General features: G+C 42.2%; 4 protein-coding genes across 4 annotated transcripts; 3 read left to right on the top strand and 1 right to left on the bottom strand.

Moving 5' to 3' along the window:
- The first annotated feature begins 34,656 nt into the window (after positions 1–34,656).
- Positions 34,657–35,262, top strand: LOC129728939 (uncharacterized protein K02A2.6-like). Its single transcript, XM_055687415.1, has one exon. It carries the CDS (start codon positions 34,657–34,659, stop codon positions 35,260–35,262), a length of 606 nt encoding a protein of 201 aa, XP_055543390.1.
- Positions 35,263–40,790: 5,528 nt separating this feature from the next.
- LOC129728937 (uncharacterized protein K02A2.6-like) lies at positions 40,791–41,396 on the bottom strand. Its single transcript, XM_055687414.1, has one exon. The coding sequence runs from the start codon at positions 41,394–41,396 to the stop codon at positions 40,791–40,793; it is 606 nt and encodes a 201-aa protein (XP_055543389.1).
- A 5,636-nt stretch (positions 41,397–47,032) lies between these two features.
- On the top strand, positions 47,033–48,520 carry LOC129728936 (uncharacterized protein K02A2.6-like). The gene has a single exon (XM_055687413.1). It carries the CDS (start codon positions 47,033–47,035, stop codon positions 48,518–48,520), a length of 1,488 nt encoding a protein of 495 aa, XP_055543388.1.
- Positions 48,521–49,008: 488 nt separating this feature from the next.
- LOC129728935 (uncharacterized protein K02A2.6-like) lies at positions 49,009–50,001 on the top strand. The gene has a single exon (XM_055687412.1). The coding sequence runs from the start codon at positions 49,009–49,011 to the stop codon at positions 49,999–50,001; it is 993 nt and encodes a 330-aa protein (XP_055543387.1).
- Positions 50,002–72,089: the final 22,088 nt, after the last annotated feature.

Genomic DNA, 72,089 nt, shown 5'->3' with positions numbered 1-72,089 from the left:
TCCCTTCTGTGCATTGTTTGATGTCATGAAAAGCGTACTTGCGATGAAATGAATCTAAAATTTGAATGAATTCGGCAGACCTAATACTGTATCTTAAAGGGAACTTTTCTATATATTAAATATTGGTTCTTATTTTATGACCCTACCGAGAAAGCGGGTCAACTATTTGCAGGCCTACCTTCCTTCGAGTAAGAACCTTTCGTAGCATAAAAAGTGCACCATTCCTCGCGGGTGGATTCTGCTCGATACTCCGATAGCCATCAGCAGCAGAGCGGAGTGAGTGGTATAAAGTTTCCAATAAAGCGTAAAATCTTGAGCAATTTCTATAGCTCTAGATTTTATTAGTCACAAATTTATAACCCTCTTTGTTCGAGCGCGCGTCTGTTGGAGGTATGTGGACTAGATAAAAGAAAACGAGAAAGCGCATATGAAGTGCTCTTTCCGGAGAATGTTACCGACGCTCGGGTAGCATGACACGAGAAAATAATTATTTTTCTTCCACCATGCCGGCCAATGTTGGCAAGCGAGTTAAATTGTTTTCGTTACTGTTCCAAAATTTTCGTGTTCGGCTATCGAACTTTTCACTATGAGTTTAACAGGAACTGCATAAATTTTATTTGACATGTTTGAACAAATAAATTCCACGATCAACGTTGTCTATATCGTGATGATCAAGGGCCTGGCTGCGTAAATCAAAAAGTTTTTCTTTGGAAAACAGTATGATATTGGGGCTTGCTTGAATGAAGTTGATTGAATGGAGGAGTCTTCTATAAAATTGACTATCTAGTAGTAAAAATCATCAATCAAGCTTCGAAATTGAGTTCATAATAAAATAACAATTTTCTTTGGTGTGTATTACTGATTTTCATAAGTGATTAATGAAAGAAGATATAAAAAAAGTTTTGAATCTCTTAAATTAATGTGAATGTGCTCGTGATAATATTATTTCGTATTTGATTTGAAATTTGATTTCACTCATATTTATCAATGGGTACGTACGTACCATCTTACCACATCAGAGATAAAACAGAAATCTTTCAGCTTTTGTGCGTTTCACCATCCCTAGCCCCAATAAAAACGGGCTAGGCTTTTTTATAAAATATTTGGTTGCCAGTGCATTACTTCACTTTATTCTGTCAACATTTTTTTAGCATGCCAGACCACCCCGGACAACTAGGATGTGGTTTTAAATTAACTTCCCAGAAGTGTCTTTCCTATTAACATGCACCTTTGCGTTGGAACTAAAAAGCAAGCCACCGCCAGACCCGACTCCACTTTACCGCCCGAGTGAGGACGGTGCGTGCCACATTTTGATGCTTCAAAAACAACACTAGCAATTCGGTATGAATGCATACCAGATCTGAAAAACTACACTAAACGTCCTATCAGAGGTGTACACTGTTCCCCCATTCTATGCAAGGCAGGGTGCTGTGGATGGACGATCTCATATACGTTGTGCAAGCAGCGGGACAGGCGGAGGCACAATGGAAGAGCGTCTTTGAAATCTTAGTCAAAATTAGAATGTTTCAAATTCTCCAAATATTATTATTTATTTGGCATTCCGTCATAATGACATGGCCTGATTTACAAAATTTACAATTACAATTATTAGCTGCTGCTGTCCAATCCTTGGGACACCGTCTATTCTCTGCCAGATCTAGCTCCACATGGTCTACCCATCCATCATCGTCTTCTTCCTACCGGATTCGAGGCAAACACCACCTTCGCAGGGTATTTGTCCGGCGTTCTTGCAACATGCCCTGCCAAGCGTATCCGTCCAGCTTTAGCCACCTTCTGAATACTGGGTTCACCGCGAGCTCATGGTTCATTCTTCGCCTCCATATTCCGTTCTCCTGCACGCCGCCAAAGATCGCCCTTAGTACCCGTCGTTCGAAAACTCCGAATACTCGCAGGTCCTCCTCGAACATTTTCCACGTTTCATACCCGTAGAGAACAACCGGTCTTATGAGCGTTTTGTAAAAGTTATAGTTCGTACGGGGGCTCAGTCTGTTCGACGGCAATTGGTTGTGGAGCCCATAGCAGGTACGACTTCCGCTGATAATACGCCTCCAGATCTCTCGGCTGGTATCATTGTCCTCAGTAACCAGTGAGCCAAGATAGACAAACTCATCGACTACCTCGAACTCATCAAACTCATCGCCGATCATAATGCTACTGCCTAGGCGTTGTCGCTCGGCTTCGGTTCCACCGGCTAGCATATACTTCGTTTTAGACATATTTATCTGTAACCCAATCCTCGCTGCTTCCCGTTTTAATCTGGTGTACTGTTCTGCCACCGCCGCAGTTGTTCTGGCGACAATGTCTAAATCATCAGCAAAGCAAACGAATTGACTGGATTTGTTGAAAATCGTACCCCGCGTGATGATGTCCACTCGATTCATTACACCCTGTAGCGCAATGAATAGCAGGCAGGAGAGACCATTACCCTGTCGAAGCCCCCTGCGAGATAAAAATGGACTCAACAATCCTCCCGAAATCCGCACACAGCACTGCGTCCCATCCACCGTAGCCTTTATCAGTCTAATCAGTTTCCCCGGCAAGCCGTTTTCGTCCATGACCTTCCATAGCTCTTTTCGGTCGATAGTTTCATACGCGGCTTTAAAGTCGATGAATAGGTGGTGCGTGTGGGTTCTGTATTCACGGCATTTCTGGAGGATCTTCCGTATGGTAAAGATTTGGTCCATCGTAGATCGTCCTTTCACGAAGCCGGCCTGATAACTTCCCACAAATATGTTGGCTAGGGGTGAGAGGCGGCGGAATATGATTTGGGAAAGCACTTTGTAGGCGGCATTTAGGACGGTGATCGTACAATAGTTCCCACAGTCCAATTTGCCGTCTTTCTTATAGATAGGGCGGATAATCCCCTTCCACACCTCCGGTAGCTGTTTTGTATCCCAAATTCTTGCAATCAGCTGGTGCAAACAGGTGGCCAGATTCTCCGCCATGGTCTCCTGCCTGGGCGCCTTTCAGGTGTTCGTCGAAGTGCTGCTTCCACCTTTCGGTCACCTCACGATCATCCGTCAGAATACTACCACCTTTATCCCGGCACATTTCGGCTCGCGGCACAAAGCCTTTGCGAGATGCGTGCAGTTTCTGGTAGAACTTTCGCGTTTCCTGAGAATGATGCAGCTGTTCCAGCTCTGTAAACTCCTCCTCCTCCAGACGGTGCTTCTTCTCCCGGAAATTTGGGTTCGCTGCATCTTCTTCTGTCGGTTTCTTAGCCGCCCGCGCAGCATTCTCCTCATCAATCACCCTCCTACATTCGTCGTCGAACCACTCCTTCCGTTGGGTTCGTCTCCACTACGCTGTTGATGGCTCTTTTAATTGTGTTTCAACAGTCCTCAGTCCTCTTCCGGCAGCGCAGCTTCGAGCGAATGCGCGTAGTTTTCGACGACGTTAGGTTGCTTCAGTCACGCGAAATCCAACCAGAGCGGGCGTCGGTACCGAATGTTGTTAACAACGAAGAGTTCCGAGTCGACGTTAGCGCTCCTATAGGATCTGACGTCGATGATGTCTGAGAAGTGCCGACAATCAATCAGAACGTGGTCAATTTGAGTTTCCATCTGATTTGGTGACCTGCAGGTGTACTTGTGTAGGAGGTTGTGCTGGAAGCAGGTACTACGCACGGCCTAATTCTCGGAGGCTGTAAAGTCGATGAGTCATAGGCCCATCTCGTTGGTCCACTGGTGAGCGCTGAACCCTCCAACCACCGGTTTGTATTCCTCCTCCTGACTGACCTGAGCGTTGAAATCCCCAATGACGATCTTGATATCATGTTTTGGGCAGTGGTCGTACTTACGCTCCAATGCGTGTAAAATTCATCCTTGTCGTCTTTGGTACTTCCGAGGTGAGGGCTGTGCATGTTTATGAAGCTTATGTTGAAGAACCTACTCTTGATTTGCAACCTGCACATTCGAGGGCTGATTGGCCACCACCCAATCACCCGTTTCTGCATCTCGCACATCACTATAAAAGCTGTCCCCAGCTCATGTGTGTTGTCGCAGCTCTGGTAGATGGCATGACCATTGAGCCCTTTCAGCACACCTTCTGCAGCGCTGCGACGTCGAACCTGCGGGACTTCAATACTTCGGAGAGCACTCGAGTGCTCCCTTGTAAATTGAGAGATAGGCAGTTTCACGTCCCGAGTTTCCAATCGTCCGTTTTCGTCGCATGAGTCTGTGCCGATTGTTCCAGCCCGAATTTCATTGTTGCTCGTGCATTACTTGTGAGTTTTTTACGGTGGCAGCTTGAAAGGCCTGCGCACCAACCCCCTGTCTCACCGGAGGACCATCGTGCACAGCACTGTTCAGAGTCCCACGTTCTCCAAATAGTAACAATTAAAATAGACGTTTCCTGTATGAAATTATGAACTTGATTATAGAAAAAACAAGAATTAATTTCAAGCTGTGAGCGTTGGGAGGATGTGCGAATGTGGTCTTAATCCCTTCACTGATCTGTACTATCCAAAATCAGTTGCTAAGATTCGCACTACTGTGACGTCACACCCCGCACAGAAATATCTGAATGTTCCGTCACGTAGGATTTTGTCATACGGTACATTTTAGCTTAGTCCAAAAGAAAGTAAGCCTTCTGTTGAATGAAATGAAAACAGGTAGAGGGTAAAACCGGGATACGGCCGTCTGCCGTTGTCCTCCATAACAAGACCATTTGTGAAGAAAACCGGAAAAATCTTGAAGAAAGACCGCGAACGGTTCTGCTATGCAAGCGTTGGCGAAAACACTTTGCCTTCCGCGATGAATAGTCACTAAAGCCACCGAGGCATTGCATAACTCGGTAATAAACAAAAAGAACGGTAGCGTCGCTCAACGTCGCTCATGCTCACGCGCGGGTTCTTAGCGCTCACGCTAGAAGGAAATCAATACAGCCATCTAAACCAGCTTCTGTGCATGCTTACATCATATTTGCAGTCACTAGATGCAAGCAACATGTCGTGTACTTTAGTCTTTAAATCTTTAGTCTCGGGCTCAGGAACACTGCTGATAATCGGTTCGTCGCAGCTAAAACGTGAAAGAGAATCAGGCACATGGACTGTACTAGGGCACGCAGACTTGCCTGAGAAAGAACCACGAATGATCCCACCGCCAACCACGACCGAAGGACCAGGACGACTCTGTTGGTAGGAACAATCTGGAGCAGAACGAACACGTCGACAAGATGTATCGGGGAGCAGGACTTGGTCGGGTGGCTCAGGGACTCGCTTAGTACTGTGGACTGTGCGTCCTTGTGGATAGGCTACGCGAACTAACTCTACCGAGTGAAACACCTCCTCAGTGATGGCTGCAGATCTAGTCTAGATTATAATAGCATAGCTAGGCATCTGTCCATCAAGGTAGTGCGGCTCAAAACAGCGTTTCATCTCCATGTTAGCCATGTTCTCCATGTGCCAGCGTGGGACTCCAAACTGTGCTGTCACGATGGTTTGCGGCGAGACTGGGGGTTAGTGCAGACCATACAAGCCAGCCGTTGAAACAATCATTATCCGGAGCTAATAATGTTTTTAAGGACCGGGACAATCGGCATAGACCTAGGCAACGAAAACGGTCTAACGATTAGGAACTCAGATCATGGAATTGCATGTCTCCTAATTTTGTGAGAAGTATCCGCATTCTCTTCCACTTTTTGAGGGTACGCAAGTTCTACATTGTAGCTCTGCAGGAGATATGCTGGAACGGAATATCGGTACATACGTACAGAGATGGTTGCCCCATCTACCAGAGCAGCGGCAATACAAACGAGCTGGGCACAGCTTTCATTGTGATGGACAAAATGCAGAAATGCAGAAGATCGGGCGGTGGTCAATCAAAAACAGAATGTGCAAGTCGAGGATCCGAGACCGTTTCTTCAATATCAGCATCATTAACGTCACATCTGTTCAACTGAAGAACCAAAAATAAGACAAAATCTCTTTATTTTTACTATCGACATCTAGCGGTGGAGAGAATGCATTTTACACTCGAAATTTTATTACGCTTATATTCCATTCATTCAACAAAAGGACTGTATGAGCTCTCGCCGCTTTTTCGCCGAGAGAATCCTTTGTTCTCCCCGATACTGGTATAGCGAAGGTGCCTTTTCAAGACAATCGTACAGTACCACCCGCATACGTGCAACGGTTTTTATGTAGATATATTTTTAATGTGTTTTGTTGCCCATGTTGAAAACTGAATATCTCGACTAACGACAATCATTTTTTTACATTGTACCTAATGTCGTAAGCAGTGCTGTGTATAGTGCGTCTGATATGCATTACTTGCAACATTAGGTATAAAAAACGGTACGAGAAAAAATATTGTCATTGGTCGAGAAATTTAGTTTCCAAGTCCAACGAAAATATTCAAGTGAATCAACTAACAGGTTAAAATAGTTTCATCAGTCGTGAGGTGTACGATCCAAGAAAATTTGTTAAACAATATTTGAATGGTTGAAAGGTTTTTAGTTTAATTTGTTCTATTGACGTTAATTGTGAATTGTTACTAAATTTCCGCTTTAAGAATCTCTTGGATGTGGTCCTGTCTTAACTTGATTTTGATAGATTCAACTATTCAAGATCACCTTTTTGCCTGGTCATTAATGCAAAAAAAAGTAATTTTTTGGTGCATGTTCAAACTATTGGAGCGAACTGTTCGAACGATGCACTGTAAAATCAATGTAGGATGAAACAGCAAAAAATGAATGCGAAAGCTTGGGCCCCGATTTGCTGCAGAGTTTTGTTCGAAGTTGCATATCTGTTCTGTGTTAACGTGCACAGCCCTCGCCTAGGAAGTAACGATGACGATAAAGACGCTTTTCACGCGCAGCTGGACCGTACATACGATAGCTGTCCAAAACATGATGTCAAAATTTTTATTGGTTATCTCAACGCTCAGGTGGGTCAGGAGGAATTTTGGCCGGTTATTGGTTTAAATCAATTGAATTACAACTGCAATTCCAATTGACAAACGTCAAAACCATGAGGCGAAACAAAAATAGTGACGATGGCGAACAGCGCAAGCAGCATATTTAGCCAGAGATCAAAAATTTATTTGAGCATAAGTTTTATTGAATCTTTTGTATTAAAATAACAATAAAACGACTCTTTTACAGATCCTGAAAGCGAGAGCATTGATACAGTGACAGGGATCATCTGTAGGATTATCTTATTATTAAATTAAAAATCTAAAATAAAATAAAAATGAAATATCTAAAATTAAAAGAAGTCTCTTGAATTTATTGTGAATTTATATAATTATCCAATTGACCGACATTCCGTATCTCAAACATAAGCATATGAACAAAGATAAACATAACAACAGAAAATAAAGTCATTTGCTGTTAATTTCATCGTTCTTTGCATTAATATATTTCGAAAGATATCTATTCAACTCTGAAATGTTAGGCAACAACAACAACAATATCGCACGCTAGCCTGGGGGGGGGGGCTAATGCGGTCTCGATCAACTAGATTAGTTGAGAGAATTCGTTATCGATATTGTTTTCGGCACATTTTGCATGTTGTAGGATAAGTACAACGATACACCGTGCCCCAGTGCCAGCCCGAGCAATTTCCAGCTCGAAAAGTTCCTCAACCTGATCGGGAATCGAACCCGATATCACAACCATGTGGGAGAGCTAGCCGACCGACATCGCTAACCACAGAACCACGGGTACCACCAAATGTTAGGCAAGTAGTGCGAATTCAACAGCATATCAGTTTACTTCGACGTGATTTTAATTTACAGTGTAGTGTGTTGTCGAAATTTAATCTAGATCAGATTGTTTGAGTGCGCATGATTGTCAGTTTCATGACGTCTATGAATTTTATGATGTTTATTACTGTTTTTTACTGTGTTAAACACACCTGCATAAATAGAACATAATCCGTCTATATCACTTTTCTTGTTAACTGTATTGTTATTCGTTGCTATGTGGCATATTTCCAGAATCGGTAGTGCTGTTGTGTTTCTGTGTTGGTCGAGTAAAAAAAATGGTATCTGTTACATTTTTACGCAAATCTCCTTTTAACCTAACTGGAATTTCGGCACAGAATATTCGAAATCTCGGTAGTAATGCTGCATCATGGTTTTCTTTCTTTATAATTTTTGCTGAATCCTCAGTAAATTGAGTATAAAGAAGGCTATAACCTAGGCGAAACGTTGCCGAAACCCAATTTGTTCGGAGGTAAAATTAACAGAAAATTATTTGCTCAGTATTTTTTTTTTTGTTCACACAACATTTATTTGACACGGCACAATACAAATTAATGTTTCACGGAGCCAATTAAATCTAATGCCTTATGGTCTAGAATATCTTATAATCTAAAGGCAAATTCTTTACCCTCGCTGCCGACTACGAGCTGAAACTAAATCTAATACTAAAACTAACATGTTTTTTTTTGTTTCGCTGTTAAATTGGCACCTTGATGCTCTTCAAGTAGCCATAAACATGTAGCATGTATGGCAAGTTTCGCTGAGCGAGAATATCACGAACTGGCACATAGGGCTGTATTCCTCGGGCCCTGAGAGTATCCAAAAGTAGAGATCTGGCGCCGCAGAATTCAGCACACACCCAAACCACGTGTTCAATGTCTTCATACCCCAATCCACAAACGCAATGATTACTGCTCGCCAGCCCAATACGCAAGAGATGTGCATCTAGCCCGTAGTGGTTGGGCATAATCCGAGACATCATGCGAATGAAATCTCGTCCTACATCCAACCCCCGAAACCAAGGTTTGGTGGAAACCTTGGGGATGATGCTGTGTAGCCACCTCCCCAGTTCTCCCTTATCCCACGAGGCCTGCCAGTTGACAAGTGTACTCTGACGTGAAAATTTTAAAAATTCATTGTAGGCAATTGGTCTGGTATAAATATCACCGTTTGTTGCGCCCACCTTAGCCAAAGTGTCCGCTTTCTCATTGCCCGGAATGGAACAATGAGAAGGGACCCACACTAAGGTAATCTGAGAAGATTTTTCGGATAAAGCACTTAGATGTTCCCGTATTTTCCCCAGCAAATACGGAGAGTGCCTTACATCCTTCATCGATCGGAGAGCCTCAATAGAACTGAGACTGTCCGTAAAGATGAAGTAATGGTCCGTGGGCATTGTTTCACTAATCCCTAAGGTATACTGAATTGCAGCCAATTCTGCGACGTAAACAGAAGCAGGATTATCGAGCTTGTAGGAGGCGGTAAAATTATTGTTAAAGATACCGAAGCCAGTGGACCCGTTGAGAAGTGATCCATCAGTATAAAACGCATTGTCGCAGTTGATGTTTTTATATTTGTTATAAAATATTTTAGGGATCTGCTGCACGCGTAGATGATCCGGGATTCCACGAGTTTCTTCCATCATGGATGTATCGAAAAACACAGTAGAAACAGAAGTATCTGATAAGTTGACACGATTGGAGGTGTATGAGGAAGGATTTTTACTTTGAGATATGTGATTGAAATACACAGTCATGAAACGGGTTTGAGAATTAAGTTCAACTAGCCTATCGAAATTTTCAATTACCAAGGGGTTCAAAACCTCACATTTGATGAGAATACGAGTAGTCAGATCCCAAAAGCGGTCTTTTAATGGGAGAACGCCCGCCAAAACTTCCAAACTCATCATATGGGTCGATTGCATGCAACCTAAGGCAATACGCAAACAACGATACTGCAATCGTTCCAGCTTGATTAAATGGGTGTTTGCAGCGGAGCGGAAGCAGAAACACCCGTACTCAAGCACCGACAATACCGTTGTTTGGTAAAGCCTTATGAGGTCTCCTGGGTGGGCGCCCCACTATGATCCAGTAATTGTCCGGAGAAAATTCACTCTTTGTTGACATTTTTTCATCAAATACCGAACGTGACATCCCCAGGTGCCTTTCGAATCGAACCAGACACCAAGATATTTAGATACCAAAACCTGAGAAATCGTTTCACCCATTAACTGTTAGTGGAGCTGAGCAGGCTCACGCTTCCTAGAAAAAACTACTGTCTCAGTCTTCTCCGGAGAGAATTCGATACCTAGCTGTAAAGCCCAAGCAGACAAATTGTCCAAGGTATCTTGCAATGGTCCTTGCAAATCGGCAGCTTTGGCTCCGGTAACAAAGACCACGCTGTTGTCTTATTGTGCATAAATTTGCCAGACATGCGTCAATGTCATTCACATAAAAATTGTAAAGAAGGGGGCTTAAGCATGAGCCCTGGGGAAAACCCATGTAGCTATTACGAAAAGTTGCCAAATCGCCATGCGTAAAATGCATATGCTTCTCGGACAACAAATTATGCAAAAAATTGTTCAAAATTGGTGAAAATCCTTGTCGATAAAGTTTACCCGAAAGAATATCAATAGAAACGGAATCAAAAGCCCCCTTAATGTCCAAGAACACAGATGCCATTTGTTCTTTGCGAGCATAGGCTAGCTGAATATCTGTAGAAAGCAACGCAAGTCAATCATTCGTTCCTTTGGCACGGCGGAAGCCAAATTGAGTATCTGATAGTAGACCGTTTGATTCGACCCAATGGTCTAAACGACGGAGTATCATTTTCTCCATCAATTTCCGGATACAGGATAGCATTGCAATCGGCCTATAAGAGTTGTGATCAGAAGCTGGTTTTCCCGGTTTTTGGATGGCGATCACCTTCACCTCCAATCCTGCGGTACAGTGTTTTGCTCCAGGAACTTATTGAACAAGTTCAACAAGCGCCTCTTGGCATTGCCTGGTAGATTCTTCAACAAGTTGAATTTGATTCTATCTAACCCAGGCGCGTTATTGTTACAGGACAGGAGGGCAACTGAAAATTCTGCCATCGTGAAAGGTGATTCTATCGCATCGTGGCCCGGAGACGCATCGCGAACAATGTTTTGCTCAGGAACAGAGTCTGGACATACTTTCCTGGCAAAATCAAATATCCACCGACTTGAAGACTCCTCGCTTTCGTTGACCGTTATACGATTTCGCATTCTTCGGGCTGTGTTCCAAAGAGTGCTCATCGATGTCTCCCTCGACGTTTCGTTTACGAACCGGCGCCAATATCCACGTTTTTTTGCTCGGACCAAGCTTTTGAACTTGGTCTCAAACTCCAAATACCGCTTAAAGTCGTCGGGTTGACCTTTCACCCAAAAGAAGGCCTCGAATTTTTCCGTGTAGACATCGGAGCATTCTTTGTCCCACCACGGAGTGGGATGCCGTTCGTTGATCGTGACGCCGGGATATTTCTTCGTTTGGGCTTGCAACGCGGCGTCGAGAATCAAGCCCGCGAGGAGGTTGTATTCTTCAAGTGGTGGGTGATGTTGAATCGACTCGACAGCTTCTGAAATCATTTCCTCGTATAACTTCCAATCGATATTCCGTGTGAGGTCATACGGAATATCAACTGATCGCGTGCGAGTTGAACCATTATCAATTGAAATTTGAATAGGCAAATGATCGCTACCGTGGGGATCAAGGACTACCTTTCATATGCAATCCAACCGTAGCGATGTTGAACATAAAGATAAATCTAAAGCACTGGGGCGCGCTGGAGGTTTGGGAACGCGTGTCATATCCCCGTTGTTTAATATTGTCATATCGAAGTCGTCGCAGAGGTTATAGATCAAAGAGGAACGGTTATCATTAGAAGGGGAACCCCAAGCCACGCCGTGAGAGTTAAAATCTCCCAAAATCAAACGTGGCGAGGGAAGAAGTTCTACTAAATCAAAGAGCAGCCGTTGCCCAACCTGTGCTCTGGGAGGAATATATATTGAGGCAATACAAAGCTCTTTACCTTGTATTGTCATTTGACATGCGACAGCTTCGAAGCCTGGGACCGTGGGGAGGTTAATACGATAGAAGGAATAGCACTTCTTAATCACTAGAAGTACTCCTCCGTAAGGGGTGTCTCGGTCGAGGCGAATTATATTAAAATCATGGAAGCTAAGATCTACATTTGAAGTGAGCCAAGTTTCACAGAGGGAAAATGCATCGCATTTATGCTTATTAATCAAAACTTTAAATGAATCAATTTTGGGGATGATACTTCTACAATTCCACTGTAAAATAGAGATAGAATCCTTCATCTTAGCCGATGGATTGGCCATCGAAGGATACAATCGCTGCAAGGAGGGGCCATTTAGCAGTCAACTGCTTCAAAAACGTTTTAACTGTTGGTAGAAATGCCAGCAGAAGACTTTTAAGAGGATCAGTTATGTTGAAATTTTCAAAAATCCAGTCCACAATATCTGAAAACTTCAGCAGTCCAGATTCTGGCTGAATCTTGGACGAAAAAGAGGGAACAGTTGGGTTTTTTTATGTTCCTGGAAGTGCCGGAAACTCCTTACTTGAATTCAATTTTGCCAATCCCGGAGGAGTTTGCTTCAGATTTTCTACAGCACTATTTTGTTTCTTAGTATCAGTCACTTCAGATGAGACCTTTTCTGTCTTTTCCTAGGAAGTCTAGGGGAAGAAAGGTTTTTCCTCTTCCTAGACTTCCCGGGTTCAACAAAAGAAGGTTCCCCAACTGAATAGTCAGAATCAGACTCATCGGATGACAAGACCTCAAAAAGATTCGGGGAAACCAGTTTGGTGGCAGCGGCCTCTTTGAGCAATTCTGCGAAAGTGCGCTAAGAGCGCTCTTTCAGAGACCGCTTGATCTTTTCTGGGCGCTGTTTGTACGCGGGACATGCAGACAGCTCATGCGGAGTCTGCCCACAATAAAGGCACTTTTCAGCACCCTTATTACAGGCGTCATCCGCATGTTGCTCTCCGCACTTGCCACAACGTGCTTCATTGCCACAGTGGGAGACCGTATGGCCCAACTGTTTGCACTTGAGGCAATTCATTACCCGCGGTACAGACAAGCGCACGGGTAGACGCACCTTATCCACGAGCACATAGCTCGGCAGAGCAGACCCGGCGAAAGTCACGCGAAAAGAGTCTGATGGGGTGTAAGTTTTTACACCCTTGTCGAGCGATACTGAATGTAATTGCTTACATTTAAGTATCTTGGCAGGTTCAAGGCTAGAATCCTTGAAAAGGCATTTGCCAGCCTTCAACAGGTCCTCGACAGTCAGACTCATTCGCTGACCACACCGTCAATCTCAACTACGCGAGCTGGAATGTACACGTGGTACTCCCGCGTGAAGAGCTCACAAGCAGCAATCTCGTTTGCTTGCTTGAGGTCGGACACCAAAACACGCAGCTTATTCGGGCGTACTTTGGTAATTTCAGTCACGGCTGTAAACCGTGCCAGATCTCTACATATTTGCATTGTGTTCAATGCTTTCACTTTCGGCCGAAAAAATACAGCCCCAATACCAACTTTGCCCTCCGGTTACTGCTTAAGCCGATGGGTAGCTTCCTGCGGGGTTCCAATCTTAACCCTTGGAACTTTGTATCCTGGAGGGCTAGGCGGTAGAACGAGCGGGTTTTCATCCCCGCGTTCGTCGTCCATGTTGGACGCGTAAGCCACACACGCAAAATGCCAATCAACAAATAATATTGTAGAAAAGAACCAAGAGAAAAAAAACTACTTATCTTCTGCAGCCGCTCTCCACCGCAATCAGCGCACGGGCGATGCCAATCTCCAGTCCTTCACACAAGAGTCCGCTAGCAAAAGCTGCAGCCGCTCCAGCCACACAGCAGCACCAGTACAGCCAAACAGCAGTACGGCGGGTACTGGATCTCTCGCAGTAGCGACACAACGTACAGTCTGTGGCGTACGGTAGTAATAGGCGATGATGCGTTCCGTCGTCTTCAATAGACGACGGCAACGAGCAGCAGTGCACACGCAATACAATGCACGGTGACCTTGAAGGCGATTAACTGGTCGGCACTATCGAGATCGAAATGAAATTGCGACCGAACACGACGAGAGCACAACTCGGAATGAGCTCAGTAAATTTTAACTTGATAGATAATTTTATCATGGAGGGAGGAAGCGTTAAGTATCTGGTGGAGTACATCGAGACTCGCTGTCTCTAAATGGTAGGGAATAACAATATCAGAACTGACATAAATTGTGCTGGCCTTTGACAATTTAGCAAAATGTGTTGAATTATATCACAAAGAAAACATTTATTATGACAAACTAATCGGTACATTTGGAACCATGAATTTAATTTGCAGAGTTGCTGCAAAAGTGAAATTTAACCAGAAATCTTTGAAAATTTACGAATTTCACACAAATTACCCCAATTTGTTCATTTCAATTTTTGGCATAGGCTAACATCTCTACATTGTGGTGTGTAAACAAAAATGAGTGTCTCATGTTGAGAAAGGCAGATTCAAATGAAAATAGTTTCCCTACAACTGTACGGAATGTTAATATAAATGAATCGTTGAATAGCTAAAATGTATGAGACTTTAGATATAATAATTATGTAATGTGAATGCTAATGCTTGGATTTTCGGCTTAAAAGTCTTGAGCACGTAGTCAAGCTGATCGAGTGGAATGGCAGTGACTAAATCATCGACATAATTTTTGATGAACGGCTATTTGATTTTAAGCTGTTTGAGTACGCATTCTAGCAATACCTCTGTGACAAGCTCCGCTACATTTGGCGATTATACACAAACAAAAGATAAAATAGCAAAAGACGACCACACCAATGTTATTTACAGTATTTTTTTTAACCGGGCACTCAGTGGTGCAATATATTGCCAAGATTCGGCAGTAAATTTTAAATGTGGTTCATCACAAATTAACTGCATATTTGGGGTTATATCTACTCAACGAATTACCTTTCAGTAAAGTACACGTTTGTCAAGGTACAGGTGTTTGTGGATGTAGTGTTAGACTCTTCTGCATCTTCCAACACCGGTTCCATTGAAAATAACGGGAATTCTGCCGAAACTATATCCCCATAGTAGATTACTTTGATGACGGGAACGCGTTTATAAATCATTCTGAAGTAACGTAGTCCTTCGTCGAAGTTCAACATGATTTATACATTATCATAAAACCGCAATGATCGACTTTCCCGTGTCTTTTTCGCCTGCAGGAGCAGTTATCGTACTTTATCCCATAGTGCGGAGTAAATTTTTTACCGCTAGTAACAGAGCACACTCTCCAAAGTGTTGAAAAAAAAAACAAAGCAGGAGAGCACTTTACGCATTAAACTTCTTTCCACAGTCGTAACAAGACGAGACGAAGGCAGCCATTTTCCGGAATTTATTCTTTCATCTCGACACTCGCCTGCCCGGGAACACGAGGTGCGCCGGATAAAAGATAGAGTGAAAGTATATAACATAATGCCGAAAGCAAGCAAAGTGAAGCGGTTAGCCATCATAGTTGTGGTCGTTCCTTCCGGGAGCCGTGCAAAGTTGGCAACAGAAAGGACCATTAATCAGCAGGCGGCCGTACTCACTTTTCTAGTCCTGCCCGGTGCGAGTTTCATGTTCGTATACACACGGTCCAACAAAGTCCTCGCATCATCGTTTCCGCTTTCAGGAAAAAAAAATTCCGTCCTGATTGTGTTACCATGCAAAAGCGTGTCGCTGCACGGGAACGATGCTTCTTCCTATTAGGAATAAATTACGTGTCACCTTCACGTCAAAATGGCCTTGAGAATAACAAATGACGCGAATAACTCAATTGATGAATTCTTCAAAATAAATATTCCAGTGCAAATATCTACTAATTGAGTTTTTCGTTAAACGGTGAACCGAAAGTATCATAAGTGAACCGAAAGTATCATAAGTGCTTGGGAATTTTCGATGCACGGCTGAAAAAAAGGCAAAAGACGAGAAGATAAAATTCATCTGTTTCGTCAATTTGACTTCTCGGTTTGCTCTGGCACAAACGGATTTAAACACCGGTAACGGAACTTTCAAACTGAATAATGAATAAAATATGAATTTTCAGGTGAGGAAATTAGCTCTGTAAATTAAATCAATAATTCATAACAAGTATTAATTAATATTTTCACTGAAGACGTTATCTGAATCTTGGCATCCAATATCGGAAACTAAGTTGGTGTTTTAATTATTAAGTTAGAGGGAACAACACTTAAATACAATTTAGGTACGCCGGATATTTAAACTAGAATTGTGTCTGATTTCATTAGCTTGAAAAGGATTCGGAGCAGCTTTTTGTGGCTTTCAATCACTTTGTTCTGTCCATTACAAATAATTAAGAAGCAAATTAAAGGTCAAATTGCATCACGGGAAAAACGCTGTAGAAAATCACCCATTGGGTACTTAGTCTTGAAAACTCGAGTAGAAGTACATTGAAGTCCATGGTTTACACTGTATTTTCATCGCTGTCAGTTTTGCGAAAAATGGAAAAAGTGCCGTTACCCGAAAAGCAACGTTACGAATTGATTTTGCGCGCAGGCAACGGTGAGTCGGCTGATAAAACGTTGCTACGATACTCTGGGCATCGGAGAACGAATGCAACCAGAATGGATGTTCTAGTAGTGATCAAGATCCCAAGCGTGTTGTGAAGGCGTTTAAGCGAAATTCCAGTGATTCGGCTAGAGATGTAGCCGAAAGGTTGAATCTGTCCGAGTCATTCGTTCAAAGGTCAAAGACCCGGAGGGATTGCATTCGTACAAAGTGCAGAAGGCTCCAAATCGTGTTGAACGGCATTATACAGTGGAAAAGTCACGGGCCCAGAAACTGTACACTTAGAGGCATCATGTATAATGAAACATGTCTCGAGGCAGACTTCTTCTGTTCTTCACTGCCCAACAAGTTCAATATTCTGGGGAAAGTTAGGAGAAATTGTCAAAGTTTGCCAAGAAATACCTGTTTTAACATTCACCTGTTTATGTAGCAATAGGAGTGCGCCGTGAGTGCCGTTAGTGACTACGTAAACGGCGAGATCTAAGATAAGAAGCGTCTACAGAAGCGTCTGCTTCCTATATTGAAGCAACACGAGGGACCTACGATCTCTTTGCTGGATCCAGCTTCGGTCACTTTCGTACCCGAGGACATGAACCCCCTCAACGCACCGGAACTAAGGCCTATCGAAAAATACTAGGTTATTCTGAAGCAGGTACTTCGACAGCATCTCAAGAAGGTCAAAACTGAGGAGGACACGAAGAAAAGAAAAAGTGAGTGGAGTTAAGCGTAAGGTGCAAGCGTACGGTTATGGCATTGAAGTTAATTGGAACAAATATGCCAAAAGCATACAAATGGCTTATACTTTATTTTCTGAAAGTTGGAAAAGGATCGGTCAACTAGGTAATTTCTACAGCGTTTCCGTTCGCAATTTGATGAGGGGCACCCTTTACTATTCGCTTCGAAAGACATTCATTATACGCTTGTTTACTACCACTTGAAAATTAGCTTCGGATAGTCGTGCAGAAGACTGTCTCTTTCCGAAGAGGTGGAAATGACTGAAACTAGCCCTATTGTCGAATGTTTGAAAACCAACAAAGGACTCCTCGGCATATAGACTGGTGAAGTATCCAGTGGGCGTAAACGGTCTGATAACCAGTGCAGCTTTCGGAAAGGTAGGTCCACTCTGGGTGCTATTTTCTCCGTCAACAAGACGCGGAGATGGCAGTGAAGCGCAGAAAGAAAGAGCACAATTATTACACTTGACGTGAAAAGTGTGTTCAATAGCGCCAGCTAGGACTCCATAGCGCTCGCGTTGGAAGGCATCAATGGAATTATTTTGGAAAATAATTCCCGGAATTAAATACTAGTTTATAACACCGAGGAGGATTGGAAGTTCGTCTCAATCACCACGGGAGTACTACTAGGTTCCATCCTGGGCCTGGTGTTGTAGGATGTCATATACCACGGAGTGTTAAAGGTAAAGTTCCATGTAGGGGTTTTGGACGACATAACACTGGTGGTCTACGGCGAGTCGATCGGAGAGGTTGAGTTGACGGCCGCGCATTGCATACGTAAGATCGAGAACTGGATGCACTCCAGGAAACTGGAGTTGGCACACCATATAACGGAGGTGACGGTTGTGATGACCCGAAAATCAAAGTAACAGGCGGTGGTCAGAGCCAGAGCTGTCACCATTACCTTAAAGCGATCTTTGAAGTTCCTGGGGTTATGGTTGACGACAAGAACTCGTTTAAGAGCCATGTGAACTGTGCCTGTAAGAAGGCCTCAACGGCTATTTCAGCTCTATCTCAAATGATGTCAAATATTTCAGCGGATGACGGTAGCATGCGAAAACTTCTTGCCAGCGAGGTTTCATTCATACTGGGATATGGTGGGCCAATATAGTCCAAGCCGCTAGGTATTAGCGGATACCGTGGTAAAATAGAAATACCTACAGGCGCTTGTGTCTGAGAGTAGCCAGTGCGTCTCGTACAGTGTCATACGACGCAATCCACGTCTTATTCGGCATGGTGCCTATCAGCATCGCTATTAAGAAGGAAGGGTGATGGACGCACCGACTTATTCCGGAGGTATCTGGATGGTTCAGGAGGCACCATGAAGAAGTAAACTTTTACCTGACACAGATCCTGTCAAGCCATGGTTACTTCAAACAGTATCTGTATAGGTTTGGGCAAGCGGGGTCCTCCATGTTTTCCGAATGCATGGCTGTAGAGAAGACCGCTGAGCATGTCTTCTTCGTATGCCCGGACATCTGGAGAGCGGTTTGTGCTACAACAACAGCTACAACATGTGTGGCGGTTAGGCTGGCTAAAAATTGTATGATGCCTGGAAAGCTTAACACTTCATTTCAAGGATGAGCCCGCTGGTTTCCAGACATCATGCAATTTTGGGCCAGCCTAGTTGTGGGTCAACCTCCAACACACCAGTGGTAGCTAACTGCCAGCCTTCAGGTGGTTAGCTATGACGTATATGAGTAAAGGGGGTGCATGGAACACAAAAAGCCACTTTCCGACGTAATAGTGAACCGTCGTTCCAAAAAGATGAGGGCTGAACACTGCAAGTGCCTCTTCTCAGGTGTCTGTAAGCTCTCTCCTCAAATTTCTGTAAGAAGAGTTCCCTGTCAACTTGCAAAACAAAAATCAGTTTGGTTAATTTTTGCAAATCTTTCACCAACACATGTACATGATATACAAGAGATGCGTCATCGCTGAGACACATTCGTTATCCAAGCGTCAAACCTTATAAAAAAGTGCGCTAGTTACGCACAATAAGGAACGGAGGCTACAACGAAGAAGCGTCTGGTCAAAGCAAAACTGATGGCATACAGGTCGTGTCTTCTGATGACTGTCTTGCAACAGCCGCACAATGCAATGTGCAAAATAAACAGCTGTGGGCGCCACCGTTGGCCAGCATCCCCCCCGTTCCACATAAGCATTCCGCGGTTTTGACAAAAAATGATTCCAGAGCCACAGTGCCTTAGGTAAAGTTGTTCGACCATACTTCTATCTGCCGTGTTTCGTAATGATCGCAATTCTAACACCTCCAAGAAAAAAAAAAAAGGCGGTGGCGTAATAGCTGCCGTTACGAACCGACTAAGCGCAGCTTTGTCCATGATATCTATCGACAATTCAGTTGAGCATCTTTGAGTGAATGTTTCTATGAATGACAGTGTGATTGCTATTGGTGCAGTATATATATCGCTGGATTTTTTTAACGATGTTAGAACCTTGGAGAAGCATTTGCGATTTGCACAAGATATCAACAACTCGCTGCAATCCTGTGACTACCTTTTTTTTTCGGGAGAATATAATCTGCATGTCCTTGTTTGGCCAATCGCTTCTTCAGGATTCTTGTTCGCTGGTCCCAATTGCTCTAGCTTTTCACAAACTATCTGCTGCCTTCTTTATGGATTTGCCATACTTGACATGAACCAGATAAACTACATCAAAAACTGCCGTGATCGCATCCTAGCCCTTGTGTTAATCAATGTCGACGCCACCCCAAAGTGCACAGTCCTTCCCGTAGACGATCCTTTAATCAACCTAGACCCAAGTCACCCTGCATGTAACAAACCTTTGCGGTATGGAAAAGCCGACTTCAACAGAGCAGACTTTGAAGCTCTCAATTATGCCTTAGCCAATACTGATTAGAGCTCTCTTCGGCACGTTCAAAAAGTCGACAGCTCTGTTGAGTTGTTCGTCAGTGTTCTCAACGAGTCTGGCTCCGCTTCCCCGAAGGAAACCACAATGATCTTGCGAATTTTGAAGCGTCGTAGAGCCAAGGCACTAAAACAATATACTAATACAAGAACTTCCAATACAAAACGTACATTTAATATCGCTAGCCACAGATACAAGTCGTATAATAAACTGCTTTATGTAAGGTACACTAGGCGCATGGAATCGAATCTCAAGCAATACCCAAAGCGTTTTTGGTCTTTCATGAATACGAAAACCAAGGACAATGGTCTACCAACTACAATTTTTTCCACATGACGATGAAGCCAATACAAGCGAAGAGACTTGCAACTTAGTCTTTCATGTTTCCTGTCCACTAAAAAGGAGACAAACGTAATGTGGCCAATTATCGCGGAATTACATCGCTTTGCGCAGGTTCCAAACTACTTGAGATTCTGGTAGGAGACATCATATTTTCTGCTTCCAAATCATACATATCGCCGTATCAACACGGATTCTTTCCCGGGCGTTCTATTGACACGAATCGTGTTTAGTTTACGTCATATTGCCTGAAGAACTTTGAAAATGGTGATCAAATCGACACAGTATAAACTTCCTTCGACCATCTTCGACCGTGTTGACCATCGAATATTAATTGCAAAACTGACCTGTTAGGAGCCCCATCGTTTCTCACGCGTTGGATAAAATCAGCCTTTGCGTGAAGCTAATTTCACAAACAGCTCTGGCTTTTCCCAAGGTAGCAACATTGGTCCATTATTATAATCGTCATTTTTCAACGACACATCCCGCTTGCTTCCACATGGAGCTAGTTTAGTGTATGCTGACGACTTGAAAACATATTTAATAATACGGAACATTGAAGACTGCAAGGAACTTCAACGGATGATCGATCTCTTTCATGATTGGTACCTGAGAAACCGCATGACTATCAGTGCCCAAAAATGTTGTATTATATCGTTTGCCCGTAAAACTGCACCAATCATATGGAATTACCCAATCTGTGGCACTCAACTTGGGCGTGTAGATTCATTGAAGGATCTGGGGGTCTTCCTGAACACAAGCCTCTCTTTTCGTGATCATTATTCAAACGTAAGTGCAAAACCAAATCGCAATCTGGAATTCATCATGCGGATTTTGAAAGATTTTACCGACCCACATAGCTTGCGATCACTGTACTATTCACTTGTAAGATCATCCCTCAAGACTGCATGTGTAGTATGGAGTCCTTATACGGATCTTTGGATCGCTCGGTTCGAAGCTGTCCAGAAGAAATTCACGAGATTTGCCCTCAGACTGCTTCCGTGGAACAATGCAGCCAGCATACCACATTACGAATTTGAAGTCTGCACCGGATGCAGACTTTTTGTAATGGAAACACTTTGCAGCAGGCGTGACTCCATCAGAGCAATATTCGCGACAAAATTGTTACTAGGTATTGTTAACGTTCGAATAATATATAATATTGGATCAAATTATTTTGTATGTGCCATCAATTCCCCTACGCCGGAGAGACCCGCTGAGGTTGGAGTTAGACGCCAGTTGGAGTCTATTGTCAGCAATAGGTGAGTTTTTGTCTACTGCTTTATCTCGTGAAAGTATTTGCTTCCTGTTTTTTTTTTTAATACACACTGCAACATAACCGAGACCTCCGCCTAACTACGTAGTTCCCAGACAACAACCCAAGGGTTAGGAGCGCAATTTTATTCACCCGACAAAACTGTTTATGTAGAACCAGGACCCAAGGACTACGAGCCTCTGTCCCAACTCACGACATCGTGGCTCAGCAGAACGAATCCATACATGCCATTCGACGATTATCAGACGACCATTGAACAACAAAACACTGATTGGAAATCCCATGCTAGTTTTAAGTTAGACTTAATTTCAGCTCGTAGTCGGCAGCGAGGATAAAAAATTTGCTTTAGTTTTTAAGTCATCAGATATAATTGGCGCCGTTAAACATTAAATTGTATTTGTGCCGTGTCAAATAAATGTTATGTGAAGAAAAAAAAAAAAACTGTTTATGTATTTGACTGTAAATGTGTTATGTAATTCTGAAACAGTGAAGAAAAGCACAGCCTTGGTGCTACATTCCGTATCGGAATTCGACCTTCTGTTTTACTATACACATATTTCGCAGCCGACTGTTAAGTGTACAGGACAATCGCGGGGCTAGCGCTACGATCCTACTGACACTAACAGTCTCTCCCGGGGAGCTGCGTAGCCGCAAGGTTACAGAGTCCGCTTTGTCAAGCGGATGGTCATGGGTTTGAATCTTAGTAGAATCAGGCCATCCGCTGTCAAAAAGGACTTAAGCATCAGTTTATTCTCAGGCTCCCCACCAGTTACCCTTCCTTTACGCTGAAATCTACAAATACCTTTGCGTGACTTCCTCTTAACAAAAAACAAGTCCCTCTTATCAATAAAACTGGCCAAAAGGACGCACGACGAAACTTCACCAGGGAATTATAGTTGGTGATATTTGGCAAGAGGAACGAGTATCGGTATAGTAGAACAGTAAGCGTGTAAGGAAGTATATCACATTACACACTAGCACTGATGAACAATAATAATAAGCATGCCACTTCTCAATAGAGGTATTGCTATTAACAGAAGTGCGGGATACAGCAGACACCCGGGCATATCTCACAATAGATCTACGATTTTGGTCGCAGTGAGGAAGCCCATACAGGAAAAAAAAACAGTCTCTCCCGAGCCGGGACTCGAACATACGACGACTGGCTTGTTAGGCCAGCATCGTACCTCGAGACCAGCTGGGACAGTAATTTATGAAAAATTGTGTAAAAGATATGGGGTTTTTACGCGTTTGTTAGTAAATCTGGAAACTCTAGGTTTATACACAAAGGCTTTTCCCCATCACCTCTCATTAAGACTGTGAAGTTAGATGAGGCTGAAGGAAATAAACAATGAATAATTTCAAGTTACATGAACTATTGTAAAGTTTACTTTCGAATGCGCGTTAAAATCATTTTACCAATATAATATTTTATCGTGTTTTTCTAAATTTTTTCAAAGTTCTATTATGTTGTTCACTGTAATAATACACACGAGTTCACCCAAGAAAGTTGTTTCTTATGAATTGTGTTACAACTTTGCCGAGATAAAATTCGTTTCTTACTGTTTAGTGTATCAATGACAAAATTGCAACGTCTGTAACATGTAGAACAATTATTGGATCAAATTTTATGGGTCAAAATAATTTTGATCCCGTTTTTGCAGCTTTGGAAATAGTGTGCGTGGGAAGCTCCAACTGGTGTTTATCGAGCATAACAAGAAAATCAACGCTGCGTTCTATAAGACCGAAGTTCTTCCGAAGTTCATTACGTCAACAGGACGGCGAATATCGTCCAAGCGTAGGGACAATTTGACAGATTTTCTCGATAACACTTTGTGGCCTTCCAGCTCCTCGGACCCTAATGCCTGGACTTTTATGTGTCGTCGTAAATGCTGACCAAGCAAAGCGAATTATGTTCGAGCACTATTGACCAAAAAGCTCAGAAGAAGATCTGGGACAAAATGCGGATGCACCAGTGTCTCTGGTAGAAGAAACTTATTGAAAAAAAAATAGTATCGCTCTAAAACTTAGCAGGTTGCTCTAGAATATTTATTTTAATTTTTTTTGTAACTGAGAAGCTAGTGGAATTAATAATATGTTTCAGAGCTACGGAGAGTAAAGTTCTCCGATCGTACTGAAACATTAAGGGTTAGTTTATTCATATAATAGAATAATCGTGGAATCGTTATTATCTTTTGCATTCTTAAACTTTTTAAGGCAATTGTCAATGAAAAAATATTTCCTCAAATTAAAAAACCATTAACAGACAAACCACACGGCTTTTTCAAAGACCGCTCTTCATCCACAAATACCTATGACATGAAGCTGTTTTTGGAAATAAAAAAAACCAAAATGATATCAAAGTATTTCAAAATGAAATCCACAAATTTTACATCTGGAGTAAGGAAAGCTTATTTGAATTTGGGTTGTATACAATGTATACTGAAAAGTACGGTCAGGATGTTCATTCACGTTTTCTGGAATTCAGTCCAAAATGGCCAAATACAATCCAATATGGATATTTCCGGAGGCCAAAAATCGACATGGTGACTTCCAGTTTCTGATCAAATAGTAACGAACGTGGGTATTTCCACTCTTTATTAAGAAAAACTTCTTTACCATCCTGAAACGGACGCAAATGGATGGTATTTAGCTCTGAAATCGTGTTAGATTATTCTGATGTTTTAAAAATATTTTTAAAAACTATTTAATTTCTTTTAACGGGCTCCAAATGTTTCCTCTAGTATTAGTTTAAGTTTTTTTCTTGATTTTTGAATGCCGTAAACCGAATCTCTTTTCAAGCTCTGCACGAGATCGGTACAGCACCAATCGATATTCCTTGTATTTTGTTGCATGAGATTGCCAATTTTGTAGGAAGCCAAACTGGTGGTATCTATGTAAACGGTGGGTTTTATTTTTTTTTGTATGGACCCCACTGTGACCAGTATAATTGTTTGATCTTTTGTGGCATTGTCCGGACGTTTTTGCTATTCGCACATTTTGTTTATTTTTACCCTTTTGCAGCGTTACTTATTGAGAAGTAACCTGCTCCGTGTTGTTTGTGCTTTTTGTCTTCTTATTCAGACATAGTAACCTACTTCCTTCCTTATCGACTCTATCATGTCCTCCTGCAAGTTATAACTCTAACAGCGTATAACGTGCTATAGTGCCTATGATATAATCGAAGCTTTAGAACAGTGGTTATTAAGTCTGGAGAGAAGATTTTGTGTGGAAGAGTCTGAGAATAAACCCATACTTGAAGTTCTTTTTGCCAACGAATGGCTACTAAGATCCGAACCTATGACCATTCGCTTGTCAAAGCGGACTCTGTAACCTTGCAGCTACGAAGCTCTTCAACGGTGGGTTTATTTTCCAATGTTTTGCATATACAGAAGAAAAGTATCTGAAGGCAATCTTCTATTTATTAAAACTCACATAGCTTCCGAAGAGATTTAACCATTTTTGGTAAAAAAACGTACTTGTACTTCAGTAGTACCCTTGAATCGGAGTGTTTTATTTATTTATTTTTTTTTTGAAAAAGGCTTCAATCCGCTACAATTTAATTCATAAATAAATTCATCAAATCTCTGACGGAACAATTTCTTGACCTTTTCTTTCTGTGAAGTGGAATATATTATCTTTGTTATGACGAAGAAATTTCATAGAAATAATATTTTTGCCTTTTTCCTAGAAAGGTATAGCAATCACTGGAAAAACCAAAGGAATAAAAGTGCTCCAAAGGGTCGAATCTCGTATATCAATCGACTTAGTTTGACGAGCTGAGCATTTTCTGTATGTGTGTGTGTATGTGTGTGTGTATGTGTGTGTATGTGTGTGTGTATGTAACACTCTCCCAATCTCACTCGATTTTCTCAGAGATGGCTGGACCGATCTTCAGGAAATTAATTGCAAATGAGAGGTCTAGTTGCCCCATAAGACCGTAATGAATTTCATTGCAATCGGATTTATAGTTTAGAGGTTATGTTTAAAAATAATAAAATCAAGAAACATCATTATCTCAGAAACTACTCAACCGATTTTAACAAAATTGGTTTTAAATTAACGAACTACTTATAAAACCCTTAAATTTTGAGTTTCATGAAGATTGAACGTATGGTTCAGAAGTTATTTAAAGAAACGTGTTCTGGAGAGTGTTTAATCTCACTCATGTTTCTCAGAGATGGCTGAACCGATTTCCACAAAATCGGTGTCATTTGGAAGGTCTAATTACCCCATAAGACCCTATTGATTTTTTTGTAATCGGACTATTACTTTGCCTGTTATGTTTAAAAATGTGAAATCCAGCTTTGAAAAGAAACAAATTCCGAAGACTACTTAAACTCACTCACTTTTCTCAGAGATGGCTGAACCGATTTCCACGAAATTAGTGTCAAATGAAAGGTCTAGTTGCCTCATAACACCCTATTGAATTTCGATGTAATCGGTCTGTTACTTTGTCTGTAATGTATCAAAATATGAAAATCACGAAACTTCATTATCTTAGATAGAACACAACCGATTTGAATAATATTGGTATCAACTGAACGGGCTAGTTAAAGGTTAATTGATGAATTTTTTATAGTGATTAAACACGTGGTTCAAAAATTGTGACTTTTCAAATTCACTCGTTTACCCAAAAATGGCTGGAATTCAACAATCTTAGTGTCAAATGAAAAGTTTGGCTTTCTATAGGTTCCCATTTTATTTGACTATAATCGTATTTTTATTCCAACCGTTATGTATTAAATTATAAAAACAACGAAAGTCTTTTATCTCAAAGATCACACGACTTATTTGAACATATCTAGTGTCATTTGAACGGGTTGTCTCTCAAACTCACAAGTAAGAAATTTCATAGCAATTTGATATGTGGTTCAAAAGTTATGAAAAGAAACGAAATTCAAAGACTATTTAACACTGTAACTGCTTTGATCAAAACATATGGCCTCAACAAAATTTAAATTTGGTATTGAGCTATTCGTACGTTCCCGGTATTGCTCGTGATTGAAGTGTACAAAATTCAAAGTCATTTCTTTTATTGCGCTATTTCTTCAGCACGAATATTTTACTCCTAAATAATATTTTTTTTAACTTTTTGCCTTTCTCCTAGAAAAGTATAGCAATCACTTGCAAAACCGAAGATATGAAAGTGCTCCAAAGGGCCGAATGGCATATATCACTCGACTCAGTTCGACGAGCTGAGCATTTTCTGTATGTGTGTGTATGTGCAGATTTTTATTTTCACTCACTTTTCTCAGAGATGGCTGGACCGATTTTAATGAAATTATACGCAAATGAAAGTTCTAGTTGCCCCATAAGACCCTATTAAATTTCATTGTAATTGAATTTTTATTTTAGAGGTTATGTTTAAAAATGTAAAAATCACGAAACATCAATATCTCAGAAGCCACACAACCGATTTCAATAAAATTGGTATCAAATGAACGGGCTATCTTAAAAACCCTTAACTTTTGAATTTTATATAGATTGAACATGTGATTCAAAAGTTATGAAAAGAAACGTCTTCTGAAGACTCACTCATGTTTCTCAGAGATGGCTGAACCGATTTTCACGAAATTAGTGTCAAATGAAAGTTCTAGCTGACTCATAACACCCTATTGAATTTTACTGTAACCGAACTATAACTTCGTCTGTAATGTACCGAATTGAGAACATCACGAAACTTCATTATCTCAGAAAGTACACAACCAATTTGATCAATATTATTATCAGATGAGTGGGCTAGTTAAGGGTTAACTGATGAATTATGATTGAACACGTGGTTTCAAAGTTTGGCTGCCCTATACGTTCCCATTTCATTTGATTATAATCAAACTAAGCAACCGTTATGTATTAAATTGTTAAAAAAAACAGCGAAAGTCTATTATCTCAAAGATTACACGACTTATTTGAACATAACTAGTGTCATACGAACGAGTCATCTCTCAAACTTGCAAATAACAAACTTCATAACAATTTGATATGTGGTTTAAAAGTTATGGAAAGAAAAGAAATTCAAAGGCTATTTAAAACTATACCTGCTTTGATCAATATATGTGGCCTCAATATAATTTAAATGTGGTATCATACCATTTGAATGTTCCCGGTATCGCTCGTGATTGAATTGTTTGAAATTAAGAGTCATTTCTTTTATTTCGCTATTTCTCGAGCATTTACATTACGTCAAATTTCATATTTTATACTTCAATTACAACATCATTATTTTAGAACCTAATAAGTGAATACACATTTATTGGACTGAAGCGTTCATGTAAATCTATTTTTACAAATAATAAGTTTGAATGAGAAAGGCTGGGTTGACCGCTAGGTGGAATAGTTTAGGTTTTTTATTCCGGAAGCTGCTACTTTCATAACAAAATATATAACAGAGAATTGAAATTGAATAAAATAAATTGCAGTAAAAATCCCTCATTAGGTATTGATAATGATTAAATAATTTAAGCGATTGATGTATCTCTGATTAAAAGCACTATTATGATTGTTGCAGGAGCCGAATAAAATCAATTTAACCTATCGGTTAAACCTACTTGCATCGGTCAGGATAGGAACGATAGGTATTATGTTGAACGTTGCATAACTGTAATCACCCCTGTGTAAACACGGTGTGCTGATCCTGAATTTATGTGAACACACCATTATTCATCTATGCTACAACTAGATTTAGTATTCGACAGCTGATGTGAAATAGGGAAAAAAACCCTCCAGCACCGATTGAAAATCTGCACCGGTCATCTGTTCAGGTATGCGCAATTATTCTACGCTCAGGTCTGCATAATGAACGTATCAATGTACATATTCCCCGGACAATATGTTTGTTGCTCGGCCGCAACGCAATTGCAATGCACGCGTTCGCGACTGCCGGTAGCCCACATGGGAACACTAATTATGCAAATTTCATGATCCCGTTGTCAATTAACATGTTACGGCTTCTCGCCTACTCCTTTTCGGGTGGAGAACATGTTGAACTGATGTTTAACCGAGAGCTGCCCTCCGCACGGTAGTATTTGCATTGGCTGATGGCTACAACAACACGGTTTATTCGTTTCCGTAACGCGCATACACTCAGGTGAAGAGAAGAACATATTAATTCAGTAACCTACCAGTGTCGGAAATTATCATCAATGTAGTATCTAGGGGGTGGGAGATGAGTAAGTGGTAATATGTGTGTGTGTTCGCAATGAAATTATTGTTGTTGCACAATGTGTTGAATCTATAATTATTGGTAAATGTCTCATGATAATGTGTTATGGAAACTAAGAAAATTTAGAATAAATATATTCTACATGTGGCATTGTCAACATCTCACAACATCCAAGGTGATTGTATTATTTCTAAATTAATTAGGAAATAGTTGCAAATATCAAACGTGACTTACTTTCTTACTTAAATGGCCGTGCGTCCTAAGACATGGCGTGCACAATATAATTCCGCCAACTTGATCGCTCCTTGACTTCCCGCCTCCAATCCCGCGGGCATTCCGTACTTGCCAGATCTTGCGCCACGTGGTCTAACCACCTTGCTCTTTGTGCCTCTCTTCATCTCGTGCCAAGCGGATTCGAGGTGAAAACCAAGTTTGCAGGGTAATTGTCCGCTGTTCTCGCCACGTGCTCTGCCCAAAGTATTCGTCCAGATTTGGCCACTTTCTTGTGCTGGGTTCACCGTAGAGATGCGCGAGCTCATGGTTCATTCTCCGTCTCCACACTACGTTCTTCTGTACACCGCCAAAGATGGTTCTTAACATCCGTCGTTCGAAAACTCCGAACGCTCGCAGGTGCTCTTCAAGCATTGTCCCCGTCTCATGCCCGTGAAAAGCAACCGGTCTATTAAGGTTTCGTAAAAGGTGTGCTTACAAAATTCTCTCCCGTATCCTGTTCCAGCGACTGAGGCCGTTGCAGGAAGCCTTTGTTGGAGAATAGCAATGCGGTTTTCGAGTGGGGCGATCTACAACGGACCAGATGTTCACCTTGAGACAGGTGCTCGACAAGTTTCGAGAACACAACTTGCAGACGCATCATCTGCTTATAGACTTTAAGGCGGCGTACAACACAGTGAAACGCAACGAGCTTTGGCGAATAATGCTAGAACATGGTTTCCCAACAATACTAATCAAACCGTTACGTGCGACGCTTGACGGTTTCACATTTTGCGTCAGGACAGCGGGCGAATTTTCGGACGCGTTTGTGACGTTGGATGGTCTGAAGCAAGGTGACGGGCTCTCGAACTTGCTGTTCAACATAGCTTTGGAAGGTGCAATACGAAGGGCAGGTGTGCAGAGGAGCGGCACCATCATCACTAAGTCTCACATGGTTCTGGGCTTTGCGGACGATATTGATATAGTTGGTGTTAACCGTAGAGCAGTTGAGGAAGCCTTTACGGCTCTCAAAAGGGAAGCTGCGAGAATTGGACTCACCATAAACACTGCCAAAACGAAGTACATGGTACATTCTACGGGTGTTGGTGCTGCGGTGGAGATGGATCGGGATACTTTCGAAGTGGTCGACGAATTTGTTTATCTTGGTACTCTCGTGACAAGTGATGACGAGGTGAGCCGCGAGGTGAAAAGGCGGATTGCGGCGGCGAATAGGGCTTATTACGGACTGCGTAGCCAGCTTAGGTCCCGTAGCCTACAGATCCGTACGAAATTTGCGCTTTATAGGACTGATCCTCCTGACGGCGCTCTACGGACATGAATCGTGGACGTGGAAGGAGGCCGATCGACGAGTGCTTGGGGTCTTCGAGCGTAGAATCCTGCGATCAATATTCGGAGACAAACTAGAGAACGGGGTGTGGCGCAGGCGCATGAATCACGAGCTATACGAAGTATACAAACACGCGGATATTGTCAAGCTGATGAAACACGGCAGGTTACAGTGGGCTGGCCATTGTAGGATTTTCTCTAACTAGAATTTATAAACTCAAGGAGAAAGCCAAAGACACGAGTAATCGACTGTTCACTTCGATAGTATAGTTGTTTTTCCCCCTCCCTGCCTGCTTCGTTCAATAGCTGAACAGGCAACCGTTCTCTAGTTGTAGTTAGTGCAGTTCGCGCAGACGACAAGAGGTATAAGGACAAGATGACAAAATGTCAAGGTTAATACATTTCGTCTTCAACTCTACATCTCACCTTTTCTTTAATAGATCAAATAAACATAAAACAATAATATGATATATAATCTTTTAACAACTTTGACTCCGAGAGCGGGGGCCTAGTGTGGTTGGTAACGTCTCCGCCAACCACGCTCGACGCCTGGGTTCGAATCCCACCGCCGACATAGGTGTCGATGGTTGTGAGGTGGCGTGATCCACTCACAACCAACCCAACTGGTCTAGATTCAATCCTAGCCGACACCGGGAGATTTTCTGAGGCGAAAAATCTCTGGGATCACGCCTTCCATCGCACGAGGAAGTAAAGCCGTTGGCGCCGGTCCGTTGATAAACGGGTCGTGAGTTAGGGTCCTGGGTGTGGAGTCGCCTCCCTGGGCGTCGGTGATTGGCCACAACAGTGGCGGAACTAGACCGACGGAAAATAAGCGAGAATAGAAAAAAAAAAACTTTGACTCCGATCTAATCCTTTTTGAAACCCTGGCCCTAGCAGCATAAATTGTAGAGTCACCCTCTGCCGATTGTGGTGATATCAATTCTTCCACCGCCCCCTCCGACCGTTGATCTTCTCTTACAGTTGCAGGGTGGCCAGCAAACCGGGAAAACCGGGAAAAAGCCGGGAATTCGGAAATGAGCCGGGAAAACCGGGAAAAAGCCGGGAGTTTCAATACTAAACCGGGAAATTTATCATGTTTATTTTAAACATTATTTTTCATTTACTACATGTTTGGGATCTGTTGTTTTAGTTCAACGCGCTTTACATTTTCTGCCATCTCACAAAAAACTGTAAGACTCAAGGAACCATTTAGTTGGTTTGAGGTAAGATGCTGGAGTAACAAGCCAGTCGTCATATGTTGGAATCTCGGCTAAGAGAGACGACCGTTAGAGTCAATAGGATCCTAGCGCTAACCCCGCAATTGTTCTGTACACTAACAGATTGTTTTTCTCTGATTTGTCTTCCTTCTCATTCGCACTGATTAGGGCTTCAACAGCAAGTGGAGATCAAACATCAAAACAATCACCACTTTACAGGATCAACGTCTAATGTCATTATTCACATTACATTCGAATTATTCATAATTGATGTAAAAATATTCTTTGAAAAGAAACAAGATTTGAATCTTAGGTTTCAAATCGCCAACAAAAACCTACAAAGCCCAGGGAAGGTTAAAACTTCAAATTACTAGAAAATATTTTGAAGGCCAGAGAAGTCAAGAATGATTCCAATCAGGCTTTATATGTTAACTTAAAATAGCCAAAAACTAAACTATGATAAAAAAATATCTAAAACCTAAACCAAGTAACGCCTCCACCAGTGACTGGATCTGGGTTCAAATCCCAACGCCATATGTGTCGATGGTTGTGTGGTGACGTTATCCACACACAATTAACCAAAACTGATCTAAAAAAATCTCTGGGTTCTACTATCGCATGGGAAAGTGAAGCCGTGGGCTTCGGTCCGTTAATCTACGGGTCGTTAGTTAAGATTCTAGTTGGAGTCGCCTCCCCGGGTAACAAGGATTGACACAATAGTGGCGAAAAGAGACCGACGGTATATAAGCAAAAATTAAATAAATCGTAACATAACCCATTCTCGGCGGGTGATACCATATGGCATCGCCTGACATTCAAACTTTGATTTGAGTTCAACAATTATACTTGAAAATTTGCACGATGAAACTATGCAGCATCGTTAGAGAATAGATTGATGTTTAATATGCAATACAGTTTATGTTAATTTTGCATATAGTTGATTAGTAATCAACTATTAAATGTCTTGAGGCCAAAAATTTTAGAAACTGATTTGAAAGAATTTGCGTTCTTTAAGACCAGAGGCAACGAAAATAATTTTCAATTTAAATCAAATTTTATGACATTGTATTCTAGAGGCTTAAAAATGCAAAGCCTGTCTTTGTTTTTTTCTCAAATTGCTTGCATACCTCTTTCAAAATCAGAATGACACATTTATCAAAAAATAAAGTCAAAACTATAAGGGCCATAGCGAAAATTATTCGCCTAAAAAAAACCTGGAAAAATACCACGTAAAGATAACAATGGAATCAAATTAGTCCTTTCTATATTGTCGAGGCAATAACTGAGCCTCAAGAGATCCTCAAGAAAATGGAAAGAAATATTTTGAACGACAGTAATACACACAATTGTTTATAATTCAGCTCACAATTGCCATGAAACGTTTACAGAGACTAGAAAAAGATAAAAAATAGGTTCAAATGTTTCTAAAGTTCTTCGATAAAAGTCAGCAATCAGATTTTAATTTAAAGTCAAAATGCACCAAAAACATTAGAATATCAATTATATTATAAAAGTCAGCTAAAACAATTTTGAATTAAATTCCAAATTTGTGAAAATATATATATATATATATATATATATATATATATATATATATATATATATATATATATATATATATATATATATATATATATATATATATATATATATATATATATATATATATATATATATATATATATATATATATATATATATATATATATATATATATAAACTACCGAGCGATCACTGTTCTTACGCCTATAAAGTGATATCCCAAATAATTTTCCAGCGGCTGTCACAACTTACCAACAGATTCGTGGGAAGTTATCAGGCCGGCTTTATCAACAGACTACAACAGACCAGATCTTTACTCTGCGGCAGATTTTTCAAAAATGCCGCGAATACAGAGTCCTTACGCATCATCTTTTCATCGACTTCAAAACCGCTAATGACACAATTAAACGTGAAGAGCTATGGAGAATACTCGACGAAAACGGCTTCCCCAGAAAGCTTATCAGACTAATAAAGGCTACTATGTGCAGCGTTGTATGAGGATTTCGAGTTGTCTTCCTACCCATTTGGATCCCGCAGGACTTCGGCAAGGTGATTGGTCTTTCCTGCCTACTGTTCAATATTGCGTTCGAAGGTGTTGTTAGACGAGCGGGAATAGACACGTGGGGCACGATCTAATGTATACACATCGAAAACGAAGTACATGCTAGCGGATAGTGCTGAGCGCGACAGGGCACTCCTAGGTAGTGTTGTAATAATCGACGGTGATGAGTTCAAGGTAGTCGACGAGTTCGTGTACCTTGGCTCAATGGTAACTGAGAACAACGATACCAGCCATAAGATTAGGAGGTGAATCATCAGCGGGAGTCGTGCCTGATATGGGCTCCATAAAAAATACGTTCGAAACGTCTAAGTTCCCGTGCAATATGCACCTTGTACTTACTTTTACTTCACTTTTATGGCGACAGATCATTAAGATCCTATGCCGAATACAGAATACGTCTCCACAAAACCCGGTCTTGGGCTGCTACTCTCCAGTCTCCCCTTAGACCCGTTGCTCTGGCATCCTCGTCGACAGCACACATCCAGCGCGTGCGAGGCCTGTCTTAAAGTGGTCGGCCTCTATCCGGTTCTCTGCTAAATATTATCTTTGCCGGTCGCTCATCCGCCATCCGTGCAACATGGCTGTAGAGTTGAAGACGAAATGTATTAACCTTGACATTTTATCATCTTGTCCTTATACCTCTTGTCGTCTGTGCGAACTGCACGAACTACAGCAAGAGAACAGTTGCCTGTTCAGCTATAGAACGAAGCAGGCAAAGAGGGGGAGAAACAACTAGACCATCGGAGTGAACAGTCGATTACTCGTGTCTTTGGCTTTGTCGTTGAGTTTAAAAATTCTAGTTAGAGTAAACCCTACAATGGCCAGCCCACTGTAACCTGCCGTGTTTCATCAGCATGACAACATCAGCGTGTTTGTATACTGTATTTTGGGATCCTTCCAAGCTTTAATCCGGATTGGAGAATGATCGCTGGGAGCGGAATTTCTTGTGGTAAAGAATGGTCAGCGTAACCTGCTAGGCGACACTACCTCGAAGCAACTAGGCATCCTTAAGATCGGCCTGGAGGTGAATGAAGTAAAGAATAATATGAACGAAGACGCTCCATTCTCGAAGATAACCAACAAAATAATTCGTATTTCGATGGATCCAACAGTCACCCCAATATTTCAGCCATTACGGCGTATCCCAATGCCTCTGGAGGGAGCCGTCAATGAAAAGCTTGATGAGCTGCTCCGGAAAGACATAATCGAACCAAAAGAAGGCCCCGCTACCTGGGTACCGCCGTTGGTGGTTGCTAACACGACAAATGGTTCTATCCGACTATGCGTTGATTTACGCCGAGTTCAAACGGTTATTCGTGAACGGCACCCCATGCCTATCATTGATGATGTTCTGGCTAAAATCGGAAAAGGAAAAGTTTGGAGCATCCTGGATGTTAAAGATGCATATTTTCTGTTGGAATTAGAGGAAGAATCGCGTGACATCGTTACCTTCATAACACACAGCGGGCTGTATCGCTTCAAGCGGCTACCGTTCGGGCTTGTATCCGCTCCCGAGACATTTCAGCGAACGATGGACGAGATCCTGGCTAATTGCGAAGGCACATATTGGTACCTGGACGATGTCGGGGTAGAAGGAAGTACTGTTGAAGAACATGATTGGAGGCTCAACAAGGTATGTTATGATAAATAAACGAAATAAATCACTGAATGGTTGAACTAATATCGCTTTATTTGTTGTGCTATTCTTTATCTGAGGATCTAGGTTCTTAAGAAGCTTAAGGATAGAGGAGTAGTTCTCAATTGGGATAAATGCAGGATACGAATAACAGATTTTGAATTTCTAGGATATCACATCAACACACAAGGGGTCATGCCTTCTGATTCTAAACGGGATGTGATTATGACGTTTCGTCAGCCGTAAAATGAAAGTGAAGCTAAGAGCTTTTTGGGACTTGCCAACTACATGGGGAAGTTTATACCAGACTTGGCGGCTGTAGATGAGCCGCTCAGGCGACTCACACAGAAAGGTGTCAAGTTTAGTTGGAGTGAAAAAGAGGAAATGGCGTTTTGTGCTATAAAGCAAAGATTGGCAGATGCTCAGAGGCTAGGGTTTTACAAGCTGGAAGATCGGACATCTGTTGTTGCCGATGCAAGTCCACATGCTCTCGGTGCTGTTCTTATTCAGATAGATTCTAAAGGAAGTTCACGAGTTATCTGCTATGCTTCTAAGTCGCTGACAAACACTGAAAGAAGGTACTGCCAGACAGAAAAAGAAGCACTGGCGTTAGTATGGGCTGTGGAGAGGTTCCACATTTACTTGATCGGTAAAATGTTCAATCTGCTAACGGATTGCAAAGCTCTGACCTTTCTCTTCACTCCCGTCTCCCGACCATGCGCACGCATTGAGCGATGGGTGATACGCTTGCAGAGTTTTCAGTACAACATCGTGCATATTTCAGGACAAAACAACATTGGCGATGTTTTATCTCGTTTATCGACCTTCCTTCCAACACCGTTTGACGAGACTGAAGAGCTGGGGGTAAACGAGGTAGCTATAGCCGCTGCGAAAACAGTTGCTCTAAAATGGGTTGAAATAGTAGAGATGAGCCGAGATGACCCTGAGATCATGGAGGTTAAGGAAACATTGGAATCAGGTATGGTTGCAAACATACCGCTGACATACAAAATCATCGCTTCAGAGTTGGGAATTGTCAACAACGTCCTTTTGCGGGGAGACCGGAACGTAGTGCCAACGAGTCTTTGACAAAGAATCCTGGAGCTATGCAATGAAGGACACCCAGGTGTGAGGATTATGAAAACCCATCTCAGAGGAAATGTATGGTGGCCAAAAATGGACATGGACGTCGAGCGGTTTGTTAAAGCTTGTCGGGGATGTGCCTTAGTATCGGCACCAAGTGCACCAGAACCAATGACGATAAAAAAACTTCCAGCGAGAGTATGGGAGCACATTGCGGTGGAATTTCTGGGTCCACTTCCAAATGGAGAGAATTTATTGGTTTGCGTAGACTATTACAGTAGATATTTGGAGGTAGTTGTAATGCAGAATATATCTACATATGATACGATTGTGGAACTTCTAACCATTTTTGCTCGATACGGAGCCCCCGAAGTTCTTCGTGCTGACCCACAGTTTTCTTCAGACGAGTTTAAGTGTTTTTGTGACGAGTTCGATATTCGCCTGGAAAGCACCATCCCTTACTGGTCTCAGATGAATGGAGAGGTGGAACGGCAGAACCGATCCATTCTGACGCGGTTGCGAATAGCTCAAGAGCTAGGCAAGGATTGGAAGATGGAATTACGTAAATATTTAATTATGTATCACTCATCAAGTCACACGACAACCGGAAGGGCTACAGCTGAGCTGATGCTTGGCCGCAAAGTACGGACCAAACTACCCTATGTCCCTGCTACCACGATGGAGTCTAAAGAAATGAGAGATCGCGATAGATTTGAGAAGAAAAAAGGAAAGATATATGCAGATAATCGACGAAGAGCAAGGCCGAGTACTATAGAAGTTGGGGACTGCGTGCTGGCAAAACGGATAAAGAAGGATAACAAGCTGAGCTCTGACTTCTCTCCCGAAAAATTTAGTGTAGTTCAGAGGAAAAATACTGACGTAGTTATACGCTCGACAGAATCAGGAAAGGAATACCGAAGAAGTGCTGCCCATTTGAAAGTCATTTCATCGAAGCCAAACAGTACAGATCAGACTTTGGAATCAACTGCAGGGTGGCCAGCAGATTTCCAATTTCAAATTCCCGGTTTTCCCGGTTAGAAATTGCTGTTTTTCCCGGTTTTAAAACGCAAAATATTTAAGTTCAACCACGTTTATTCTTTGACAAAATAAATTTGCGAGAGAATTTTGTTTTTAATATCATTATTTCATTTCAAAACTTGAAAAAGGGCTAACTACTTCGGCCAACATCTACTTGCTGTTGATTTTTCGACTTTTCATGACTGATCAATGCAACTCGACCCATTGTGTAAATCCCAAACGAGGTATTATCTGGTATTATCTTGTGTCTAGTAGAAAGGGCACACTTGGGGCTTTTCGAAACATGTAACGTGCAGAAAATGTCATTCTCTAAAAATTTTCATTATTTTACTCAGCTAAAATCAAGACATAATTTAGAATCAATTTGTGCTTCATGTTTCAGAATATTATTCACATAAATTTTTAATTTTTTCTGAACCGTTCTTTGGAACAATTTTCAGTCATTTTAGACCTGCGTAAACTATTTACTGGTTTAATTAAATTGATTAACTAAAGCAATATTTGTAACTTTCTGCACTATCTAGTAGAGATTTGCAGCGTTTTGTAGAGCTGTTTTCTGCTTTTTAAAACCTTTGATATATATATATATATATATATATATATATATATATATATATATATATATATATATATATATATATATATATATATATATATATATATATATATATATATATATATATATATATATATATATATATATATATATATATATATATATATATATATATATATATATATCAAAGGTTTTAAAAAGCAGAAAACAGCTCTACAAAACGCTGCAAATCTCTACTAGATAGTGCAGAAAGTTACAAATATTGCTTTAGTTAATCAATTTAATTAAACCAGTAAATAGTTTACGCAGGTCTAAAATGACTGAAAATTGTTCCAAAGAACGGTTCAGAAAAAATTAAAAATTTATGTGAATAATATTCTGAAACATGAAGCACAAATTGATTCTAAATTATGTCTTGATTTTAGCTGAGTAAAATAATGAAAATTTTTAGAGAATGACATTTTCTGCACGTTACATGTTTCGAAAAGCCCCAAGTGTGCCCTTTCTACTAGACACAAGATAATACCAGATAATACCTCGTTTGGGATTTACACAATGGGTCGAGTTGCATTGATCAGTCATGAAAAGTCGAAAAATCAACAGCAAGTAGATGTTGGCCGAAGTAGTTAGCCCTTTTTCAAGTTTTGAAATGAAATAATGATATTAAAAACAAAATTCTCTCGCAAATTTATTTTGTCAAAGAATAAACGTGGTTGAACTTAAATATTTTGCGTTTTAAAACCGGGAAAAACAGCAATTTCTAACCGGGAAAACCGGGAATTTGAAATTGGAAATCTGCTGGCCACCCTGCAGTTGATTCCAAAGCCTGATCTGTACTGTTTGGCTTCGATGAAATGACTTTCAAATGGGCAGCACTTCTTCGGTATTCCTTTCCTGATTCTGTCGAGCGTATAACTACGTCAGTATTTTTCCTCTGAACTACACTAAATTTTTCGGGAGAGAAGTCAGAGCTCAGCTTGTTATCCTTCTTTATCCGTTTTGCCAGCACGCAGTCCCCAACTTCTATAGTACTCGGCCTTGCTCTTCGTCGATTATCTGCATATATCTTTCCTTTTTTCTTCTCAAATCTATCGCGATCTCTCATTTCTTTAGACTCCATCGTGGTAGCAGGGACATAGGGTAGTTTGGTCCGTACTTTGCGGCCAAGCATCAGCTCAGCTGTAGCCCTTCCGGTTGTCGTGTGACTTGATGAGTGATACATAATTAAATATTTACGTAATTCCATCTTCCAATCCTTGCCTAGCTCTTGAGCTATTCGCAACCGCGTCAGAATGGATCGGTTCTGCCGTTCCACCTCTCCATTCATCTGAGACCAGTAAGGGATGGTGCTTTCCAGGCGAATATCGAACTCGTCACAAAAACACTTAAACTCGTCTGAAGAAAACTGTGGGTCAGCACGAAGAACTTCGGGGGCTCCGTATCGAGCAAAAATGGTTAGAAGTTCCACAATCGTATCATATGTAGATATATTCTGCATTACAACTACCTCCAAATATCTACTGTAATAGTCTACGCAAACCAATAAATTCTCTCCATTTGGAAGTGGACCCAGAAATTCCACCGCAATGTGCTCCCATACTCTCGCTGGAAGTTTTTTTATCGTCATTGGTTCTGGTGCACTTGGTGCCGATACTAAGGCACATCCCCGACAAGCTTTAACAAACCGCTCGACGTCCATGTCCATTTTTGGCCACCATACATTTCCTCTGAGATGGGTTTTCATAATCCTCACACCTGGGTGTCCTTCATTGCATAGCTCCAGGATTCTTTGTCAAAGACTCGTTGGCACTACGTTCCGGTCTCCCCGCAAAAGGACGTTGTTGACAATTCCCAACTCTGAAGCGATGATTTTGTATGTCAGCGGTATGTTTGCAACCATACCTGATTCCAATGTTTCCTTAACCTCCATGATCTCAGGGTCATCTCGGCTCATCTCTACTATTTCAACCCATTTTAGAGCAACTGTTTTCGCAGCGGCTATAGCTACCTCGTTTACCCCCAGCTCTTCAGTCTCGTCAAACGGTGTTGGAAGGAAGGTCGATAAACGAGATAAAACATCGCCAATGTTGTTTTGTCCTGAAATATGCACGATGTTGTACTGAAAACTCTGCAAGCGTATCACCCATCGCTCAATGCGTGCGCATGGTCGGGAGACGGGAGTGAAGAGAAAGGTCAGAGCTTTGCAATCCGTTAGCAGATTGAACATTTTACCGATCAAGTAAATGTGGAACCTCTCCACAGCCCATACTAACGCCAGTGCTTCTTTTTCTGTCTGGCAGTACCTTCTTTCAGTGTTTGTCAGCGACTTAGAAGCATAGCAGATAACTCGTGAACTTCCTTTAGAATCTATCTGAATAAGAACAGCACCGAGAGCATGTGGACTTGCATCGGCAACAACAGATGTCCGATCTTCCAGCTTGTAAAACCCTAGCCTCTGAGCATCTGCCAATCTTTGCTTTATAGCACAAAACGCCATTTCCTCTTTTTCACTCCAACTAAACTTGACACCTTTCTGTGTGAGTCGCCTGAGCGGCTCATCTACAGCCGCCAAGTCTGGTATAAACTTCCCCATGTAGTTGGCAAGTCCCAAAAAGCTCTTAGCTTCACTTTCATTTTACGGCTGACGAAACGTCATAATCACATCCCGTTTAGAATCAGAAGGCATGACCCCTTGTGTGTTGATGTGATATCCTAGAAATTCAAAATCTGTTATTCGTATCCTGCATTTATCCCAATTGAGAACTACTCCTCTATCCTTAAGCTTCTTAAGAACCTAGATCCTCAGATAAAGAATAGCACAACAAATAAAGCGATATTAGTTCAACCATTCAGTGATTTATTTCGTTTATTTATCATAACATACCTTGTTGAGCCTCCAATCATGTTCTTCAACAGTACTTCCTTCTACCCCGACATCGTCCAGGTACCAATATGTGCCTTCGCAATTAGCCAGGATCTCGTCCATCGTTCGCTGAAATGTCTCGGGAGCGGATACAAGCCCGAACGGTAGCCGCTTGAAGCGATACAGCCCGCTGTGTGTTATGAAGGTAACGATGTCACGCGATTCTTCCTCTAATTCCAACAGAAAATATGCATCTTTAACATCCAGGATGCTCCAAACTTTTCCTTTTCCGATTTTAGCCAGAACATCATCAATGATAGGCATGGGGTGCCGTTCACGAATAACCGTTTGAACTCGGCGTAAATCAACGCATAGTCGGATAGAACCATTTGTCGTGTTAGCAACCACCAACGGCGGTACCCAGGTAGCGGGGCCTTCTTTTGGTTCGATTATGTCTTTCCGGAGCAGCTCATCAAGCTTTTCATTGACGGCTCCCTCCAGAGGCATTGGGATACGCCGTAATGGCTGAAATACTGGGGTGACTGTTGGATCCATCGAAATACGAATTATTTTGTTGGTTATCTTCGAGAATGGAGCGTCTTCGTTCATATTATTCTTTACTTCATTCACCTCCAGGCCGATCTTAAGGATGCCTAGTTGCTTCGAGGTAGTGTCGCCTAGCAGGTTACGCTGACCATTCTTTACCACAAGAAATTCCGCTCCCAGCGATCATTCTCCAATCCGGATTAAAGCTTGGAAGGATCCCAAAATACAGTATACAAACACGCTGATGTTGTCATGCTGATGAAACACGGCAGGTTACAGTGGGCTGGCCATTGTAGGGTTTACTCTAACTAGAATTTTTAAACTCAACGACAAAGCCAAAGACACGAGTAATCGACTGTTCACTCCGATGGTCTAGTTGTTTCTCCCCCTCTTTGCCTGCTTCGTTCTATAGCTGAACAGGCAACTGTTCTCTTGCTGTAGTTCGTGCAGTTCGCACAGACGACAAGAGGTATAAGGACAAGATGATAAAATGTCAAGGTTAATACATTTCGTCTTCAACTCTACAGCCATGTTGCACGGATGGCGGATGAGCGACCGGCAAAGATAATATTTAGCAGAGAACCGGATAGAGGCCGACCACTTTAAGACAGGCCTCGCACGCGCTGGATGTGTGCTGTCGACGAGGATGCCAGAGCAACGGGTCTAAGGGGAGACTGGAGAGTAGCAGCCCAAGACCGGGTTTTGTGGAGACGTATTCTGTATTCGGCATAGGATCTTAATGATCTGTCGCCATAAAAGTGAAGTAAAAGTAAGTACAAGGTGCATATTGCACGGGAACTTAGACGTTTCGAACGTATTTTTTATGGAGCCCATATCAGGCACGACTCCCGCTGATGATTCACCTCCTAATCTTATGGCTGGTATCGTTGTTCTCAGTTACCATTGAGCCAAGGTACACGAACTCGTCGACTACCTTGAACTCATCACCGTCGATTATTACAACACTACCTAGGAGTGCCCTGTCGCGCTCAGCACTATCCGCTAGCATGTACTTCGTTTTCGATGTGTATACATTAGATCGTGCCCCACGTGTCTATTCCCGCTCGTCTAACAACACCTTCGAACGCAATATTGAACAGTAGGCAGGAAAGACCAATCACCTTGCCGAAGTCCTGCGGGATCCAAATGGGTAGGAAGACAACTCGAAATCCTCATACAACGCTGCACATAGTAGCCTTTATTAGTCTGATAAGCTTTCTGGGGAAGCCGTTTTCGTCGAGTATTCTCCATAGCTCTTCACGTTTAATTGTGTCATTAGCGGTTTTGAAGTCGATGAAAAGATGATGCGTAAGGACTCTGTATTCGCGGCATTTTTGAAAAATCTGCCGCAGAGTAAAGATCTGGTCTGTTGTAGTCTGTTGATAAAGCCGGCCTGATAACTTCCCACGAATCTGTTGGTAAGTTGTGACAGCCGCTGGAAAATTATTTGGGATATCACTTTATAGGCGTAAGAACAGTGATCGCTCGGTAGTTTTCACAATCTAGCTTGTCGCCTTTCTTGTAGATGAGGCAAATAACACCATCCTTCCACTCCTCCGTTAGGCATTCCGTTTCACAAATCTTAACAATCATCCGATGCAGACAACTGGCCAACTTGCCCCGGGCCCATTTTGAGAAGCTCCGCTCCGATACCATCCTTTTCAGCTGCCTCGTTGTTCTTAAGCCGCCGAATAGCATCATTAACTTCGCCAATCGATGGGGGTGGCACATCTCCGTTACTTGCTGTACCGATAGACGCCATTCAGGTGTTCATCGAAGTGCTGTCTCCACCGTTCGATCACCTCACGATCATCCGTCAAGATATTCCCCTCCTTATCCCTGCAAATTTCGGCTCGCGGAACAAAGCCTTTGCGGGATGCGTTGAATCTCTGATAGAACTTCCGTGTTTCATAAAAGTGGTACAGCTGTTGTAGTTCTTCACACTCCTCCTCCTCCTGCCGGCGCTTTTTAACCTGGAAGAGTTGGTTTTGCTGTCTCCGTTTCTGTTTGTACCGCTCCACGTTCTGATGGGTGGCTCTCCGCAGCATTTCTGTCCGCGCTGCGTTGAGGCAATATATCAATATTAAATATCTGCCGACATTCCTCGTCAAACCTTTCGTTACGTCGACTAGGCACTTCGCGACCTAGGACGTTCTCCGCTGCACTGCTGATGGCAGACTTGACGGTATTCCAGCAGGCCTCTAGAGGGGCTCCTTCCAGCTCGTCCTCTTCTGGCAGTGCAGAGTCGAGAGAAAGCGCGTAGTTTTCGGCGACTTCGGGTTGCTTTAGCGGCGCGAAATTAAACCTTGGCGGGTATGTTGTTCACTACGGATAGTTTTTGGCGTATCTTTACTATCACTAGGTAGTGGTCCGAGTCGATGTTAGCGCCCCGATGTATTTTGACGTCGATAATGTCTGAAAACTGCCTATCAAAACGTGGTCAATTTGAGTTTCTGTTTGGTTAGGTGATCTCCAGGTGTACCGATGTTGGAGGCTGTGCTGGAAAAAGGTGCTACGCATGGTCATGTTCTTGGAAGCAGCGAAGTCAATTATTCTTAGGCCATTTTCATTTGTCAGCCGGTGTGCGCTGAATCGTCCAATTACCGGTTTGAATGCCTCCTTCTGAGCGACCTGAGCGTTGTAATCCCCGATGACAATCTTAACATCATGTTTTGGGCAGCGATCGTATTCACGTTCCTACTACGTGTAGAATTCGTCTTTGTCGTCATCAGTACTTCCGAGGTGAGGACTGTGCACATTTATAATGCTAATGATAAAGAATTGGCCCTTGATTCTTAACCTGCACATTCTGGGGTTAACCGGCCACCAGCCGATTACCCGCTTCTGCATCTCACCCATTACTATAAAAGCTGTGCCCAGCTCATGTGTGTCACCACAACTCTGGTAGATGTTGTGTCCATCCCTATACGTACACACCGTCGTCCCTTTCCAGCATACCTCCTACAGCGCTACTATGTTGAACTTGTGGGTTTTCAATCCTTCGAAAAGGATACGAGTACTTCCTAGGAAATTGAGAGAACGTCAGTCCTATGTTCCGAGTATCCAATCGTTAGTCCGTTTTCGTCGCCTGGGTCTTTGCCGATTATTCTGGTCCGAATTTTCTGAACGATAACGTTGCTTTTGTTTTTCGCGGTGCGGGCTTGTAAGGACCACGACCAACCCCACTTTCTCGCAGGAGGACCAACGTAATGATACTGTTTTGAGTCCGCTTGTGGGGTGCGTCACTTACTCCAAGAAACTTCCTTCCGAGGAAGGAAGCCCGCTTTCCCTGTCAGTATACGACCGATCTTTTTACTAGTTACTCTATCCCGGTTGGCACCAACAAGGAGGTAGACGTTCGGTAGCTGGAAGGCTGATGGTTCGCTTGTGGGAACTATTTCGCGCCTTTGGTCCAGTCATTCGCCAACCATCGAATGTGACATGAACACTAGAAACTTACGTTATAACTTTCAAGTTTTCTCCATCTTCAAGTTTCGAAATCACAACAAACCATTGGTTGTTGTTGAAATCAGGCTTCTTCCGTTCTCTTGATTTTTGCTCAAATTTCCTTTTCTACCTGCTAAACCCCTTGGAGAACTAGACTTTCTCTCACACAGAGTGAGTAATTATCCACATTTAGGCGTAGAGTATTTCAGTCGCAGAGTTCCTTTTCACTCTTAATCATCGCGTGTTAGGGGTAAACATTTGCTTGCTCTCTCAGCTTAAGAGGAAGTAGTTTTCGTCAGGTTTTCCTGTACTAGAAGACAAGTTGGCCAAATATCAAAACACTTAAATTCACATTGAAGCTACATCCTAACCGTTTTCGAATTTAGTATTATAGGAAGATTCACAACTCACCATGGGTTGTATTCTGCGGAAAATTCGATTTTATACTGTTTTTTCCGCACCCCAGAGCGATGAAAATGGTAACGCAATGATCAGTTGATCGCCGAGCAATTTATTTCATTTTTCTCGCGTGCGCGGATGAGCAATTTGCAAGAGTTTTGGATTTTTCTTTGCTCTGTCAAATTAGGAGCGTTTTTTCGTCAGAGAAACTATTACTCTGCGCTCTCTCTACAGCAGATGGTGTGATGCACATTGAATGTAAGCTCGCAGTTGTTAAGAGGGAAGAAAACTGTTTTCTCTTTAAGATGAAGTTGAGCAAAACAAAGCCTGGTTGAAATCGGAGCTTTTTGATATGATTTGTGAGTAATATCATAAAAAAGTAAGGTTCATTATGATTGCAATTGACCATCAATTTTACCTTAGATTATGAAGTTCGATTAATCAACGACTTTATTTTCAGCAGCCAACTCCTTGTAAAAAATATCACTTTGATCAAAATTCACAATTTACCAAATTCGATAGAAAATTATACAAAAATCCGCTAAAAATTTTCATTTATGCCTATAGTGAGAGATGCACAAACCCCTCTTTGAAACCTAAAAAAAATGTTTTAAATTTTAAAAACTATTGTTTCAAAACGTATCGAAAGTGAATATATATTCGGAAGTTCTTCGACGACGGACGGTAGAAATTTACTAGAATCCACAGAAATTAACAAAAAACTTTTCCAAAATTTTCGTATCAACACATGTTGTCTCGTAATCTCTTATTTTATACGAACCGAAAGCGTCCTCTCTCTCTGAAAATACTTTGACCACAGAAAAATTTTAGCTTAACCAACAAAATCCAACGTAAAAAGTCACAGAATCCAATAGAAATTTTCAAAACAAATATCATAGAAATAATAAAAATAGCGTTCGTTCACATGCCTTAACCGTGCAAAATCTGTTAGGAGAACACATTAATTGCCAAATCTGTATTAAAAATCACGTGAAATTAAAAATATTCGCGTTTTAAAATAACGTAAAAAACTTATACATGGATGATGTCACAACATATTTACTACCTTGATTTTAGTAATGAGTATCCAAACAAAATAAAACTTCTGAAAAGTTGGTGAAATTTCGAAGATTTCAGACAGAGCGCATTGACCAAAATATGAGATGTAATGTTGGGGCAACTGACCACCCTATGGGGATTCACCACTTGGGCTCGCCGTTGACAGTGAGTCTGTTAAGCGGATGTACGCACTCGTGCCAACTGAGAGTGATAAGTTGTCATTCGGGTATCCGACGAGAGACTGAACACACATATTTTATAATACGCTATTGAATTCGTTTGTACTGTTCTTATTGTTTAACTTTTTATTTTATCACCTCGCCTTAACAGTACGACAGTGGCGACGAGTATTACGAGTTTTTTTTTCGCGTTCGCAAGTGTTTCAGATTTATAATTCTCGTTGATTAGAAATTCGGAAAAATTTCTTTCTCACCGCCTCGCAAAAGGAAGCGAAGAATGGAGGATGACGGCAACCATGTGGATCAAAATCCGGGAATCAACCCACCCGGCCCGAATCATCCGTTTCCACCACATCCACATAACCTCCAACAGCAGCGTCATCACATTCCTGCACAACCCGGTCAACCGCAAGCGATGCCGATTGATCCTGTCCTCCTGCAGATTTTACAGCAGCTTCAGCAGCAACAGGCTGTTACTAATCAGTTGCTACAGCGCCAGCACGAATCAGCGCAACAGCAACAAGGTTTTCTCCAACAACAGGAGGCAATGTTTCTCAATGCAATGGGGTCCTTCAAGTGAGCGTCCCTCCAAATCCGGAGGCAATTCTGGACTCAATGGCAGGGAACATAAAAGAGTTCCAATACGATCCTGATACTCGCAGCACGTTTGCTGCCTGGGTCGCTAGGTATGAGGACCTATTCGCTAAAGATGCCGAACGTATCGATGATGGTGCAAAAGTAAGGTTACTTCTCCGGCGATTGGGAACAAATGAGCATTACCGATACGTGAGCTATATTCTGCCGAACACACCGAAAGATTTTTCATTCAGTGATACAGTGGGGAAGCTGAAATCTCTGTTTGGGACAAAAGAGTCGACCGTGAAAAAACGCTATTGTGCACTCACTTTAGCAAAAGTTCCAGCTGAAGATTTCGTGTCATATGCATGCCGAGTTAACAAGATGTGTGTTGAATTCGAGCTTAAAAAGCTTTCAGAAGAACAATTCAAATGCCTAATATTTGTGTGTGGAATAAAGTCCGAGTGTGACGCCGAAGTGCGAACAAGACTGCTAACAAAAATTGAAGACTGTGCCGACGTCACACTTGGAGCTTTGATGGAAGAGTGTCAGCGTTTGATTAACTTAAAAAACGATACTGCAATGATAGAAGCCAGTGCTAGTGGACCAAAAGTGCAAGCAGTGAAAAGCAGTCTTAGTTATCGGAAGCAATTTAAAAAGCCGAATGAACAAAGGTGTCCCCAGCCGTCTCAAGGGAACCACAAGAACAGGCCAGCTACTCCATGCTGGAAGTGTGGTGCCATGCACTATTCGAAGTTCTGCGGATTTCGGAACCACAAATGTGCCGATTGTCATCAGGTGGGTCATAAGGAAGGGTATTGCTCAAGCGCCCGACGTTCCCTCAAATCGGTCAAACATCGGAATGGGAATTTGTCTATTCAAACCGTTACGCTAGCTGTTAGTAGTATACAGTGCAAGCGACGATATGTGTGGGTCAAAATAAATGACGTGCCTGTTCGTCTGCAGCTAGACACAGCATCAGATATTACGATAATTTCTGAACAAGTGTGGATGCAGATTGGCCACCCGGCAGCAAATCCCACCACACAAACAGCCAAATCTGCATCTGGTGAGAAGCTAGACCTGTTATACGAATTTATTGGTAAAGTTTCATTAAATGGATGCACCCAAAATGGCCGTGTATTCGTGTCGGGAAATTCACTTAATCTTCTGGGTATCGATTTAATCGATAAATTCAATCTGTGGTCACTGCCTATGGACAAATTTTGTAATAAAATAGAAAGTGCTGCTCAGGATATAAGTGCTTTGAAACGGGTGTACCCTGAGCTTTTCAGCAATAAGCTCGGGCTTTGCACAAAAACAAAAATTGTGCTGTCTTTGAAGGATGCAAGCAAACCTGTTTTCCGACCCAGGAGACCTGTAGCATACGCAATGCAAGCTATAGTTGACGAAGAGCTTGACCGTTTGGAACGGTTGAATATTATTTCACCTGTGCAGTACTCAGAGTGGGCTGCACCGATAGTTGTTGTACGAAAGGCAAACACTACGATCCGATGCAGGAGATAGTTGTTTCGGCTGATGCTTCGTCGATCGGTGTTGGAGCAACAATTAGCCATAAGTTCGCAGATGGCCAAATGAAGGTGGTTCAACACGCGTCCCGCGCCCTCACTGCAGCTGAGCAGCGATATCCACAGCCAGACAGAGAAGGACTGGCTATTGTCTTCGCTGTTACAAAATTTCACAAATATATATTTGGTAGAAGATTCCGATTGCAGACAGATCATGCACCGTTATTACGGATATTTGGCTCTAGAAAGGGCATGCCGGTTTACACTGCAAACCGGCTCCAGCGGTGGGCTTTAACGTTGCTGTCATATGATTTTTCGATAGAATATATTTCAACTGATAAATTTGGGAACGCTGACGTGCTATCCAGGCTTATCAACCAACATATTAAGCCAGACGAAGATTTCGTTGTTGCATGTGCCTCGTTGGAAGAAGGTTTAAGGTCAGTAATAGTCAGTAGCACTAAAAACTTACCTCTCAGTTTTAGCATGGTAGAAGAAGCCACGAAATGCGATCCGACTCTTAGCAAACTATATCGATTCGTGAGCGATGGTTGGCCTAAGAAGCGAACGGATGTCAACGATTGGGAGATGCAACGCTATTTTGACCGCCAAGAAGCTCTCTCAATTGTGCAAGGCTGTGTTATGTTTGGAGACCGTTTAATTATCCCAGCACAGTATAGAAAGCTATGCATTATCCAATTGCATAAAGGTCATCCAGGTGCACAACGGATGAAAGCCATTGCACGCAGCTTCGTCTTTTGGCCAGGCTTAGACGAACAAATAGTCGACTTTGTAAAGGCTTGTCACCAATGTGCATTAGCAGCGCGTTCGCCACCAAAGGCAGAGCCACAATCATGGCCCAAATCGACAGCTCCATGGCAAAGGATTCACATCGACTATGCCGGTCCTTTGGAAGGAGAATACTACTTAATCGTTGTTGATTTAAACACTAAATGGCCGGAAATTTTCCCAACGAAACTGATAACAACGAAGGTAACACTCAGCTTGCTTCAAGATTTATTCGCCAACAAAGGAATACCAGAGATTCTTGTGTCGGACAACGGCACGCAGTTCAAAAGTTGGGAATTTGAGGAATTTTGTTGCCAGAACGGCATCAGGCACATAACGACAGCACCTTTCCACCCACAATCGAATGGCCAGGCCGAACGGTTCGTGGATACATTCAAACGAGCCATCCGAAAAATCCAGGAAGGGAAAGGTACGATCAAGCAGGCATTAAATACGTTTCTTCTCACTTACCGAACATCTCCGAATCCAAATGTGCCAGATGGCAAGTCACCAGCAGAAGCTATGTACGGCAGACCGATAAGAACTTCACTCGAATTGCTGCGACCGCCCCGTAGATCAGTACCACAACCAGTGTCAGAATCGCCTGCCTTGCGAACCTTTAATAAGGAAGATAAGGTTTTCGCTAAAGTGTATGCGAGTAATAAGTGGACTTGGGTGCCCGAGTCATAATGGAAAAACTTAGCAGAGTAATGTATAACGTCTGGGTCAACAATAGTAGAATGATTCGCTCGCACATTAATCAGCTTAAAAGTAGGTCTTCGTTCGCAGCTCAACAGCCGTCAACTAAGTCGCGAAAAATTCCGCTCGAGATTTTGCCTAATGAGTGGAACCTCGCTACTGCTGCGTCGATGCCAGAACCTGCCTCCTCTGCGCCGGTGAACGATGAGCCAGTGCTCGTCCCAGAGCCAGCCGATAATGGTGCTTCACCCTCATCATCGTCCACATCATCGGATTTCCAGTCAGCAGCTGAGACTTCACCTGTAGTTCCTCTTCCCAGGCATTCTTCTCGACTTCGAAGACCGCCGCAGTGGTACCAAGGACACCACAGGTATTAAAGAGGGAGATGTTGGGGCAACTGACCACCCTATGGGGATTCACCACTTGGGCTCGCCGTTGACAGTGAGTCTGTTAAGCGGATGTACGCACTCGTGCCAACTGAGAGTGATAAGTTGTCATTCGGGTATCCGACGAGAGACTGAACACACATATTTTATAATACGCTATTAAATTCGTTTGTACTGTTCTTATTGTTTAACTTTTTATTTTATCACCTCGCCTTAACAGTACGACATGTAAGTTATTCTTTTCTCACGAAAAATTGTTCAGGAAAATTGAAATTGAAATTCACGTTATATAATTTTCAATAAATTGTTATTAAGTTTTTTTATTACGTGTGTACAAGTGTACTAGCTAATTACAAAAGTTCACATCAATGGACAACGTAATTCTAATTCCCTAACAACAAAATCAAGCATCTCAACTGAGCACACCTTACAGAGAAAAATACATCTGTGTGTCACTTTCTAAGTGAAGAACAAACAGCACATTTCCTATACTTTTCTATGGAAATAGTGTTTACTGGTCTCAAACACTTTGTGTGTTACACAAATGGATTGCGCCCCCCTTTCGAATGTTGTGTTCAGCGGCAATAATTGTTTGCTGCATAACTCCCTCCGGGTGTAATTAATAAGGATGATTATTCCTGTCTGCGATGACAATGATGATGGTGCTGATGATGGTACTGATGATGTTGACAATCGTGTTGATGACAGAGCCTCAGTGTGACTGGCCCTGCTTCAACAACCGAGCACAGAGGACGGAAGTCAGTTATGGAAGCCAGCCGACAGCCGACACGATGCTCTTGAGGGTGGAGGCTGTTTGAACTTTGGGTCACTGCATGCACCGGGAATGCGGATATTTCGGCTTTTCGATGATGAATGGGCAGCAAAAAGCGGCAAACGTTGGCGAAGAAGCCCAAAAGTGGGGCCACCGTCGCTCCAGCATCACTCGCTCGAGTCAAAACCTCGTGCGGAAAATCGCTCCGTACAACGACGGTTATAACGGGGTTATATGCAAAACAGGCCTTATTTCAATGCGATAGTGGCACCAGCTGGTGTCCTGATGCACTTCGTGTGTGCAGACGGGAGGAAAATTTATGTTTAATTTTAAATCAATTTTATTCAATTTAAGTTTTGCACATGCTGCGTACATGAGGTTGGCATAGACGATGATCAATGCGGATTTCGTCTCGGTTCGTGTTTCCGCGAGGGTGATAACCCAAAAGGGAAGTGCATACAACGGTATCCTATGGAAAACCGGATGAACTACTGCATCGGTTTGACGTTAATGATGCGCTATTTATCACAGCAGGTGCGACGCTTTATGAGTGACGGCATAGCGTACGCTGTACGTGTGTACTAGCTGACGGTAGTGGTATCCAAATTGATAAGGTTATTCTATTGTTTCTTTTGTATGACGTTTGGCACAGAAATCTACAAACGATTTTGGAAAATGTTAGTCGCACGTTCTAAGACAAGTACTGACACAGATTGGGTTGACAAAATGTAAGCTTTTGCTTCTGGGTGGTATATACCATTTTTAAATTTAGCCTTATGTCATCATAAGTCAGATTTATTTTGGCAATAAACTGCCTGGAAAATAGCCAAAGTTGGCGAAATGCTAGCTTATGTGAGTATTGTCGGAGCCAGGATGATATTATTAGGCCGTAAATCGACCCAGTTGCCCCGGTATTTACACTTTTCCACACTAATGAAAAAGAAGTTAAAAGAAGTTAAGTTGGAAAAAGAAGTTATTAACATTGAGAAGATAGTCTCTCTTAATCTTAGCGTTTGTGTAGTTCTACGTCAGCCTTGCGGTCGTGGCTTTGCATACAATCCTTCTTTTATTCCGACTGTAAATTAGACGACAGGCAGAGTTTCACCGCCTAGTCAACATGATATCGTATATAAATGAATGAAAATTAACGTAAGAATATCTCAACGATGTCAAAATCGTATAGAATGCTAATTATCATAGAATTATTACTATTATTCCTCAGTATATATCGCCAATATGACAATACGTATATACTGTTCTCGTGCATCCAATGCGAGGTTGCATGATTTATATGAGCAGAGCACGGATATTTCAAACGAAACACGAATATGCGTATGAAAATGTTGACCGAGTGGATGGACCGGCCATTCCACTACCGCTGCTGATACTTGTTAGCTTAATTAGCACCGTCCTAGTGGCCATCCACTGGTAAACTGACTGCTTAGAGCAGAACTAGGTTCTTATATAGCCTAAAGAGTCTGTCGACCATGCTTGATCAACTTGGCTCTGTTGACTAACTTGAACCGGCAACCGGCTTGTTAGCTTGATCAGCACCGTCGTAGTGGCCATCCACTGGTAAACTGACTGCTTAGAGCAGAGCTAGGCTCTTATATAGCCTAAAGAGTGCATTCCCAGTTTATCTGATATATAATTCTGTCGACCATGCTTGATCAACTGGGCTCTGTCAACTAACTTGAACCGGCACGCGCGGGTGTCTTGGCCAGAGATATACGTACAAAAAGTATGTTGGCCATAAAGCGGGGCGTCGGTTTATGCTACTATGGAACCAAATGAAGCATGCCATTCGGTGGAGGCCCATTAATAACCGTCTATGACTATTTAAAATCAGGGGCAGGTACTTCATATACAGCCTTATCAACGTGTATGCGCCAACAAACGATAAAACCGACGACGTAGAGGAAAACTTCTACGAGCTCCTTCAGAGAACTTATGGAAAGTGCCCACAACAACATAACGATCGTCATCGGAGATAAGAACGCACATGTCTAACGGGAGGAGTTCGTTCACCCCTCTATTGTTAATGAAAGCAATCATCCTTCACCAACGGCAAAGGCTTGAGATTGGTGAACTTCGCCGCGGCCAGCAGAATGACTTTTTGTAGTACCTACTCAGTTTGAATGTCTCAACATTCGGAAGCACATCTGGAAACACCCCAATACAGAGGCGTTATCGATGTGCGATCTTCGTTGGCGAGATTCCCGCTCGGCTGTCCAACGCATTAAAATCGTGATCGGCGACGAACATACGTATGAGCGTATACTCGGAAAGGCAGTGAAACAGCGCGAGATGTGATAGGCATGACAATAAGAACCACGCGTTGTGGGTAGTTCGATGCTGAATGTCTCGAGGTGGCGGACAAAAACAACCTGGCCTACGTTAACACATTAGTACCAGCAAATCGTAGAGAATCTAAAGCGGCCGAAAAGAGACTTCATCAACATAAAAACGTGAACACTGCGATCGCGTCCACGCACAGGCGAAGAATTGCTTCAAAAGGTACGATACGAGGAGCTTCTATAACCGGACCGTGCCTATTCCAGTCATGTGTAACGTGAGCGTTCCACGCTTCCAAGATCTTGCTCCATTTGGTCCAATCCACTTGCCCCTTGCGCACCCCTATGTCTTGTGCCGGCCTTATTTAAGACGAACACCATTTTTGCGGGATTTTGTCTGGCATTCTCACAACATGTCCCATCCGTTGTATCCTTACAGTTTTTGCGAATACAGTCGAATCCCTCTATAACGACACTTTTTATAATGACAAATCTCGCTAGTCTCTTCTGTTTTATACTAAAATTCTTCGTTTAATTGCGACATTTCGCTATCACGACCTTCCTCTATAACGGCATACCAAAACTAATGCTTGTCATTCTTTATCGCGACAATAGTACAGTCGAATCTCTCTGTAACAACATTGCTGAATCTATAACGACATTCTCAATGATACCTTCTGTTCTACATACGCAAACATTCTTCGTATTACTGCGACATTTCGCTATAACGACAGTCCCTTGCGATGTCGCTATGAAGAAATTCGACTGTATCTTTTAACTGGGCTCACTGTACAGTGGCGCCAATTGGTGGTTCATTTATCGCCTCCATACGCCATCCTTGAATACTCTTCCGAAAATGCTCCTATGCACACGTCGTTCAAAAACGGTCAGTGCTCGCAAGTCGTCCTCGAGCATTGTCCATGTTTCGTGCCCGAGGAGGACTACCAGTTCTACAAGCGTCTTGTGCGTCTTTGTTTTATGGTCCCGAAGTCCGTCCCTGGGGTTAGGTGGACTCGGTGAGTGGTAGTCATCCAAGTTGTACTAAACGGGTGAGTCACTCACGGAGGAATCACATATCAATACAAGCCCGTTACGGATGACAGTGAGTGTGAGGTATACGTACAACACATCTCACAGAAAATCATAAGAGAGGTTTACTCAGCGGACGTAGGCCAAAAGATCTCAAGGGAAGATTCGGGTTTGCCGTTGCCTCGTCTGAGAACTTCCGCCGTTAACCCCATAAAAAGCTCAGCGCACTACGATGAACCTCTTGATCTGTCAGAAACGACACAGATAGTAGAAGTGTGCGCCGGCTCGTAAAGGTGGTTTATTACAAAAATTGATATTACATGCTGTAACTTCAACTAAAGTATATGTCTGTTTTTACAGTTGAATAAATAAGTTAAAACTTAAGCCTACACGTGCAAAAGTAAATATATTAAAACTAATAGTACGGTTAGTGAAATAGTATGAAAATTGTGATATAAACTAAGGCTAAAAGTTATTCTTTGTTCAGATATTGTAAAGCGTGGAAATAGGAAGAACTACTTATTGTTTACTGTTTAAAACAATAGAATAAGAAAAAGGTAATTGTAAAACTAAAAATGCGGTACGGGTTAAGAGTGGGACAAAAGTATTGGTGATCTGAGACTAATGCAGCTGGACAGGTCCAGCTGGGCCTTTTTTTTAGTATCGGTTTTTTTCGGAGTTTTCCTCCGATACAGTTGTTCACTGGAAAGCCATCCAATATTCCGTCATATTTGGGGACTAGAAGCCGATTCCGGTTCCATCAGCCGAATAAACTGAGTGAGCTCTACCCTCGCCACTCTCTGCCTCAGCATTCGGGGCCTGTACGGTTTTGAGAACGCTTCAAGGATCACGGGGCTCGAACAGGCTAAGATAGAATTAGGGTTTGCAATTCCGGGAACGATTTCCCGGGAATTGCCTTTTCCCGGGATTCCCGGATCCCGGGAATAGGAATATTGATTCGCAGGTTCCCGAGATTCCCGAGCTCCTCGGAAAATTTTCCATACAATATTGCAATAAAACTAAATATCGTATCAAAACACGAAAATTACGTCGTAGAAGTGTAGAGCAGCTTCATAGTGTGCATTATACGAAGCAAATATTTGCTTGGAACGACGAATATTTGCTTACCGTGTAATATCAAATTATTTGCTTAAATTGCTTAAAATTATTCGTCAAATATATATGCTGTCTTATTCAGTAAACGATAAATTAAGAAATATTTTCTTCGTCTCATGTCTTTTTTTGCTAGTGAGTTTACTACTAAGCGGATAGTTGCTTGATTTTTTCTTTGTTTATTGACAAAAAATTTTGAAACCTGTAAATTGATAAAAAAAAAATTGAAACCCGTAAATCAATGCGACCAGAAATAAATTAATTAATGAAACTCAGTCAGTGTAACTTGGGTCGTGGCCGCGATTTCACATTAATTACGAAGGCATTCAAAAAGGTTTTAAAATCTGGTTGCCAAACACTCAGCTTTATCTTTAACAAATTAAAAGTATTGGACACTTCAGTTTCTAATGAAATGTAGCAAGAGCTGGAATCGGTGAAATTTTAGAAATCAGACACCAGCGGTGATTCAGCGATCTTAAGCAAGGTTTACAGAAGGAACTACATTATTTGGGCCCAACGAAAAAATGTCAGCGGAACTGAGGCGATTGATAGACGATTGTTCATGAATTTCTGGAGTGAACTTGAATCAATTTTGTTTTTCAATTGATAAATAAATTGTAAACGATTGTTTGAAACTTTTTTTTTATAAACTTTATTTGAAATCTCATTTTTGCTTAGGATTTTTTCCTTTCCCGGTTCCCGGGAATTCCCGGGAAATGAGATTTTTCATTCCCGTTTCCCGGGAAATCTATTCTCGGGAATATTGCAAACCCTAGACAGAATCGCCCCTTACACTTAACTAAGTGGAGATCTTCTGCATCCAGCTTTCAGCCTACCGTACGCTGCCAGTGAAGGTCGCTGGGTCGTACGTGCAATTTCCCATGAGCAGTAAATCATAGGTTTCACATAGACGCCGTTATCGTTGGCGAAGCAAGGATCGGCCATTGTCCTCGTCAGTCTTCATATTGGTCGGTGATTGAATCAACCGCCATCGCTATAATTGGCTGCTACGGCACTTCAAAGATGCTCAGATAACAACCCAAACCGCAAGTAACCGCTTAGAATAAATTATGTTATAAGTTAAATTTGTATGGCAGCTTTTCACTGTAAAGCGCAGTCCATATACTCTTGTGTTTACACCGTTTAATTTCGGTCATCGGACTCGTAAAGGAAGTCGTCAGTCCTCGATCTGGTGAGTTTCGGCATTCGTGAGGTTCATTGTCGCTTTTAAGCAGTCCAACGTTGTTAGATTCCGCTTTGGCAACTTTCACCTTATTGATCTGCTGTGATTGTATCGGGGAACCTCCTCGCCGAAGTAAGTATTCAGGTTTGGCGGAGTAAGATCACAGCTAATTCCCTTCAGGGTTAAGTTTTCTCCCTCTCTGTACCCTTACCTCCCTCTGAGCTGATAAGAGCTTACAGGAAGTCCTGCCGCAGCGTGAATATTTGGTCCGTTGTCGCTATTATAACTTCTCCAAACCTTTTTGCCAGCGGCGAGAGACGGCGAACGATAATTGAGAATCGTGATCGCTTGTTAGTTCTCGCATTCTAATTTGTCACCCCTTTTGTATTTTGGGCAAATTACTCTCTCCTTCCACTCCTCCGGTAACTGTTCTGTACTCAAGACCCTGGCTATTGGCTGGTGCTGTCAGGAAGCCCACCTATCCCGACCCAACTTGATAAGCACAGCTGCGATTGAGCTGTTTGATAACATCCTTAACTTAACTTATCGTGGGAGACGGTGTTTCTTCCTTATCTACTGTGCTCACGAAGTCGTTCTTACTGCCATTTTGGTCCTCTGCCTCTGCGCCATTCAGGTGTTCGTTGTAGTACTGCTTTCACCTGTCAATCACCTCACGTTTCTCCGTCAAGATTCCTCGATTATCTTCCCGACACATTTCGGCTCGCGGCACCGAAAGCTTTTACGTGTTCCCTGAGAACATCACATTTGCTCCATTTACTCACAATCCAGCTCTTGTGAACGACGCTCTCGGGAAAGGTGGTTTTACTATCTTCGTTTCTGTTTATATAGCATCACATGTTGACGGATTCTTTGCTGCAAAAACAATGCCCGCGCTCTGTTCTATTCGTCTAGAATCGTCTGACAATCTTCATCGAACCACCCGTTACGTCGATTTCTCTGGACGAACCCAATTGCATCTTTCAGCTCACTCTTATCCGGCAACGCTATCTCAAGGCTATGCGTGTACTCAGTGATAACTTCGAGTAGACTTTTATGCTCTGTGCAACCTCCTGGCTCTATCAAGCCTCCTGGCTAATAACGTAACTAACCTGGAGACTGCCAGTTAGCTAACACTGGCGTGTCGGTGGTCAATTTTTCGCCTGCTTTGGAACGCTAGGATTATTTGGGAGGCGGCTGCACAAACCGCCCTGCAGATGTTCGGGTCTTCACACATCCTCTGAACTAGGTTATCCGGAGTAGTGTCTGGCCCGCTCACTACCATCATGTCGCTCCGCGCACATTCGAAGAAGTCATTTTTTTCCGTGTTGGGTATTTCCGTCAGCCATAGGATTCATCATGCTCAGCAGTCACTTCCGCATCCACGCACTCGGGGCACATGAGGAACCCCGCATGCCCGAACCTGTGGAGATACTGCCTGTAGCAACCATGACCTGACAGGATCTGTGTCAGGTGGAAGTTACCTTCTCCATGGCGCCTCCCGACCCATCCGGAAACCACCGGCAAATGTTTCGGGGAATTGGACCATTCCCGCTGCCATCTGATCATCGATAATGGTCTTCTACTACCTCATATGCACCTTGGTCGAAGCATTCTACGTCCTCCGTAGTGGCTATACTGATAGGCATCATGCCCGACAGGACGCAGATTGCGTCGTATGACACTGTACAAAACGCACTCGCAACCCTCAGGCTCATGAGCCTGTAAGTACTTTCAAGTTTACCACGATAACTGTTAGTACCTAGCGCTTTGGACCACACTGGGCCACTATACTTAAGTATGGGCGAAACCCTGCTGGCAAGAAGTTTACGCTTGCTGCCATTCACCGCTGAGCTATTCGACATCATTCGAGGTAGTGCTGCAATAGCCGTTGAAGCCGTCTCGCAAGCATAGTTTACGTGACTCTTAAATGTAAGCTTATCGCCTACCATAACCCCTAAGAACTTCAAAGATCGCTTTGAGGTAATAGTCGAGTCTCCGACTCTGACCACCGCCTGTTTCTCTGATTTGCGGTTATTAACAACCGTGACCACCGTCTTATGGTGCGCTAACTCCAGTTTCCTGGAGTGAATCCAGGCTTCGACCTTGCGTACATATAAGGTGCGCGACCGTCAACTCGACATCATCGATCGACTCGCCGTAGACCTCTAGCGTTATGTCGTCTGCAAAGCCGACGATTACAACTCCTACAAGAATAGAACCTTGCGGAACTCTTGCGGTGATTGGGACGTATTTTTGACCCTCCTTCGTGTTGTAAGCAAGAACTCGGTTCTAGTAGTAATTTTCCAGAACCTTGTACAGCGACACCGGTACTCCTCAGATGCTCCTGAGCGCAAGCAGTATGGAGTCCCAACTGGCGCTATTGAACGCATTTTTCGCGTTAAGCGTGACGATTGCGCAATAGCGTATACACCTTCTCTTGCGCTAGAGTGCTACCTCCGCCGTCTTGGTGACGAAGAAGATAGCATCCAGCGTGGACCTGCCCTTCCGGAAACCGAACTGGTTACTTGCCAGACCGTTTACACCCTCCGTGTACCTTACCAGTCTGTTGAGGATAATCCTCTCATGCATCTTGTCTGCAGTGTCCAGCAGGCAGATAGGCCTGTATACCGAGGGGTCCCCTGGCGGCTTTTTAGCTTTCGGTAGCTAGACCAAACTCTACCGCTTCCACCTCTCCGGAAAGAGGCAGTCATCCAATCACCTTTGCATAATCGCCCGAAACAGTCCGGGGGCCTTTTTTATCGCCAGTCTGGCTGCCAGGTTAGGGATTCCATCCGGTCCCGGTGCCTCGCTCACTTTTAGGGAGTTGGCGATCACGATGAGTTCCTCATTCGTAGCACTAACCCCTCTCTCGATCTTGACACGACTGTCATCACTCACGGATTGGATGTTCGGCAGGTTGGCCGACCATCCCTGGTCTGTGGCGGGAATACTGGAGCGTCGGACGTGAGACTCGGCTGCCGGAGGCCAAGGACTGGACTCGTGGCGTGAAAAGAATCCCATAATAATACGCTCCAGCATCGCTGGTGGTATATGGCGCAATCATCTCTATACGAACATACGTATGTACATACGCTACAATGTCCAAACGCTCAATAAATCGGAAAGAATGCGGTTACTTTCCAAAAAAAAAAAATAAGAAAATTGCAGTTTCATTATATGAGTTTCCAACTATTTGTCCGTTCTCGTTGCCTGAATCTATGACGATTGTTCCGGTCCATTGTTTGCTTACTGTACTAATGATTTTTACGGCTGGCATGTAAGACCTGCATTAACCCCCTGTCAGAGGACTATCCTGATAGCACTGTTTAGAGTCCCACGCTGGCACCAAGACGTTGATCAGCCGCCCCTAACATAGAAAGCAAATGTTGTTTTGAGCCGCACCATCTTGGTTGGGAAAGCATTTCTTTCACCGACGAAATATGGTTAACACCAATGATCGAGTCGCATCCTCTCACTTAGCTGTTGCCGGATTACCAACATTGCCTAAGCTATTTACGCCAGCCTACTGTGTCCATGTATCAGCTGGCAGTCTATTGTGATCATAAGCCTTGTGGAGCGTGTGATAGGAACTTGGACCCCATTCTAATTACGGCACCCTATAAGTTCATTATGTCTATGCACGATTTTGACATGCTCCGGCTCCGACCGTATGACGTTTAGACAGCTGATCTCCACTGTAAGTTATTATTTACTGTTCAAGCATTCAATGATCGTGCGCAAACGGTGTACTATCCCTGACGTTTTGCTGAGTCAATTGGCGAAAATGGAACGTACAAGCATTGGAGCGCTTCGGAACGCACGTTGGAAGTATGGTGAAGATCGCAGCTTTCAGGATGAGCCGAAATCTGGGCGATGATAACAGAATTCGATATAATTTTGTACTTTTTATCATTCTGGCATATCAATAATAATGCAGGCTTTGTTTTTTCTATCAAGTTCAGATATATTTGTGTTACCCGTTTGTTATAATCGTTTGATCGGGTATACGGAACATTGGACCGGAAATCTGACGTGCTCTGTACGGGATGAGGCCGGAAAATCTGGTCCTCTCTCAGGACCGTCTATCGTGCCAAGATAAGATAAAGTCTGAAGACATATAAGAAGCAGAAGAAGCCGATTCGGAGTCAAAAATTAGCGGCATCCGTAAACCAAGAACGCGACAGTTGTGACAGTGTTGTGCGTAATAGTGGACGATGAGACTTAAATCAAGTTTGACCACAAAACGCATCCGGGTGTTCAGTACTACACGGTTCGCGAAGGCCAGACTGTTGACGAGGCGGTGACATCAATTTTTACCAAAAAATGCGGCAAAGGCAATGGTTTGGCAAACCAAATGTGAGTGTGACATGCTTTCCGAGCCATTTGTAACAACAGACACAACCAATCCAGCGAAGGTAATTCCATGCCAAATGAAATAAATCTGCCAAATTATCCCCAAGCAAAGTCAATGGAAACCTTTTGGACCTCTAATTCATGTTCAAGAAAATATGTGAAGCCACCAGTTTCCATCCAAAAGTCGCGAAGGATTGTGAAAAATTGCCAAAGTCATCGCTAATTAGACTGAACTGAAGCTAATGAGCAGCCTTCGATCTGAAACTAAATTTTGAATCAATGCAGCTCCTTAGACCTTAGAGAAAATAAAACTGAAATAAAAATTTAGTTTGCTTTTAAATTGTGTTTATACCATTTATTTTGAAATCGTGCTTAGACATTATGACACACAGTATATGTTAAAATTCCGCTTGCGAATCAATATGAAATAGACGAAACCAAACTTTAGAGAAAATTTGTGAGTATACGGGTATTTGCTTTTGAAAACTCACTCTTCATCGTCCCAAAAAGTTTTGTTCCAGTCTGTTTAAATTGCCAGAACAGAACATTTTCCGTATGCGTTTTTAAAAGATACTTTCCAGTTGGTCTCGAGGTACGACGTCGCCAGTCGTCGTAGGTTTGACTCTCGGCTCGGGAGAGACTGTTTGTGTCTGTAGGATCGTAGCGCTAGCCCTGCAATTTTCCTGTATATTAAATAATTGGCTATGAAGTCTGTGTATAATGAACAGAAGTTCAAATTCCGAATCAACATGTAGCACCAAGCAGGGATGATAGAAGTCTCTTTCACTACCAGAATTCTGTTGAAATTACAGTCAATCCTATTCCATTTTCACTTACAATGAACGCAGCGCTCTTTCAAACACACTAGAATTTCATCTTTGAAACGAGCTGTCACACTCCGATGGAATGATTCACGCGCATCACTCACGGTCACGCTATAAAATCTTCTAAAAATCCAAACAAATGATATTCACCGTTTCTTTGGTGAAATTAAAATGACGTAATCAACTTTAGGCTTACTGTCGTTATCATAATGCAGCGGTTCTCAACATTTTTTGTCCGCGTACCTCCTGGCAATATTTTCCAAATCAATTGCTCCCCCTTGACTAGGAATGTTCCCGCACAGTGAGAGAGAGTAGTGGTAGATCATGTTGTGGTACTCTAGTTTAGGTTTCAAATTTAACTGTGATTTGTTTGATTGCTACAGTCATGTTTTGAGAGCAAGTCCGAACCACAAATAAAGTATAATAAAAAAATTACTTTGTACGCCATTACTAATTTTGCTTTCGCGTACCTCCAGACCCCCGGAAGGCTCTCGCGTACCCCAGATTGAGAACCGCTGTCATAATGAAACGCAAAAATTTCTCTCGTGGCAGCATTTTTCTTTTCCATCGCTAGTCGCGTAATGCTACTGTTCAGTACACAAACCGAGTTTACAACATTACAGTTCATACAATGAAACTCAGAATAATAAATTTTCAAGAAGTTTGAAACAGCCAATATCAAACGAACACGCCTTCACACGCCTGAATACCAAAAAACGAAGGAAGAGAGAACGAACATTGCATGTAAGCGAAAAATCTCCTTGTGACGGTAGAAAAAACACTGACTGATAGTGGCCATTTTTCATTTTCATGTAAAAGCGCTGAAATTTTTCAGTTCTGGTACCAAGGCTTTGCTTACAGGGTGTCACCGTGAAACTGATACACTTTATCAATGGTATTAAATCAAAACAGATGAATATATCTTCTCTGGTTCTTTTATGATCATGGTAGAGTAGTAAAGTTACAGTCATGTAATTCACTTCACCTAGATTTCCTAGCAGCACCCTCAAATGGTCCAAAGGATCCAAATCGAGAGAGAAAGTGGGCCATTCAGAGGTACCGTAAACTGGGGTGACTTTGATCATCGCGGTGACTATGATCACTCTACCCCTTTTTTGAATTAGTGTTAAAAAGCGCTCGAAAAGCTTGATATTTGTCGTAACCTTCACTAATTATGTTTAGATATGTTAACATTGCTACTATCCATGCATTTTCAGCTATTAAAAGAGTGTTTTTCATGCTAGAATATTAATTTTAAAATAAAGTGAATTTTGAGCGATTTTTACTGCATACCAACAATTGGTTCAAGCAGATACAAAACAACAAGCTGCGATACATAAAGTTTGTTTATTTTGTGCCTAGACTACTTCTCAAGCTAAAAAAATAATAATACTACGATTTTCATTATTGTTTTTCTAATGTTTTCCTCAAGGGTAATGTTGAGTCCTAATAATCTCAACAGTATATTATATCATTCCGAGTTGTGCTCTCGTCGTGTTCGGTCGCAATTTCATTTCGATCTCGATAGTGCCGACCAGTTAATCGCCTTCAAGGTCACCGTGCATTGTATTGCGTGTGCACTGCTGCTCGTTGCCGTCGTCGCTGTTGAAGACAGCAAGAACAAGGAAGAAAAAGTCAACAATATCCCGTGCGTTGTGTCGCTACTAGGAGAAATCCAGTACCCGGCGCACGGCTGCTTGGCTGTACTGGTGCTGCTGTGTGGCTGGAGCGGCTGCAGCTTTTACTACCGGACTCTTGTGTGAAGGACTGGAGATTGGCATCGCCTGTGCGCTGATTGCGGTGGAGAGCGGCTGCAGAAGCTAAGTAGTTCTTTTTTCTTGGTTTTTTCTACAATATTATTTGTTGATTGGCATTTTGCGTGTGTGGCTTACGCGTCCAACATGGACGACGAACGCGGGGATGAAAACCCGCTCGTTCTACCGCCTAGCCCTCCCGGATACAAAGTTCCAAGGGTTAAGAATGGAACCCCGTAGGAAGCTACCCATCGGCTTAAGCAGTATCCGGAGGGCAAAGCTGGTATTGGGGCTGTATTATTCCGGCCGAAAGTGAAAGCATTGAACACAATGCAAATATGTAGAGATCTGGCACGGTTAACTGAAATAACCAAAGTACGCCCGAATAAACTGCGTGTTTTGGTGTCCAACCTCAAGCAAGCAAACGAGATTGCTGCTTGTGAGCTCTTCACGCGGGAGTACCACGTGTACATTCCAGCTCGCGTAGTTGAGATTGACGGTGTGGTCAGCGAATCGAGTCTGACTGTCGAGGACCTGTTGAAAGCTGGCAAATGCCTTTTCAAGGATTCTAGCCTTGAACCTGCCAAGATACTTGAATGTGAGCAATTACATTCAGTATCGCTCGACAAGGGTGTAAAAACTTACACCCCATCAGACTCTTTTCGCGTGACTTTCGCCGGGTCTGCTCTGCCGAGCTATGTGCTCGTGGATAAGGTGCGTCTGCCCGTGCGCTTGTTTGTACCGCGGGTAATGAATTGCCTCAAGTGCAAACAGTTGGGCCATACGGTCTCCCACTGTGGCAATAAAGCACGTTGTGGCAAGTGCGGAGAGCAACATGCGGATGACGCCTGTAATAAGGGTGCTGAAAAGTGCCTTTATAGTGGGCAGACTCCGCATGAGCTGTCTGCATGTCCCGCGTACAAACAGCGCCAAGAAAAGATCAAGCGGTCTCTGAAAGAGCGCTCTTAGCGCACTTTCGCAGAAATGCTCGAAGAGGCCGCTGCCACCAAACTGGTTTCCCCGAATCTTTTTGAGGTCTTGTCATCCGATGAGTCTGATTCTGACTATTCAGTTGGGGAACCTTCTTTTGTTGAACCCGGAAGTCTAGGAAGAGGAAAAACCTTTTTTCCCCTAGACTTCCTAGGAAAGGACAGAAAAGGTCTCATCTGAAGTGACTGTTACTAAGAAACAAAAAAGTGCTGTAGAAAATCCGAAGCAAACTTCTCCGGGATTGGCAAAATTGAATTCAAGTAAGGAGTTTCCGGCACTTCCAGGAACATCAAAAAACCCAACTGTTCCTTCTTTTTCGTCCAAGATTCAGCCAGAATCTGGACAGCTGAAGTTTTCAGATATTGTGGACTGGATTTTTGAAAATTTCAACATAACTGATCCTCTTAAAAGTCTTCTGCTGGCATTTCTACCAACAGTTAAAACGTTTTTGAAGCAGTTGACTGCTAAATGGCCCCTCCTTGCAGCGATCGTATCCTTCGATGGCCAATCCATCGGCTGAGATGGAGAATTCTATCTCTATTTTACTGTGGAATTGTAGAAGTATCATCCCCAAAATTGATTCATTTGAAGTTTTGATTAATAAGCATAAATGCGATGCATTTTCCCTCTGTGAAACTTGGCTCACTTCAAATGTAGATCTTAGCTTCCATGATTTTAATATAATTCGCCTCGACCGAGACACCCCTTACGAAGGAGTACTTCTAGTGATTAAGAAGTGCTATTCCTTCTATCGTATTAACCTCCCCACGGTCCCAGGCATCGAAGCTGTCGCATGTCAAATGACAATACAAGGTAAAGAGCTTTGTATTGCCTCAATATATATTCCTCCCAGAGCACAGGTTGGGCAACGGCAGCTCTTTGATTTAGTAGAACTTCTTCCCTCGCCACGTTTGATTTTGGGAGATTTTAACTCTCACGGCGTGGCTTGGGGTTCCCCTTCTAATGATAACCGTTCCTCTTTGATCTATAACCTCTGCGACGACTTCGATATGACAATATTAAACAACGGGGATATGACACGCGTTCCCAAACCTCCAGCGCGCCCCAGTGCTTCAGATTTATCTTTATGTTCAACATCGCTACGGTTAGATTGCATATGGAAGGTAGTCCTTGATCCCCACGGTAGTGATCATTTGCCTATTCAAATTTCAATTGATAATGGTTCAACTCGCACGCGATCAGTTGATATTCCGTATGACCTCACACAGAACATCGATTGGAAATTATACTAGGAAATGATATCAGAAGCTGTCGAGTCGATTCAACATCACCCACCACTTGAAAAATACAACCTCCTCGCGGGCTTGATTCTCGACGCCGCGTTGCAAGCCCAAACGAAGAAATATCCCGGCGTGACGATCAAAGAACGGCCTCCCACTCCGTGGTGGGACAAAGAGTGCTCCGATGTCTACACGGAAAAATCCGACGCGTTTAAGGCCTTCTTTTGGGTGAAAGGTCAACCCGACGACTTTAAGCGGTATTTGGAGTTTGAGACCAAGTTCAAAAGCTTGGTCCGAGCAAAGAAACGTGGATATTGGCGAAACGGCGAGGGAGACATCGATGAGCACTCTTTGGAAAACAGCCCGAAGAATGCGAAATCGTATAACGGTCAACGAAAGCGAGAAGTCTTCAAGTCGGTGGATATTTGATTTTGCCAGGAAAGTATGTCCGGACTCTGTTCCTGCGCAAAACTTTGTTCGCGATACGTCTCCGGGCCACGACGCGATAGAATCACCTTTTACGATGGCAGAATTTTCAGTTGCCCTCCTGTCCTGTAACAATAACGCGCCTGTGTTAGATAGAATCAAATTCAACTTGTTGAAGAATCTACCCGGCAATGCCAAGAGGCGCTTGTTGAGCTTGTTCAATAAGTTCCTGGAGCAAAATATTGTACCGCAGGATTGGAGGCAAGTGAAGGTGATCGCCAACCAAAAACCGGGAAAACCAGCTTCTGATCACAACTCCTATAGGCCGATTGCAATGCTATCCTGTATCCGGAAATTGATGGAGAAAATGATACTCCGTCGTTTAGACCATTGCACAGTGGTTTAAAATAGCAATGTCGCGAACTTAATTCTATAGTGCCTAAGTGCTTTACTTTAGGACTATAGTGTCTTCAAAGCAATTGTTTGTATTGAAGTTGCCCACATGATGGTGCTATGCAACAATAGCCCTAGCCTACTAGGCAAAAAATAAAATTTCCAACTTTTTTGTTTCTGCATGAAACTAAAAGTTGTCTTGGGCAAAGTTGTAGATAATTTCATTACAAACAACTTTGCTAATAAGACTTTTGCTCTATATACTGTAGATTTTGAAAGAACTTAAGTTTCGTGTGACTATGTCCGTAAAATCTGTTTTTTGCTTCTAACTTTTCAGTTTGATTTTTTTTATAAACACACTGTTCTAGAGAATACTAGGCCTTATCATGTTTTAAATATTCCATGAAGACACTATGTTAAAATTCCTTTTGGTTTAAAAGATAATAGCAATATTAACAATAATTTACCCTATTTTCAACTGTGGATTAGAGAAAAAGGGGGACGCCCGGAAGTACACACTCACCGCCATTTTGAAGCTTCAGGTTAGTACTACAAAATGGTGGAAGAGGTACTCGTCCGACTCGTCACAATTTTTAGAAAGAGCGTTAAACATTTTCGTAGTTTTGCGTACTCTTCCTTCAGCGGAACGAAATATCTCCATAGTAATACGGTTTTGGACATTGTGTGTATGTATATATGATTGCGTATGTAAGTGTGTATCTCTAAAATCGTATATATGTGAAAAATGAGTGTATGTGTGATTCGTATTCAGATTCTAATTTCTAAATACTGCTAGGATTATTCAATAAATCTTGGTGATTGTGTGTGATATCGCAAAAAGCCATGCAGTGTGTGTATCGTCAGCAAGCGGTTGTGAAAACCAATAAGCAGGAGATAGAGACTAATACCAACTCGCTTTTTGCTTTTACACTCACGTATGATATCAGACAATATGATTATACTGCCGCTCATGGCAAGTCCGTCCCAATTGCATTTTTGTCAGTTTTGAGTTTATTTATGGAAGCAATTCCTTTTTATATCTACTTTCGATAAAACAAATATTTTTGAATACTTCGTTCTGAGGAACTATGAAAAAAATAGCAAGTCGGTTTGTCCCATAGCAAAAGTGATCGCAAGTCGGTCCCATTGCAAAAATCTTCGCAATCTAACCCCACAGCCAATAATGATTATGAAAAATGTGATATTTACCACATCTTATGGTCTTCAGGATTAGAATTGGATGTACCAAGTGATATTCGATAGGAGGTTTGATTGAGTTTTACGCGGTCTACATCGTGTGCTCTAGCTGATAGTACTATGTTTTCTTCAAGACAACTAGTAGCTTCTCCCAGCTGTTGTTTGTTGACAGTGAACGCTTTAGGTGTGTCACTGTATTGTTAGTTGAAGCATTCTTTAGTAAATACTACTTTTCGTATTTCATCCGTATTTTATGTAAAAACGTGGGCTAGAATTATTCAATTATTGGCGTGAATTTCGTTTTGAAGAATTTGCCAGTCATATCAAATACTTCGGTACGCTACTTAGCTTTTTTTAAAGGAGCAAACATTTTCCTAAGCTATAGGTGTTCTTTCATATTTGCTTCCTCTGCTACGTGGAAGCTGTCCGGCGTCACGAACGCGTGACCGCTCTCAGGAAAATTTAGAACAAGTTTTTACACCTAAACTGATTTCGAATCTATCAGTAGTATCAAATGTAAAAACAAAAGAGGGAAAGTCATTTATGAATTGACCTGCGATGGATTCATTCGAAACGCAAGCTATAGCACCGCCATCGATTTGCAGTAGTTTGTTTTTCATCACCGGTCGTAGCTGGCTATGGGACTGACTTGATATCATTCTGGCTACGTACCCTAAATGTAATCGCATGTGAGTCCCAGCTTATGATTTTCAACAAATTTTAATCAAATTTCGCTGTGTATGCAAGTTTTATAATGCAAAAGTGTTAGATTGTCATTGCAGTACTAAATTCTGTTGATGGTCTTGACTGAAAAAGCATTTAAGTGCAAAATTTCACCTAAAATGTTACGATTTTTAATTGCTGTTTTCTCATCAGCATCAAAACGCAAATGGAACGGACTTGCTATGAGCGGCATTGCGGACTTGCTATACCTATCAATGAAAATTGCAGCAGGTTATCGGACTACTTCGTTAGTGAAGTTTTCGGCAGGTTTTCTACAGCATTCTGAATAATGCAAAACATATAACGATATTCTTACTTATAGATATCTATACTCACATACACAGATATTCCCACACATACATTTACACACATACGTCCACAGAGACACACACTTACATATGCAATCATATATACATATACAAAATGTCCAAAACCGCGTTACTATGAAGATATTTCGTTCCGCTGAAGGAAGAGTACGCAAAACTACGAAAATGTTCAACGCTCTTTCTCTAAATTGTGACGAGTCGGACGAGTACCTCTTCCACCATTTTGTAGTACTAATCTGAAGCTTCAAAATGGCGGTGAGTGTGTACTTCCGGGCGTCCCCCTTTTTCTCTAATCCACAGTTGAAAATAGGGTAAATTATTGTTAATATTGCTTTTATCTTTTGAACCAAAAGGAATTTTAACATAGTGTCTTCATGGAATATTTAAAACATGATAAGGCCTAGTATTCTCTAGAACAATGTGTTTATAAAAAAAATCAAACTAAAAAGTTAGATGCAAAAAACAGATTTTACGGACATAGTCACACGAAACTTAAGTTCTTTCAAAATCTACAGTATATAGAGCAAAAGTCTTGTTGGCAAAGTTATTTGTAATAAAATTATCTACAACTTTGCCGAAGACAACTTTTAGTTTCATGCAGAAACAAAAAAGTTGGAAGTTCTATTTTTTGCATAGTAGGCTATGGCTATTGTTGCATAGCACCATCATGTGGGCAATTTCAATACAAACAATTGCTTCGAAGACACTATAGTCCTAAAGTGAAGCACTTAGGCACTATAGAATAAAGTTCGCGACATTGCTATTTTAAACCACTGTGCATTGGGTCGAATCAAACGGTATACTATCAGATACTCAATTTGGCTTCCGCCGTGCCGAAGGAACGAATGACAGTCTTGCGTTGCTTTCTACAGATATTCAGCTGGCCTATGCTCGCAAAGAACAAATGGCATCTGTGTTCTTGGACTTAAGGGGGGTTTTGATTCCGTTTCTATTGACATTCTTTCGGGTAAACTTCACCGACAAGGATTTTCACCAATTTCGAACAATTTTTTGCATAATTTCATGGGTCTTCCCCAGGGCTCATGCTTAAGCCCCCTTCTTTACAATTTTTATGAGAATGTGAATGACATTGACGCATGTTTGGCAAATTTATGCACGATAAGACAACTTGCAGACGGCAGCGTGGTCTCTGTTACAGGAGCCAAAGCTGCCGATTTGCAAGGACCATTGCAAGATACCTTGGACAATTTGTCTGCTTGGGCTTTACAGCTAGGTATCGAATTCTCTCCGGAGAAGACTGAGACAGTAGTATTTTCTAGGAAGCGTGAGCCTGCTCAGCTCCACTTACAGTTAATGGGTGAAACGATTTCTCAGGTTTTGGTATCTAAATATCTTGGTGTCTGGTTTGATTCGAAAGGCACCTGGGGATGTCACGTTCGGTATTTTATGAAAAAATGTCAACAAAGAGTGAATTTTCTCCGGACAATTACTGGATCATGGTGGGGCGCCCACCCAGGAGACCTTATAAGGCTTTACCAAACAACGATATTGTCGGTGCTTGAGTACGGGTGTTTCTGCTTCCGCTCCGCTGCAAACACCCATTTAATCAAGCTGGAACGGTTGCAGTATCGTTGTTTGCGTATTGCCTTAGGTGGCATGCATTCGACCCATACGATGAGTTTGGAAGTTTTGGCGGGCGTTTTCCCATTAAAAGACCGCTTTTGGGATCTGACTACTCGTATTCTCATCAAATGTGAGGTTTTGAACCCCTTGGTAATTGAAAATTTCGATAGGCTAGTTGAACTTAATTCTCAATCCCGTTTCATGACTGTGTATTTCAATCACATGTCTCAAATTATAAATCCTTCCTCATACACCTCCAATCGTGTCAACTTATTAGATACTTCTGTTTCTACTGTGTTTTTCGATGCATCCATGATGGAAAAAACTCGTGGAATCCCGGATCATTTACGCGTGCAGCAGATCCCTAAAATATTTTATAACAAATATAAAAACATCAACTGCGACAATGCGTTTTATACTGATGTATCACTTCTCAACGGGTCCACTGGCTTCGGTATCTTCAACAATAATTTTACCGCCTCCTACAAGCTCGATAATCCTGCTTCTGTTTACGTCGCAGAATTGGCTGCAATTCAGTATACCTTAGGGATTATTGAAAAAATGCCCACGGACCATTACTTCATCTTTACGGACAGTCTCAGTTCTATTGAGGCTCTCCGATCGATGAAGGATGTAAGGCACTCTCCGTATTTGCTGGGGAAAATACGGGAACATCTGAGTGCTTTATCCGAAAAATCTTCTCAGATTACCTTAGTGTGGGTCCCTTCTCATTGTTCCATTCCGGGCAATGAGAAAGCGGACACTTTGGCTAAGGTGGGCGCAACAAACGGTGATATTTACAACAGACCAATTGCCTACAATAAATTTTTAAAATTTTCACGTCAGAATACACTTATCAACTGGCAGGCCTCGTGGGATAAGGGAGAACTGGGGAGGTGGATACACAGCATCATCCCCAAGGTTTCCACCAAACCTTGGTTTCGTGGATTATATGTAGGACGAGATTTCATTCGCATGATGTCTCGGAATATGTCCAACCACTACGGGTTAGATGCACATCTCCTGCGTATTGGGCTTCATCAATCATTGCGTTTGTGGATTGGGGTACCAAGACATTTAACACGTGGTTTAGGTGTGTGCTGAATACCGCGGCGCCAGATCTCTACTTTTGGATACCCTCAGGGCCCGAGGAATACAGCCCTATGTGCCAGTTCGTGATATTCTCGCTCAGCGAAACTTGCCATACATGCTACATGTTTATAGCTACTTGAAGAGCATCAAGGTGCCAATTTAACAGCGAAACAAAAAAAAACATGTTAGTTTTAGTATTAGATTTAGTTTCAGCTCGTAGTCGGCAGCGAGGGTAAAGAATTTGCCTTTAGCTTATAAGATATTTTAGACCATAAGGCATTAGATTTAATTGGCTCCGTAGAACATCAATTTGTATTGTGCCGTGTCAAATAAATGTTGTGTGAACAAAAAAAAAAACAGTATATTATATGTTTTTTTTTTTCACACGACAAACCAAGA

The sequence above is a fragment of the Wyeomyia smithii genome, chromosome 3 (assembly GCF_029784165.1).
Source record: "Wyeomyia smithii strain HCP4-BCI-WySm-NY-G18 chromosome 3, ASM2978416v1, whole genome shotgun sequence".
NCBI lineage: Eukaryota > Metazoa > Arthropoda > Insecta > Diptera > Culicidae > Wyeomyia > Wyeomyia smithii.
The sequence above is the reverse complement of the archived record's forward strand: the minus strand, read 5'-3'. Positions and strand labels throughout refer to the sequence as shown.

Excerpts from the sequence above, each read along its gene's own strand:
- LOC129728939 (XM_055687415.1), top strand. The coding sequence starts at position 34,657 with ATGAACGAAGACGCTCCATTCTCGAAGATAACCAACAAAATAATTCGT.
- LOC129728937 (XM_055687414.1), bottom strand. The coding sequence starts at position 41,396 with ATGAACGAAGACGCTCCATTCTCGAAGATAACCAACAAAATAATTCGT.
- LOC129728936 (XM_055687413.1), top strand. The coding sequence starts at position 47,033 with ATGGCAGGGAACATAAAAGAGTTCCAATACGATCCTGATACTCGCAGC.
- LOC129728935 (XM_055687412.1), top strand. The coding sequence starts at position 49,009 with ATGGTAGAAGAAGCCACGAAATGCGATCCGACTCTTAGCAAACTATAT.